The following is a 72089-nucleotide window of genomic DNA, read 5'->3' as shown; positions in this document are numbered from 1 at the left end:
TGCGTTCATGACCTCAAGGCTAGATTACTGCAATGCTCTACTGGGTGGTTGTTCCTCCCGCTTGATAAATAAACTACAGCTCGTACAAAATGCAGCAGCTAGAGTTTTTACTAGAACTAGGAAGTATGACCATATTAGTTCAGTTCTGTCATCACTGCATTGGCTTCCTGTTAAACATCGTATAGATTTTAAAATCTTGCTAATTACTTACAAAGCACTAAATGGTTTGGCTCCCCAGTACCTGAGTGAGCTCTTAAATCATTATAATCCTTCACATTTATTGCGATCTCAGAATTCAGGCCAGCTGATAATACCTAGAATATCAAAATCAACCGCAGGCGGTAGATCCTTCTCCTATTTGGCACTTAAACTCTGGAACAATCTTCCTAGCATTGTTCGGGATGCAGACACACTCTGTCAGTTTAAATCTAGACTAAAAACGCATCTCTTTAACCTGGCATACACATAACACATTATCAATTTATATTTTCAAATCCGTTAAAGGATTATTAGGCTGCATAAATTAGGTCAGCCGGAACCGGGAACACTTCCTATAACACCAGATGTACTCGTTACATCAGAAAAAGAATGCCATCTACGCTAATATTAGTCTTTCTGTTTATCCCGAGGTTTACCCTAGTCAACCAGATCCGGGCCGTATTCAGGTGAGATCGAGGACCTGCGCCTTGACACGACCACAACGCAGCCCTGAAGTATCAGCAGAGATCGAGTCAACTAGATCATCCATAGTGAAGACCTCATCGACACGACAGCCAGTGCCACAGTTCCTCAACAGACTGTCCATACCGGCGTGATGAATACGATCCTCAACTGGATGGAACTGAAATAAATACTTTGACTGTTGCGATCCTATCAGACTTATGATAGCAACCTGATTCGTAACAAAGCACTGTTCGCCAGAGGAGAACTGGCCCCCCGACTAAGCCTGGTTTCTCCCAAGGTTTTTTTTCTCCATTTTAACACCTATTTGCCAATTGTTTACCACCTGATGTCACCTGTTGGAGTTTGGGTTCCTTGGCGCTGTCGCCTTTGGCTTGCTTAGTTGGGGACACTTGACATTTGACTTGACATTTGATATTCAACAGTATTCTTGACATTTATTCAACAGTGCTTTGATCTGCCTGCATTGACACTATTCTTTAAGAGCTGCTGTGCAGCAAAATTATGTACCAGTTATCAATGTAAAGCTGCTTTGACACAATCTGCATTGTAAAAAGCGCTATATAAATTAAGGTGACTTGACTTGACTTGACCTTATATCTGTCACAGAAACGGTCTCTGTGGCTCCCTCCGATCACCACCTGAGGGCGCCATCACTGGAGTACTAGTCATTTCATGGACTACATTTCCCACACCACGTACCTGGACTGATTACACACTGCCCACTCTCACACCTGCTGCTCATCCCATGGACTATAAATGACTCTCTGATCCCTTCATGCTTCGCGAAGTCTTGTTTTGCTATGCATACATTTCTGAGCGTTTTCCCCTGTGTCTTGTTTATCCCATGTATGACCTTGGACTGCCCTGAACCTCTGTACTCTGCCTGCCGCCTGCCTTGTGACCATTCTGCCTGGATTCTGATTACTCTTGTATTGTCTGCCGCCCGTCCTGATCTACTGCCTGGTATTGTCTCTGATTCTGTCTTGCCTACTATATTGCTGTTGCTGTTGTCTGACCCCTGCCTGTACGACCACGATCTTGTAATAAAGCTACTACCGTGTGGATTAATGGGCGAACCTCGCACTCCACCCTCGAATCTTTCCTACAGTGCTTCCGCGAGGTCTTTGAACACACCAAGAGAGGAAAGGAGGCGGGTGAGCTTCTTCTGACACTTCGTCAGGACAGACAGACCGCAGCGGAATATGCACTCACCTTCCGCACCCTAGCTGCACAAACATCCTGGGTCGAGGACACCCTCAAGCTTCTGTTCCGCAAAGGGTTAAACGCAGAGCTACAATCTGAACTGGCTTGCCGTGACGAGGGGAGGAATTTGAACGGATTTATCGATCTAGCCATCCGCATAGACAATTTAATCAGATCGAGGGGCCCCAGTAAAAAGACACTGTCATTTCCTGCCACCACAACTTCTCTCAGTGAACCTGAACCCATGCAAGTCGGCACCACTCACCTGACTCTGGAGGAGAGAGACAGACGCATGCAACACCACCTGTGTCTGTATTGCGGCCAGCCGGGCCATATGCGAGCCTCCTGCCCCACGAGACCCACCAGTCGAGGTGCTTCTGCGGTGAGTGTAAATTCTAATTCCTCTAACATCGTAATTACAGCTATGCTGTTGTATCAGGAGGGAATAATTCAGACCGAGGCTATGATAGATTCTGGTGCTGCAGGCAATTTCATGGACCTGGATTTTGCACAAGCCCACGGCTTTCCACTAATCCCATGCAATTCTGTGTTGTCAGTGGCGGCGCTAGACGGACGCCCTCTAGGGACTGGACATGTTCGCTACACCAGTGATGACATCACTTTACAGATCGGATCTCTGCATAGGGAATCTATAAGATTTTTTCCTTATAAAATCTCCACGGCACCCACTCATTCTCGGTTCTCCATGGCTCAGACAACATAACCCACAAATTTCCTGGTCGGACAGTCAAATTACCCACTGGTCGGAGTATTGTCATCAAACTTGTATCCAGGCTCCCACATGTCCAGAATCCCACAAAACCTCACCCATCATCATCTCTCCCCATGACAAACTGCCCGCTGACTATCATGATCTTGTGGAAGCATTCAGTCAATCCAAAGCTTCTCAGCTTCCTCCTCATCGCACCAGCGACTGTGCAATCGAGCTGATCCCTGGCTCTACGCCCCCCAGGGGGCGTATATTCCCACTATCCCAACCAGAGTCAGAGGCCATGAGGAAGTACATCGAGGAAGAGCTGGCTAAGGGCTTCATTCAACCCTCTACGTCACCAGCATCAGCAGGTTTCTTCTTTGTTAAAAAAAGGACAGAGGTCTGAGACCCTGTATAGATTATCGTGGGCTCAACGATATCACAGTGAAGTTCCGGTATCCCCTGCCTTTGGTCCCCTCCGCTTTGGAACAACTATGCACAGCCCGGTTCTTCACCAAGCTCGACCTTCGCAGCGCCTATAATCTCATCCGTATACGGGAGGGGGACGAATGGAAGACCGCCTTCTCCACTACATCCGGGCACTATGAATACTGGGTTATGCCCTTCGGGCTGGTCAATAGTCCCTCAGTGTTCCAAGCATTCATTAATGACGTCTTCCGTGACATGCTAAATAGATGGGTGATTGTCTACATCGATGATATTCTGATCTTCTCAGAGAACTACCCCGAACATGTTCAACATGTACGATCTGTTCTCCAAAGACTCATTAATCATCAACTTTATGCCAAACTTGAAAAATGTGAATTCCATCAGACTTCCACATCATTCTTAGGATACATCATCAGTGCGGAGGGCGTTGCTATGGACGACAGCAAGGTTCAGGCAGTGTTAAAGTGGCCTCGTCCATCCACAGTGAAGGAACTACAACGTTTCCTGGGGTTTGCTAACTTCTACCGAAGGTTCATTCGCAACTTCAGTCTGACTGCAGCTCCGCTCACCTCCATGCTCAGAAAAGCAGGCACCCAACTGGTCTGGTCACATGCATCTACAGCAGCATTTCAAAGACTAAAAGATCTGTTCACTACAGCACCCATTCTGCATCACCCCGACCCTGAACGAGAGTTCATTGTGGAAGTAGACGCCTCCAGTACAGGAATTGGAGTGATTCTCTCTCAGAGACAGGGCAATCCTTCTAAGTTGTATCCATGCGCTTATTACTCACGCAAACTCACCCCTCCTGAACAAAATTATGATGTCGGGGATCGTGAACTGCTGGCCATGAAGGCAGCAATGGAACAGTGGCGGCATTGGTTGGAGGGGAGTAAACATCCATTCACTGTGCTGACCGATCACCGCAATCTTGAATACCTGAAATCCGCCAAACGCCTCAACCACCGCCAGGCCAGGTGGGCATTGTTCTTCACTTGGTTCCAATTCATGTCAGAAATCGCCGAAGCACAGCAGGACGAGCTTCCACCAACCGACTGCCCAGCTACTCATACTTACGTACCAGCCTCTCTTCGTCAACGGGTAATACAAGAAGTGCATACCGCACCCAGCGCCGGGCATCCAGGCATCGCAGCTACCACCCACCTCGTCTCCAACCGGTTCTGGTGGCCATCTCTCTCTACAGATGTCATCACATTCATTCATAACTGCATCATCTGTCAAACTACCAAGTCGTCCCGTCAAACGCCTACCGGTCTATTACAACCACTCCCCATTCCACAGTGTCCATGGTCCCACTTTGCTGTAGACTTCATTACTGACCTGCCCAATTCACAAGGACATACCACAATACTCACCGTTGTTGACCGCTTCTCTAAGTCTTGCCGCTTAATCCCATTGCCCAAACTCCCCACAGCATTGGAGACCGCTGAGCACCTCTGCAACTTTGTATTCCGCTTCTATGGCTTACCTGAAGACATTGTATCAGATCGGGGACCTCAATTCACATTACATCTATGGGCAGCTTTCTTCCAAAGACTGAACGTAAATATCAGCTTGACATCTGGCTACCACCCTGAGGCCAATGGACAAGCAGAGAGACTTAACCAAGAACTTATCCGCTATCTACGATCATACTGCCATCAGAACCAGGCTGACCGGAGTCAGTACCTCTTCTGAGCTGAGTACGCACAAAATTCTCTGCACAAACCCGCTACGGCCATCTCCCCTTTCAAATGTGTCTTGGGATATCAACCTCTCTTCCCTTGGTCCGGAGAACCCACAGACTTACCTGCCGTCGATCACTGGCTGCAACGTAGCGAAGAGGTTTTGAATGAGGCTCATGTGCATCTGCAGAGGGCAGTAAGACGTTCAAAGGATCAGGCTGATCGCAATCGCCGTCCACAACCTAATTACAGACCAGGCCAATGGGTATGGCTCTCCACCAGGGATCTCCGTCTTCGCTTACCCTGCAAGAAATTAAGTCCTAGGTACGTGGGTCCATTCAAAATCACACGACAAATCACCCCAGTATCCTATCGTTTAACACTACCCCCAGAATACCGTATCTCACCCACATTCCATGTTTCTTTGCTTAAGCCCGCAGGTGGTCCGAGAGGAGATCCTAGAGGAGACCCGTGGTCAGAGACCCCCTCCAGTCATCATCGAAGGCGAGGAGGTTTATCAGGTTTCATGAGCTCCTGGACTCCAGACGCCGGGGCAGAATACTGCAGTACTTAGTGGACTGAGAGGGGTTCGGCCCGGAGGAACGGTCCTGGGTCAATACGACGATATACTGGACCCCAATCTCATCGCTGAATTCTACAGGACCCACACGGAGCGTCCGGCCCTTCGTCCCTGTGGAAGACCCCGGCATCGACCACCTCCTCGCTTCAGGAGCCGCTCGCAGGGAGGGGGCTCTGTCACAGAAATGGTCTCTGTGGCTCGCTCCGATCGCCACCTGAGGGCGCCATCACCGGAGTACTAGTCATTTCATGGACTACATTTCCCACACCACGTACCTGGACTGATTACACACCGCCCACTCTCACACCTGCTGCTCATCCCATGGACTATAAATGACTCTCTGATCCCTTCATGCTTCGCAAAGTCTTGTTTTGCTATGCATACATTTCTGAGCGTTTTCCCCTGTGTCTTGTTTATCCCGTGTATGACCTTGGACTGCCCTGAACCTCTGTACTCTGCCTGCCGCCTGCCTTGTGACCATTCTGCCTGGATTCTGATTACTCTTGTATTGTCTGCTGCCCGTCCTGATCTACTGCCTGGTATTGTCTCTGATTCTGTCTTGCCTACTACATTGCTGTTGCTGTTGTCTGACCCCTACCTGTACGACCACAATCTTGTAATAAAGCTGCAAATGGATCTCCCCAAGTCTGCTGCCTCATTACAATATCACAAAAATCTGACTTTATAACTCACAATTATGACTGTATAACTCGCAGTTGTGAGTTTAAATCAAGTCCAGAGTCCAAGTCCTCTAGTACAATTTTATTTTTATTATTTGTTACTCATTTTATTACTTGTTATTCTTTTATTTCATATATTCATTTCTCAAAGAAATTTGGCAGAAATGTGCCCAAATTGCGCGAGCAAGATGGCACCAGGTGGTGTTTTGGCGTGCCGTCGCTCCGTGTATAGACTGCTTACATTATGTTTTTTGGATTTATTATGCTTCTTAAATCACATTGACTGTCTACGGCTGATGTATGATCAGGTTTCTCTACTAAACCTTCGACAGATGGTATCGGATACTAACACTTGCGATTTCCATATAAAACTGTTCGCTGAGCAGAGACGGATACCACACTTACCTTTTAAATTGTGTGGTTCACCGGGCTGTGCATGCTCGTTCACTAGACGTCGGAGGAAACGGAGGACGTGTGCGGGAATTATGGTAAAGCTTAAGAAACTGAGGTCAGATTGTGGATGCAGACGAATTGTGGAGATACGGCCTTCTTTCTCTGTACCTGTGGTCCCTCCTGCATCTTGGCCACCTTTGATCCGGACTACGTGGATGAGGCGGAGGGCAGAGGGGTGGATTGCGCAAATCTGTGCCACTTGAAACGAGTTGGTTCCGGTGAGCTAGGTGCTTACTCCTCGGGCACGTCTTGCTTCGACTACTGTGAACATGGGTTTAATAAATGCCCGTTCTATTGTAAATAAGACTTGAATGACTTTTATATTACTCATTGCCTGGACTTTCTCTTCATTACTGAGACTTGGCTAAATGATAATGACATGAGTCCTGTAGCTGAGCTTTTACCGCTGGACTGCCAGTTTTTACATACCCCGCGGATAAATCGTCGTGGGGGAGGTCTAGCTGCTATTTTTAGTAATTTGTTTAAAACTGCAGTCCGCGATTTTTCCTCTTTGTCGCCATCTCTGTTTGAAACATGCCATTGCAGTCATATGCGGAACAGTTATCGTTGTGACTCGGCGCAGCTCGTCAGCGCTGTAGGACTTTGCCTATTTATTAGCTCAATTAATTATAAAGAGGGGTAATTAAGTTACAGGGAATAAGAATCAAATCAACTGTAAATGAGTCACTGTAACTGATTCAGAATTAATATTTAACACTCAACCAATTATTCGTCCAGCGAAAAATTGAGGTTACAGTATTTCATCAATTCTGGATAGAATATTATTCTGTGGCCAACAGTAACAATATTTTATTATGATTATTATTATAAACAAGAGGTAACTTTATCTTTAAGCTTAAGACAGTAACTTGATACACAGCACAAGAAACTCGTATATGTGAAAATCAAAACAAACTTTATTGACTACTTCTAATGATTACAAGAAACTAAGGCTAAACACTCACACACACACACACACATACATGCACACACATTCGCGGAGTTGATATGAGCTATGAAAAGTCCCAAGTTCAGTACTAACTGAAATCGTAACCTGAGAAAAATCACAAAAGCAGCGCTTTGGCTTGATTCTTTCGGTTTAAAGGAGTTTCACCAGTTTCCAGCAAGAGAGAGAGAGAAGTTTGGCTTGTACCTGCATTCACTCTGACAGCTGAGGTAGGTGTGTGTTTCGTGGCTCTGGTTGAGCGGAATCCCAACGGAATCGGATTGGCTGTTTTGCGGTGACGTCTTCTCAGGGAAGCCCGGCGTTGGGTAGCGCGGAAGCTTTGAAGGAAGTTGCCGGCTGGTGAAACGCGCTGTTCTGAGCGTCTGGCTTGAGCGGCTCTCTTCTTTGGAGACTTTGGTCAGATAGTTCACGGAGTGTTTCGGAGTTGGATGTGACGGCTGTTGGATGAGAAGTAGGCTATCAGCTGCGCGGCTCGTGGATGAAGATAGTCAGCGACTTGATCTTAGATGGAAAATCAGCCCCGGTCGTTAGATGGGACAAAGCAGCTTAGATGTAAAGTTCAGCCACGGTTGAAGTAGCGGTTCTTCAACTACTTCTTTTCAGCATAACCCAAACAACTATTCAGCTGTGGTCAAAGTATCGGTGCTTCAACGACTAGCTTGTTTGGGACAGCATAGTTTTAAAGGAGCAAGTTGGCTCCATCCTTCAGATGCGATGCTCCAATGAGACGTTGCTACGGAGCTTAGACACGCCCCATCTATTGTCTATTGATTACATTGTGTGATATCCACGGAACAGTCTTCTGTTTTATTAACAACTTTATAATGTTTCATAATATCTTCCTAATACTGTATTTCAATGTTTCATGCACATAGAATTAAAGATAAATAGAAATCCTGTATTTAGAACTCAAACATGACACACTACTTACACACACATTACTAGACTGACCTAATTAAAACAGTGATTACAAGAGAAAGAAAATGCATACGGGAATACAAACATATAATGCATTGAATCCAACATGTTAGTAATCACATCATAGCATTTGTTATTCTGAATATAGTTTAAAATGATCTCTCAGTGATTGTCCATTTGAGATTCAAGATTGAGTCTGTAAGCATAGAGTCATTGAACAGCGACCGGAGTCACAAGTGACTGGGTCAAAACGGACTCCTAATGAGAATGTCTGTGTGGATCCGTTGTTCTTTTCAGGTCCGTTTAATTAGTGTTTCCTGTTCTGTTTGTTTGATACAAAAGGGATTTGTGAGCATCTATAATTTTAATGTGATCAGGAAGGCCTCAAAACAGATATTCTCTGTTCTAAGTCACGTTACCATTTCTCTTAATGCTGACTAGCTGGAATTAGGAGCTACTCAGATAGCAAAAGACTTCGGGGCGGATCCGCCTTCAAGTCGCCAGCTCCGCTGTAAGCTCAGATTCAATTCGGCAACACGCACATATGCCCCGCCTCCGCACAGCGCACTGTCAACTCGCGGACTCGTCACAGACGCTGGGCGGATTCACTGACCGGACGCGCCTTTTTCAACTGACGTCGTCACTGAATCCTTCTCCTCACCGTGGAAAAGCTGGAGCCGGCAGGTCGGTGAACACTAAACACGGTAAGAATAGTTAAAATATGTTTTATTTTTACAGCTGTATCCAGTAACATTACCGTTCATTGCTTTGTTTGATGTTTTTAAAAATGACTGTGGCCAAGTTAGCTCTTCAGTGTCATTAGCGTTAACTTAGATTTGAGTAAAAAAATTGGTAAATAACCTTTTGAGTAAAACGCTATTTGGACAGAATTTCATATCTTTCTGGGAGGTGGGGTGATTTAATAAACTGTTCGGGTTTCAATCCAATCCTAAACGCAAATTTTCACCCCTTTCCAGTAAAATAGCAGGCGAGATAAGCTAATGTTAGGCCTATTTTTTATTTTTCACTGAACTTCTAGTTGCTTCTAGTTACATGAGGTGGAGAATAGTCATATATAATGTTGTTTCAGATAATTATTTCACATCTTATTAATTCATAATTAATAAATTACCATGTGTGTGAGCAGCTTACAGCTCAATCAAGTGCGGCCAGTGTGTTTTTTGGAGTATTTCTTCTTTCTATTTCATCTTTCATCTGAGGAAAGTAAGATTAAAAACTGTTTTAAACTTGATTTAGTCAGCTCTTTTGTCAAATACTGATAATGGTCCACAACTACAGCTTTTAACATGTAATAAATGTGCCGTTTTAAAAGATTTATACCTATAATTGATGGGTTAAAGTTTAAAAACCCACTTGTATCAGTAAATTTAGTTCTAGTATACTAGTTTGAGTCTATTTTTGTTTACATTTGACAATTCTCCACCTCATGTAATGGTGTTTCAGATCACTATTTCAGATAGGAGCTTGTGATACCTCCGGGGCGGATCCGTTGCGGAGTCAGTTTGCTATCTGGGTATCCAGTGCCCCCGGGGATTTTGGGGTCAGTGAATGGATCCTTGGTCATATTAAGCTTTGTTTGGTCATGTTCCCTGTTGATAACGTCATTTGGTAAGTTCTGTTGAACGAGGCCCTTCAGCGCGGATGAATCTAATGCTTGCTGTCAGTCACTGCACCGGTGTGGATGCTGAACTTCAGAATCACAGATTCTACGTCTTGAAAGTATGACCAATATAAGAATTTTCTCTGGAAAATATCATCTGAACAAGTAAGTATCATGTCTGCCACTTTTGTTTTGACCAACTGAGGGAAAAAAGCATCAGGCCTACAATAAATCACGCTGCCAATGATGATTAAATCTAACGATCGCTTAGCTCAGATCATGCCAAACCGTGCAAATTATTATTACTGTTATATTGTTCTCAAATTGTTATTGTTAACAACATCAGCATTGCGTGACTGTGTATATTAGCGTTACCTGTAGATTTCAATTTCTGTAGCCACTCCACAGTCCAAGTCTTTTGCTTTTTGACTACGGGTGAATCTCCAGTTGTCACTGATGATTGTCATTTGGACCTTTCTGGATTACAATCCAGTTTAATTATTTCAGCTGCTGTGAGAACAGACTATAAATGATCCGCTACCGGCAGCTTCCTCACGTAATAAAACCAACCAGCCTCTCGACGGGACTCCTTCCTTTGTTTACAGACGTGATGTAATGACGCACAGAGGAAATGCTGCATGCTCAAATTTCCCGTGGAAATCCGCCATGTCGCTCTTATTATAAAACATTATTACAAGCTTACTGTTGTGAATCGAGACAAGATAATTAGATAGTTTTGAACACTGGCTGGTTATGTACTTGCTCAAAAATTTATTTTGGATAATTTTTAACCAAAAAAGTTGCGGACTGCAGCTTTAAATGTAAGCAGCTCCCCACTGAGAATTTTAAATCCTTTGAAGTTCAAGTTATGAAGGTTGACATGTCTACGCCAGTGTATTGCGTATTAGTTTATAGGCCACCTGGTTACAGTAAGGATTTCCTTAAGGACTTTTATGGTTTTTTTATCTGGTGTTATAACACGTGCTGCAGAGCTTGTAAATGGTGTCTCTGAAGAGCCTGTAACAGCACCAGATGAAATGGTACACTCTTTTAATCATCTATTTAGTAAAATTCTTGATACTGTTGCACCTTTTAAGGTGAAGAGGCAAAAAGTGAATAAGCGACCATGGCTAAATGAGGTAATACAGGGTTTTAGGCTGGTCTGCAGGCAGGCTGAGCGTACGTGGGTTAAAAATAAATTACAAATCTCATATGATATTTTTAGGGAATCCTTGAGAAATGATCAAAATGCAGTTAAATCAGAAAGATCATCCTACTTCTCAAGGATTGTATCACAAGGGGTGAGCAACCCTAAAGTGCTGTTTGCTACCATAGATAAGGTGTTAAACCCACCCAAAAGTGTACTTGTAAGACCATCTCATGACTTATGCCAAGCTTTTTTGAAGTTTTTTGTGGACAAAGTGGATCTGATCAGGTCGAGTATATCAGGACTAGGGCACACAGTGTTTAATATAATAGAGAGATCTTCTCTCCCAGTTTTGAGTCAGTTTAAGTTGGTTTCCTTGGAACATTTGGAGGGCATTGTCTTGCATTTAAAATCTACTACATCTATTTATGATGTCCTCCCTACTAAATTGTTAAAAGAGGCAATGCATGTCCTTGGCCCCAGCATTCTTTTAATTATCAACAGTAGCCTACAATTTGGCATAGTACCACTTGAGTTCAAGCGGGCCATTATTGAGCCAGTGCTAAAAAATACTAACTTGGATAGTCAGGATCTCAAAAATTTTAGGCCGATATCAAAACTCCCCTTTATGAGTAAGATTTTAGAAAAAGTTGTCCACACTCAACTTATAGATTTTTTACCTGACAATAATATAATGGACATTTTCCAATCAGGTTTCAGGAGAAACCATAGTACTGAAACAGCATTAATAAGAGTCGTAAATGACATTTTAATGGGAAGAGATTCTGGGAAATGTGTTGCTTTGATGATGCTGGACTTGAGCGCAGCTTTTGATACTGTTGATCACGGCATTTTGTTATCACGTCTTAGAGATGATGTTGGTATTAATGATGTGGCCTTGAAGTGGTTTGGTTCCTACCTAAGGGACAGAAAATGTTAATTTAGGATTGGAGATTGTCTTTCTGACACTGTGGATGTTTTGTGGGGGGTCCCTCAGGGATCTATTCTTGGACCAACCTTGTTTTCTCTGTATTTGTTGCCTTTGGGGTCTATTTTTAGACGCCACAATATTAATTACCACATCTATGCAGATGATTTGCAATTATATTTTTCTTTGGACAAGCGTGCTGCATGGGACAGCTTCAACATATGCTTAAATGAAGTGAAGGTATGGTTTGCGAGTAATTTTCTGCAATTAAATGAGAATAAAACTGAGATTATAGTTTTTTGGAAACAAACAGTCTATGGGAAATCTGTTTGTGAGTGAGGATTTTGCTCCCAGCATAAACAGTTATGTTAGGAACCTGGGTGTCATTTTTGACACAGAACTTTGGTTTGATCGACAAGTAAATGCTGTTGTGAAATCATCCTCTTATCAGTTAAGGAAGTTGTCCAAGCTGAAATCTATTCTTTCCAGAAAAGATTTAGAATCTGTTGTTCATGCTTTTATTTCTACGAGGTTGGACTATTGTAATGCCCTATACCTGGGTTTGAATGCATCTCTCATAGCTCGCCTTCAGTATATTCAAAACGCTGCTACTAGGCTTTTAACTGGCGCTAAGAAGAGGGATCACATAACACCTGTGTTAATTTCTCTACATTGGCTTCTGGTGTTATATAGGATAGAGTATAAGGTCCTGATCATTGTGTATAAGGCCTTACATCAACAGGCTCCTGACTACATCAAAGCTATGCTGAGCCCATACAAATCTTCTCGCTCTTTGAGAGCAAATGAGCATATGTTGTTGTCTGTTCCGCGAACACGGTTGAGGAGGAGTGGAGATCGTGCATTCTCCGTGGCAGCTCCTGTGTTATGGAACAGGCTACCGTTGTCTTTGAAATTGGTTCCCTCTTTGGGTAGTTTTAAAGGACAATTGAAGACTTTCCTTTTTTCTAAGGCTTTTGCTGTATGATTGGTATGTTTTGTGTATGGTATTTTTTGTACTTTTATTTTATTCTTAGTTTGATGCGTTTATGATTATACTTTTTATGACTTATATAATGATTTATATATTGATTTTTACCATGTAAAGCACTTTGGTCCATTGTTTGATTGATTGATTGATTGATTGATCGATTGATTGATTGATTGATTGAAAGCTCTTCCCCAGATTTCTCTGTAACTAGCAGAATCTCTTTTTAAAGCAGAACGCTCTAATACACAGTTATATCGGTGCAAATTTCATCTTTCTGTCTGCTCCAGAGATAATCAAACCCAAACTGAAGGGTATTGAAAAAATCATCCTCACTCTTTTATGGACCAAAAAAAAAAAATATTAAGAAAGACTGAAATGTTCTGCATTCACACTATATTTAACTGAAGCTCCTAAAGATCAGCCCTGAATCCTTCCCATCACATCAAATGTGGATCCCTGAACAATCTGGATCATTACATTTGACCTGAAATTATCAGACTAAAGAACAAGAATGTGCAAAATATTTATATGTTCATGAACCTTGTGAAGATTGATTGTGTCCCAATGAGCAATGACTGTACTGAACTCAAATATTGAGGTTTCTGTAAATGAAAACCTCAGTTTTATTTCATGATAGTGTTATATCTATAACAATATAAGTATTTTTGCTTTAAATAAGGTTTTTATGATATCAAAGTTTTGATACTATAGGGGGGCGGGATCTGTTTGGTTTTTATATTTTATCAGGCTATACTGCCATCTAGTGGTAGCAGGTTTTCTTAGACAGCTGTGTGGATTGAGAAAGGCTAAACTGGTGAAATGAAAGTCTCAAAATCCAAATGAATGAAATGAGATCAGCTCGTGCTGCCGGACTCAGATCTGAAGCCGCGCACAGAAAGCCGCATATAGACAGCATGAGATCGCAGCTTCAGGTCTCTTTCACAGGTTACTGCCCTTGAATGGTCAAAAATATGTCAAAATGCACATCCTGGCGAGTATTCACGTAAACACAGTCGACTTAGTCAAGAATGTCTTTATATGAACAGCTGGAAAGACGAGGAGGACGGAGCGACCGGGATCAGGTGGTTATACGGTTCAGGCATTAAATATTTACACCTGATGTGAGATTTGATGAGTGTGTGTAAAGATCAGAAAGAGGATTTACAGAGTGTCTCTCTATCGTTTAATATCACACAGAGACACTGAGGAGGAAACATAATAAACCCTAAATCCAGCAAAGAGGGGTTCAGTGAATGTGGTGTTGAATGTGTGTAAGCGTGTGAGTGTGTGTAAGCGTGTGAGTGTGCGAGAGACGCTGTAGAAGGACAGAGAGCCGGCCGACACGTCCACATACACTCCTACTCTATTAGAGGATGAACGGACAGCAGGTATATCAGTCCTGTTCTTATTGTGACGGACAGTGAATCCTCCATCAGAGCAGGACAGACTCCAGGATTTGTTATTGAATCCAAACGCACAGTCTTCACTCAATCCTTTCCTGGTGATTCCTTCATATGTCACTGATATTACAGCACCATCTCCGCTCCATTCAGCCTCCCAGTAACAGCGTCCAGTCAGTCTCTCTCTACACAGAACCTGAGGATGATCAAATCTCTCTGGATGATCAGGATACGGCTGACGCTCTTTCACACGCGTCACCTTCCTGTTCCCATCAGACAGAACGAGTCGAGTGTTTGCTGTGTTTGGATCCAGTGTGAGATCACAGGCATCTGAACACAAGAAGAGAGAAACATCAAGAACAACAACAGTGAAGGTGTGTGTGTGTGTGTTAACTGAAGTCAGATCACATTCATTCATTATAAAGAAACACTTTCAGAATTTGAGTGACAGTTTTATTGTTCATGCTGCTAAGATCACACAGTTTCAGGAGTTACAGCCGTGTTGAACTGAATCTGAAACTGTGATGATTGACATTGTGACAATAAGCAGAGCAACGGACGGACAAAAACAATCTGATATGAACAGATCTGTGCATTAAGACTTCAAGTTTAAAACAGACCTGACACTTGTTCTGTTTCTTTCTTTCTCATTTATTACTAACTTTTCATTTGATCTTGATCAGCGTTTACTTTATTGAACAATATTTGAAGGCTACATGCTAATGTTTCAATGCATTATTAACTTATAATTAACAGCATTAATAAAAACTTCACTTATTTAATATTTTCATTTTCAAATAGTTACATTTGAAAAGCTATTAAAATAAAATTACAATTTTACTGGTATTGGTTTATATATAAATATATTTACTTGTTTTTCATGACATATTTTACAATATAAAGACAAATGTGTAATGTTTTACCAGATTTAGTGCAGAAACACAGTCAAAAACAGGCAAGAGGTCCAAACACAAGCAATCGAGTTAGCCATGAAGGACAGGATACGTACGTACAAATACCAGCCGCCACCTTAAAGGTTCTTGGCCAGTTAGGCAAGGCAAGGCAATTTTATTTGTATAGCACATTTCATACACAATGGTAATTCAAAGTGCTTTACATAAAAAAGAATAATAAAAATAGAACATAAGGAATAGAAATAACAGTAAAAACAGAGAATTTTGCTATCTGGATGGAAGAGGTAGGAAGTCTTAGGGAGTTTGTTGTTGTTGTTGTCCATCAGAGTGGATCTAAACGGATCTGTCCATCAGAGCGGATCAGAATGGATCTTCCTCACACGACAGGACTGCTACCTGTTAAGGCACTTTAAACTGATAAACACAGTTTCAATCTCCCCTTTTGCCAGGACACCTCAAACTGCACCACACAGCCCTAATCCCCCTTCCGGAGATATCTTATCTATGCAACGCAGTTCAAATTTCCCTTTGGAAATTTCCCCTTTGGAAAGTATCCTGACTGTAATCCAGAGATATCTTAACCATGCACCACAGCTCAAATTTCCCCATGGTTTGTCCCCTTATCCAAATTTACCAAATTGTAACCTAATCTCTTTCTTCCTAATTCTCCCAGCTCTTTCAACCAGACAGCAATATTTAAAATGCATTAAAAGTCAGAATAACAAGTTAAAAATGAAATAAAAACAGGAAAAGGAATGAAAAGAATAAAAAGATAATACGTATAAAATAAAGTGCAAACAGTTCGGACATAGCACAGTGCTCAATCAGCAAATGTATAGATAAAAAGATGTGTTTTGAGTCTGGATTTGAATGTGGCTACTGTTGGAGCACACCTGATCTCTTCTGGAAGCTGGTTCCAGCTGCGGCTGGCGTAACAGCTAAAAGCAGACTCTCCTTGCTTTGAGTGAACCCTTGGTATTTCTAAATGACTTGATCCTGATGATCTGAGTGATCTGTTAGGTTTATATTCTATGAGCATATCTGCAATGTATTGAGGTCCTAGACCATTGAGTGATTTATAAACAAGTAACAGTACTTTAAAATCAATTCTAAATGCAACTGGAAGCCAGTGCAAGGACCTGAGGACTGGTGTGATGTGTTCATGTTTTCGGGTTCTGCTCAGAATCCTGGGAGCAGCGTTCTGTACGAGCTGCAGCTGTCTTATGGTCTTTTTGGGAAGGCCAGTGAGGAGCCCATTACAATAATCCACCCGGCTGGTGATAAAAGCATGAACAAGTTTCTCTAAGTCTTGACTGGAGACAAAGCATCTAATTCTTGCAATATTTTTGAGATGATAATATGCTGATTTAGTTACTGTCTTTACATGGCTACTGAAACTCAGGTCTGACTCCAAAATCACACCAAGATTCCTGACTTGATTTTTAGTTGTTTGACCTCTAGAGTGAAGGTACATGTTCACTTTGAGAACTTCATCTTTGTTTCCAAATGCAATGATTTCAGTTTTGTCTTTGTTTAATTGAAGGAAGTTTAGACACATCCAATTTTTAATTTCATCAATGCATTGGCACAGGGAGTCAATGGGGCTGTAGTCGTTAGGTGATAGGGCTAGGTAAATCTGGGTGTCATCTGCATAGCTGTGATATGCAATTTGGTTCTTTCTCATTATTTGGCTCAGTGGCAGCATATATAGGTTGAACAGGAGGGGTGCAAGAATTGAACATTGAGGGTTTTATACTCCGCATGTCATGGATGTCCACTCAGACTTATGGTCACCGATACTCACATAATAACCTCTCCCTTCTAAGTATGATCTGAACCATTACGGACCATCCCAGAAAGCCCAACACAGTTTTCCAGCCTGTCAAGAAGAATGTTGTGATTGACAGTGTCAAACTCAGCACTGAGGTCGAGTAGAACCAGCACTGATAATTTACCTGAATCTGTGTTAAGGCGAATATCATTTATTATCTTTATGAGTGCTGTCTCTGTGCTGTGATGCGGTCGGAAACCAGATTTAAAGTTGTCAAAGTATCCATTCAAGCTTAAGAACTTGTTCAGCTGATTGAAAACAACTTTTTCAATGATCTTGCCTATGAAAGGAAGATTTGAGATTGGTCTGTAGTTGCTCAATATGGTGTTATCCAGATTGCTCTTTTTCAGGAGGGGCTTGACAACTGCAGTTTTCAGGGATTTTGGAAAAGTCCCAGAGAGAAGTGAGGCATTTACCACTTCTAGGAGATCTGCTTCTAAACAGTTAAACACACTTTTGAAAAAAGATGTGGGAAACGTGTCAAGGGCGCAGGTTGATGTTTTAAGGTGCTGTACTGTTTCTTCCAAAATTTTACCATCAATTGCTTCGAAAACAGACATAATAGCTGCTTTCTGATGTTGTGATCTGATCTGTTTTACCCCAGTGCAGCTCAAGGATGTGCTGATCGCCTTTCTGATATTATTAATTTTCTCAGAGAAGAAGGAAGCAAACTCACAGCATTTGCTGTCTGAGAGCATTTCACTGGGAATCTGACTTGGGGGGTTTGTTAGTCTCTACAGTAGCAAAAAGAGTGTGGGCATTGTTTAAGGTTTTGTTTATAATATTTGAGAAGAAGGTCTGTCTAGCTTTGCCTAATTCCACATTGAAAGCATGAAGAATATCTTTATAGATGTTATAATGGATTTCAAGTTTTGTCTTTCGCCACATGCGCTCAGCTTTTCTGCATTGTCTTTCATATTTTGCACTGCTGTTGAGTTTCTCCATGGTGCTTTTTGTCTGCCACTTTTCTTCCTGACTTTCACAGGAGCAATGTTATCAATAACATTCTACACTTTTGAGTTAAAAGAATCAAGGAGAAAATCAACAGAGTCTGCAGATATGCTTGGTGTTAAAGATATAGCCTTCATAAACAGTGCACTAGTATTCTTATTTAAGCATCGCTTTTTGACCTAGATAGATCTAGCTTCAGCAGTCGGAGAGATCAATAAATCAAAGAAAATACAGAAATGATCAGATAGCGCTACATCCTTAATGACAATGGATGAAATGTTTAGACCCTTACTAATAATTAAATCTAGAGTGTGTCCACGATTGTGTGTAGGTCCATGTACATGTTGAGTCAGATCAAAAGTATTCAAAACAGTTATGATTTCTTTTGCCATATTGGATTCTGCATTTTCCATGTGGATGTTAAAGTCCCCAGTAATAGCAAAACAGTCAAACTCAGAGGAAATTGCTGATAACAGTTCTGTAAAGTCCTCCACAAAGGCTGGAGAGTATTTTGGAGGCCTGTAGATAACTAAAAGTAGAATGCGAGGAGCACCTTTTAACACAATACCCAAGTATTCGAAAGACAAGTAATCACCAAATAACACTTGCTTGCATTGATAGACATCTTTAAATAGAGCAGCAACACCTCCACCTCTCCTAACAGCTCTGCAGACACTCATAAAAGTAAAGTTAGGAGGGGCTGTTTCATTCAGGATTGTTGCACTGCAGCTGTCTTCAAGCCATGTTTCATTTAGAAGAATAAAATCTAGGTTGTTTGTGGTTATTACCTGCCGCGTGCTTTCATGTTGTGTTTTTGTCTTGTTTTGTGTCACGTGGCTTTGACTAGACGTGTTCATGTCTCGTCTTGTGTGATTTATTTTTATGTGCTTGTGTCTTTGTTTTGTTTGAGTGAGCACATGGCTTGTCATGTGTTTCTTTGTGCCATGTGCTCTCATGTCTATTGTCTTGAGTGCATTATTGGTTGATTTGCCCCACCTGTCCTCCCTGTTACTTATTTATTCTCCTTGTGTTTGCAGTCCTGTAACTGGTCTTACTTTCTGTCTCTACAGTTTTATTTTTTATTATTAATAAGCCCTCTTCCTTCTTAGTCCTCGCTCCTTCCCTTCCATCAAACCTTTGACGTGTAATAGGTAGCAGATTAAATGGGTTTGCCAAACGGTTTGAGAAGGCCTTAGGTTTTCTATAACGTAATAAAACAGAAATAGAGAAAGCTACAGGCACACTGGGTTCCCACTTGTTCTGTAAACATTTGATAAAGTCATTGTTATCATAGCGGGGACCCGACACACATCACTGAGAGCTATTATCGGTTGTTTTTGGTTCACCTAGAACAGATGGAGGAGGTTGAGGGCCCTGGCGTTGTGGCAGGGGCCGAAGAGCTCTCGCAGGAGGAGGGGGAGGGCGAGCTGGGCCCACAGGCTTTGGTGGTTTCGGGGCTTGACGCTTTTTTGTTGATATCTGGGAGCTCGCAGCAAAAGAGTGGGAGAGTTTGGTTCCAGCATACACCAGTTCCTCCATTTTCTCTGAGAAGCACAGAAGAGGGGATGCTGGAGAAAGGGATAACGTGTCCGGTGAGAGGGGCTGTTGCTCTGGTGTTACCAGAGGCTGTAATATGTTGTCCTGGCTTCCCTGGCTGTTTTCCCGAAAGTCGTCCTTGGGTGCTGAATCTTGGAGCAGTTCTAACACGTCACTGTCTCTCGGTGAGCTCTGTGGGCAGGGCTCAGTCAGGATTGTGTGCGTGAGCAGTGGTTGTTGGGGCTGCGCGGTGTTATCATTGACCTTGTAGGGTGTGTCAACCGCATGTCCATTCAGGTGCTGAAATGAAGTCCTGTGGTCAGTTGTACTCTGTCCAGGTGTGTTTGTGCCATTCAGGTTGAGTGGATTTGCACACACTGCTGAAGGATGATGGAGGCAGAAGTAGATATTGTCCTTTAGCACTCTTGAGCCCAGTTTGTTTGGGTGCAGGCCATCATGAGTGAACAGTTGTCTCTGACTCCAGAACAGATTGAAGTTGTCGATGAAATTCAGTCCTTTTAAGTTGCAGGTTTTTTGCAGCCATGTGTTAAGACCAAGCAACCGTGTAAATCTATTTGTTCCTCTTGCTGGGAGTGGTCCACTGATGAACGACTGAACTTCTAGTCTTTTAAGCATTTCAAAAAGTTCATTGAAATCACTCTTAAGGAGTTCTGACTGCTCCTTCCGAATATCATTCTTCCCCACATGAATGATTAGTCGATTTGCAGTCTTATATTTCATCAGAATGCTCTTAAGTTCCCTGTTTACATCAGAAACTGTTGCTTGTGGAAGGCAGCATGTAGTTGTATCCCTGCTGCTAATGTTTCTGATAATAGAGTCACCCACTATCAGAGTCCTGGGCTCGGCTGCTCTCTGAGCTGAGTGCCGCTGACTGTTCAACCTTGAGCGGCAGTTAGCATCGGTGTTAGCTGCTGGCTGATTTTATCTGTGTCCGATCATGTTTGGGGATTCCTCACCCACATTCATCATGTCTGGAGATTCCTCACCCACATTCATTAACACTTCAAATCTGTTCTCCAGATGTATTGGCGGTGGTAGTTAGTGTCCAAAACGTGTCCAAAAAGCACAGGTGCTATTTATTATTTTTATTTATTAATGTGAACATTCTATTGTTTATGTTCAACAGCTTATGTTACGCCTGAGAATAAACAGGGAGTATAATCACAAGAGATGATGAGTGATTTTCTCAGTGATGGCGTTTACTCTCGCGATCTCACCTGATAACGTTCACCTGCACGGAGAAACTCTCGTGATACCGTGTGAGAGAGTGTGACATGAGCAATCGATCTCAGATTAACGGATCTACTCTAAACTTCACTATAATAAAGAATCAATTTCAGACTAACGGCTCCATTATAAACATTACAAAATAAAACAATACAAAAATTAATAATGTTTAACTAAAATTACTTTGTATATTGAACAGAACTATGACTGTATCAACTCTCAATATTAATGTCTGCTAAAGTGTGATGAATACTATGAATACTACCAATTACACTTACAGCTTTTAATTTATTCATTTTAAGAGGTCTAAAATAAGGAAACAAGACTATTTTTGTTACTTTTAAGTCCAGCACTTAAAAGTTTTTTTTTTTTTTTACAATTTAATTACATTTATTTTTTTATTAAAGGTGCCCTAGAACTTTTTTAAAAAAGATGTAATATAAGTCTAAGGTGTCCCCTGAATGTGTCTGAATATTTTGGGGCATCATTATAAATGCGCCGATTCAGGGCTACTGGCCCTTTAATTCTCGTGCTCCACACCCCCAGAGCTCGCGCTTGCCTTGAACAGTGCATAAACAAAGTTTACACAGCTAATATAACCCTCAAATGGATCTTTACAAAGTGTTCGTCATGCATGCGGCATGCATGCATCGGATTATGTGAGTATTGTATACTGTTATATTGTTTACATTGATTCTGAATGAATTTGAGGCTGTGCTCCGTGGCTAATGGCTAATGCTACACTGTTGGAGAGATTTATAAAGAATGAAGTTGTGTTTATGAATTATACAGACTGCAAGTGTTTAAAAAATGAAAATAGTGACCGCTCTTGTCTCTGTGAATACAGTAACTTGATGGTAACTTTAACCACATTTAACAGTACATTAGCAACATGCTAACGAAACATTTAGAAAGACAATTTACAAATATCACAAAAAATATCATGATATCATGGATCATGTCAGTTATTATTGCTCCATCTGCCATTTTTCGCTATTGTCCTTGTTTGCTTACCTAGTCTGTTGATTCACCTGTGCAGATCCAGACGTTACTGCCTGCCCTTGTCTAATGCCTTTCATAATGTTGGGATCATGGGCTGGCATATGCAAATATTGGGGCGTACACCCCGACTGTTACGTAACAGTCGGTGTTATGTTGAGATTCGCCTGTTCTTCTGAGGTCTTTTAAACAAATGAGATTTATATAAGAAATGGAGTTTGAGACTCACTGTATGTCATTTCCATGTACTGAACTCTTGTTATTTGACTATGCCAAGATAAATTCAATTTTTCATTCGAGGGCACCTTAAAAAAAAAAAAAAAAAAAAAAAAAAAAAAAAAATATATATATATATATATATATATATATATATATATATATATATATTATTTGGTTGAATTTTACAGAAACGTCCACTTTTGGTATGACAAGATGTCTTAAAATGTATTTCTTTTTCTAACATTTAAACTTAGACCACATCATTATATTACATTTTGACTTTATGAATACAAATGACAGCTTAATGATTTTTTTTTGTGCATTTATTTAAAGACTGCATGTACCAGTTTTTTTTGTCACTGGTGTTACCTTACTTCTCTGGCATTTTTAAACATTTATGAAATATTATTTCTCAATTTTTTTTTAGCACATGCAGTCAGAGTTACAGAATAATAATGATAATGCAAAAGATAAGGAGATTGTGTTTTTTTTTTATTTCAATCAGGTTAGTTAAAAGTGTGATTGAATGATGTTAATTCATTTGCGCAACCATGTATTTGCTATAACAATGCAAATATTTGAAAAACAGTTATAAACAAGTAATGTTGCAATCCATTACATCTTAGTTCTTGAGTGTAATTTATGAATGCTAAATTATTACCATGTCACATATGGCACATTTTATTTAATGTGACAGATAAATAACAGTAACACCAGTGACGCAATGAATCACCAGTGACGTATGCGTAAGACCAAAGATCCTTATTCGTCAACTATAATTAAATAGATTTTTACATTTGGTATACAATCAAAGACACTTAGTGAAAGCAGTCAGTAAAAGATCATAAAGAGCATTTTAAAAATGTCTGTAAAATACGTTGTCTGTAAAGTCGCTGCTTCTCAGCTGTTGTCACAGACCCGCCAGGCTCATCCATCAGCCAATCACAGCGCACTCCCTCACCAGAGTTCTAACCACACGCACCTGATCCTCATCATCACTCAAACACCACCAGATACTTAAGCACAGCACTCACCTCAGTTCACTGTCCAGTCTCGTTGATACAAGGACTACTATTCCGATGTTCCAGTTCATTGAGAATACTTACCCATTCCATTCCAGCGTGCTTCCCAGTCTTCGTGCAAAGTATCTGTGCCTCCAGTCATCCACGAGTCATCCACCTACAAGAGAAAGAACAGTATTACCACTTTTGTTTCACCATCTCTAATACCCATTTAACCATTACTTGCCTGCACATCTGTTATTCCTTGCTGTTTGAAAATAAACGCTGTTATACCTGCAAACCTGGTGTCTCCTACCCTTCTGTCCGTGACAGAAGACCAGACCAACACTGAACATCCAACATCATGAGCTCATCAGATCCATTCCAGGAACTCGTGGATGCCCTCTCTATCGAACACTCTCCACAAACCCAGCCACAACTTCACAAGCTCTCACTTCCGCAAACACCGCCGTCACTCCTTCACCACCAGTATACACCAGTCCCATGGCCAAACCAGCGCACTTCTCTGGCTCTGCGGACGATTGCAACGGCTTCATCCTACAGTGCTCGCTGGTCCTGGAGATGCAGCCGCAGTTATACCCTGATGATCGCTCCAAGGTATCGTTCATCATCTCCCAGTTAAACGGACATGCGTTACAGTGGGTAGAAACCATTTGGTCGCAGAATGGACCAGTAACCCAATCTCTGACTAATTTCCTCACTCATTTCAAAAAGGTTTTCAGTAGACCAGCTAGTGATTCGTCGGTGGGTGAGCAACTCTATCAGTTGAAACAAGGATCTATGTCTGTTAACGATTATGCTCTCAAGTTTAGGACTCTTGCTACTGTCAGTGGATGGAACGAACAAGCTCTGCTCACCACCTATCGTCAGGGTCTGGATCCCAGGGTACGGCTGCATCTCACTGCATATGAGGATTCCATCGGGCTCAATTCATCCAACTCTCCATCAGATTCGCCACTCGTATGCAGTCATGTCTCGAAGAACACCAGGGCCAGCTGCTATGTACATCATCCCTCCATCAGCCAGAGTCCATCAGCCCTCCAGAACCAGTAACAGAACCCATGCAACTGTAGAACAATCGTCTAACTTTTCGCTGAACGGCAGAGACGGCTGACCCATGGACTGTGTTTATATTGTGGTGCATCTGGACATGTGATATCTACATGTCCTACTCATCCTCTTCGTCCCATGGTGAGTGCGATTATACCCCTCCATTAAGAAAATAAAGCCACTCACCACAATCATAACACTTACTGCTGTTAATGTTTCCATTCCAGTCTATGCTCTCCTCGACTCCGGGTCAGCTGGTAACTTCATCTCTGCCATCAGCTTAAGCTCAAGACAACCTCAACGCCATCCGTCTACCAGATCCATTCAATAACAGGCAAGCCACTCGGTCGTAAACCTGTCCATCAGTGTGCTAGTCTAGTGAAGCTTCAAGTTGGAGAACTTCACAAGGAAGAACTTCATCTACTGGTTCTGGGGGATTCCACCGCTGATGTGATCTTAGGGCGCCCATGGTTGGAGCAGCACAACCCCATCATCTCATGCACCACCGGAGAGAGTGGGGCGACACCTGTTTTCCAGACTGTTTTCCCACAAAACTTCTGCCTCCTGTTACTCATCCTGAGTCACTTCCTGTGTGTTCCACATACATCGAGAGCCCTGTAGAGAAACAGTCGGTGGATATTCCTCCGTGTTACGCCCCTTCAGTGATGTATTCTGCCCGAAGAGAGCCTTCAAGCAGCCACCACACCGGCCATGGGACTGTGCCATCGATCTGCTCCAGGTAAGTCAGTGCCCCATGGGAAGATTTATCCACTCTCCATCCCAGAGCAGAAGGTCATGGAGGAGTACATAGAGGAGGCTCTTAACCAAGGCTACATTCGTCCGTCCACATCCCCTGCTGCTTCGAGCTTCTTCTTGGTGGCCAAAAAGTACGGAGGCTTGCAGCCTTGTATAGATTACCGGGCTCTCAACAAGATAAATTCAGTCAAATTCAGATATCCTCTTCCCCTCGTCCCAGCGGCTCTGGAACATCTCCGTGGTGCCACTGTATTCACCAAGCTGGACCTCCACAGCACATATAACCTCATCCGGATACGTGAGGGGGATCCAACATCTGTAGCAGTGGCATCCAGATGGACGAGGGGAAGGTGGAAGCCATCAAGAACTGGCCTATTCCATCCACCATCAAAGAGCTCCAAAGATTCCTCTGATTTTCCAACTTCTACAGAAGATTCATCCAGAATTACAACTCCATAGCTCATCCACTTACCAGTCTCCTCCGAAACAAGCCCGAGTCTCTGTCCTGGACACCAGCAGCCAACAAAGCCTTCAACACCTTGCGAGAACCAGCGCACTGCTCCTCATCCACCCAGACCCTGAGAAGCCTTTTGTTGTGGAGATAGACACCTGCCATCACGGGCGGACTGGCCATCTGGCATACTGGGCACTTTCCCGGTGGGCCGACGTGCCTTCTTGGGCCAACGGTCGCCGACCGCAAAAAAAAAAAAAAAAAAAAAAAAAAATTCTCTCGGCCCATAAAAGTGGTAGGCCTAGATCAGCGGCCCAATGTTTTTTTTCAATTGACACTGGGCTGCTAGCTTAAAACACTTTAGTCAAAAATATGACATAGGCTAGGTTTTTTCCTTCTGACAGACGCGGCCCAAAAAAACACATAGCTCAGCGGCCCATTGGTTGTTTTCTTGATTGACACTAGACTGGCCCAATCATATCTTTGAACAGCACCATCTATGGGATTTCTGCTTGCACGCAGTTTCAGTGTGATCATGGAGAAGAAACGCAAAGGAGGTGCAGAGAAGCTACATGAGAGAAAAAAAACAGGCTCTTCAGGCAGACGCTGCCAAATGTGTCAAATTGACACAAATGTTTTCGGCAGTAGCAGGAGCTTCACCAGCTCCCGTGGCTGATGAAAGTGGTGTTGGTGTCGGCGACAGTGGCATTAACAGTGTTAGTGAGGAGGAGACTCAAGAGGAGAGAGACAGAGATGAGGGAGTGAGGGTAAACCTGCTGCCTGTAATACCAGACTCTGCTACTTCACTTTGCTTCGTAGACAGAGTCTGGAATGGCATAATAGAGAAGTGTTTTCTCTCTCGCTAGGGGGCGCTTGTCGGAAGTTTAAAATCATTGGTTACCCGTAAGCAGTAGATACGTTTAGTTATGAGTATGTTATGCGCCTGTACAGCCGCATCGAAGCACAGACATCATGCATCGAACTCAAATCTATGATTGAACTTCCACTGTAAACCTGTTGTAAACACATGATGATGCGAGCGAAATACCGGAGTGAATATGGCTGTAAACGACTTTTGCAGATTATCGAAGTTAAGCATCCCGAAGTTTGATCCCGTGTCTTGTTTCCCATTTCCGCGGTCGTGTTTTCGATTTCTCTAACCTACAATGTAAAACTCGGCGCTTAACAGTCACGGTTAGCCCGCCCTCTGTTCGTGAGGAGGTTTCCAGACGGTCAGAAAGCTCTGAGGTATCAGAGAGACAGAAGAGATGAGCGGAGGGAGTGACGAGTCAGGTAGAACCTGCGGTAAGCCTTGATAAAAATTAGCCAAAAACAAGGGGTGGACAAACTGTTGACGATAACACTACAACAATAAAAGAAGCATGCAGGCTATACACTGTATGATTGCAGTTTGGCTAAGTGTGCGGGTGTAGAAAGCCAAAACATCAGTGTTAAAAAAGGTCGGAGCAGCTAATTAACAAGAATCAGTTGACCTTTAAGCTAGTTGTTTTACATCTTCCCGGCTAAGTAAAATAATTTTTTATATATATATTATGATGATGATCCGTTGTATTATTGTGAAAACGTTGCAATTAAAGCACATGGCCTCTTCAGTCATGACATTATATATATATAATCATGAAATATATATATATATATATATATATATATATATATATATATATATAATTAGTAATAACTATATAGTCATAATTTTTATATATATATATATATATATATATATATATATATATATTTCATGACAGAAGGGGTCCTGTGCTTTAATTTGAAGAGGCCTTTCATGAGTTTTTCAGATAGAAAAGCTACAGTTCTGATTAAGAAAGTTTGCATGACGTGCAACGTCAAATTGACACAAATGTTTATATATATATATATATATATATATTAGACGGGTGGTATTAGTGATCTTGGTGGTGGGCCGGTCTGGGCCAAAATGCCAGGGCCGATTCTTGGTCCCAGTCCATCCCTGCCTCCCATACAGGTGTAGGAGCGGTGCTTTCACAGCAGCAGGGGAATCCAGCCAAACTCCATCCATGTGCCACCTTCTCCTGTAAACTCAGCCCGGCGTAGAGGAACTACGACATTGGCAACAGAGAACTGTTAGCCATCAAGTTGGCACTGGAGGAATGGAGGCATTGGTTGGAAGGCGCCAAGCATCAGTTTACCCTACTCAACAACCACCAGTACTTGAGGGATGCCAAAAGACTCAACCCACGTCAGGCCCATTGGGTGTTATTCTTCAACCGTTTCAATTTCTGCATCTCCTATCGTCCTAGTCCCAAGAATGTTAAAGCTGATGCCTTAACACTTCTCTATGCTCCAGAAGAGACCCATAAAGTTCCTGAAACCATACTTCCTAAAAGTGTCATTGTGAGTCTAATCCAATGGTCGGTGACCTCTGTTCCTGCCTCCAATGCCTCTGCCAACACTCCGCCGGGCTGTCCTCCTGGATTACAATATGTCAGCAGAAAACAAATGCACTCCTCTCATCCATTCTTCCCACACATCTCTGGGCACTGGCCACCCAGGGCCCAATGAAACCCTCTCACTGCTGAAAGTGCGCTTCTGGTGGCCGAATATGGCCAGGGATGTGAGAAGGTACGTACTGGGATGTAAGGACTGCGCCATCTCCAAGAGCCCTTGCCATCTTCCATCCGGCAAGCTCCTTCCTCTGCCCGTTCCCATGCTATGCTAAATGTATGTATGCTTGTATGCTAAATGGTAGAAACCCTGTGAACTCAAAATAAAGCATTTTCCCTCTGTACATGACTGTAGGGATGAGTGCTTCTGTGGTGTTTGGAATTATTAAAATGAATTAAAAAACAAATATTTGCCACATTGATGGCTCAAGAAGGTTTAATTGTTCAAATAACATATTGTTTCATTTTAAAATATAAAAATAATGTAATCCTAAAGTGTTTTTCAAGTGTAATTATTTTTTAAGTCTATGGACAGAAAAATGGATATTTCTGTAGAATGACCCAAAATCATGATTCACATTTTAGCAAGAATCGCGCAGCCCTAGATGCTGATTGGCTATATTTTATTTTATATAGAGACAGAGTGACACGTGTCATAATCTGAAAACCATGCCCACCAGGGTGAAAACAATCCAGCCGTCTCCATTGACTTCATATAGCGTGAGGCTGCCTCTTTGTCATTTCTGACCTATAACAAAAAATATAACAATGTCTAAAAGCTGCTATGTGACTTCTCCTACCCTCCTTTGACAATGTAGAACTGAAAATTAAAATCTCTTTACATCTGGAGAAATTTCTCACGTCAGAAACCTGAGAAACCTAAAGTCTCATCCAAAAAATAACTTATCTCATCTAAAGAGTAAACCTGATCACAACCTGGGAAATATCTGACAGATCTGAAACATCAGATAAACACCATCCTCATCCTCATCCTCATTCATTTCATCCTCACCTAATTTTAGTAGTTTTTCTCTAGGCTGACATGAATTTCCCTTCCTGACTCTATTCTGATCTTCAGTGCTTCCAGATTCTGTCACTACACAATCCCTGCTTCTCCGGCCCTCCATCCCCACAACATCGTTTATTTCAGAGATCTGCACTTCAGCATCTCCTTCAACTAGAGCTGTAGCTAACCATTATTTTGGTAATCTAGTAATCGTTCGATTATTTTAATGATTACTCGAGTAATTCAGGGTTTCAGATATTTAAATGCACATAAGTACTAGTGACAATACATTTAGAGTTTGTAAAATATACACTGATGTCTATGGAAGCTGCAATAACAATCCTGTCCATTATAATTAGACAACGCACTATATTCATATCAGATACATATTACATACTGTGAGTAAGGCAAGCAACTATAAAGTTTACCCTGTTCTTCTCCCAATTCACCGGACACTTACATCCATCCGTGTATTTTGAAAGAAGTGGATGAATTCACGTGTTGTAAATCCAACACATGTATTCTCCTGACCATGGCGTAAACAAACATGGCGGCGCTCGTCGCTCATATAGCTCAACTACTAACATGATCATTATAATGGTGCTTACACAACAAAACACATTCACTTACACATATGCCTTAAAATAAATATATAATAGCAAAAACAATATTAATTGATTCAAGTAAACTATCAAAAGCAATCGTATAAATAATATATATAAATAACCATATGGGTTTTAATGAACAAAACTGTCAAAATACAAAATGTATTGAATTGTACAACTAACGTTCTTTATTTATTATAACTTGGGGTGTGATAAGATCTCGTACCACGAGATCTCGCAAGATTGAAACGTGACGAGATTTCTCGTCGAGGTAAAAAGCTGTCTCATGAGTAGGGGTGCAACGGTTCTCTGTAAAAAATCAAACCGTACCGTTCTCCACTTACGGTTCGGCACGCCCTTGCACCGCGGTCCATCACGAATGACGACGCATCTATAGGCTAATATGGTTTGTTTACAATAGCAACGTGGAAAACAGACACAGAGTTCAGATAATGTATGTTTCAGTGGATGGATGTGCATTTCTGGCTTCTAAAAATGTTACAACAATAATCAGAAAGCGTGGACAAAACAGTCACTCGTTGTAAACTTTGTTCAATGCGAGTGCCGTATGCTCTAATGTCCAGTCATTTACGCCGTCATCACCTGGGTGTTGATAGCGCGTGAGCACAGGTGAGACCTGAACAGCACTCGTTGCTATCTGTGTTTAAACTAAACTCGTTTAAGCCTTGATGATTTAAACATTCAGGAGCAAGATTCTTTCAAGTCTTGCGCTTCAGCGGACAAATTTATACAAAAATTATGTCAACATTCCCGTCTTGGCGAGTATCCTAGCAAACATAGTCGGTTATGACTTAAGTGAACGTATAATAGTCGAGAAAGACATCGCATGTGTAACAGTATATTTACTGGATCATGCATGACTATTCAAAACTATTCCTGCTGCCTGTTTTTAATGTTAAATCAAACAACAAATGACAAAGAAATCACTCACTGCTCTTGACTGAATAGTTTTTGTAACTTCAATAATGATTAATCTTTATTTAATTTAAACAGTGATGATAATATGCAGTGTAATTTGATTACTTTATCCATTTTCTGTACCTGAAAACTACTGTTAGATACCTGAAAAACCTGAAAAGCACTGTTTATGTTATGGTATGCTGGTGTAGAGATGAGGCAGATACAGATTTCCACAATTACACGTAATATTTAATGAACAAAAGGCAAGGAGAACCAAACATACACTCTATACAACATTCAGAACGGACAAGGAGTGAAGGGAGTGAGTGCAATATAAAGGGAGTGCTGATAATAGAGTCCAGGTGCAGGTGATCCGTGATGATGGGGAGATGACGAGGGAAGTGAGTGCAGGTGAGGAAACACGAGGATCATGGGAAATGGAGTTCTGGGGACAAGGGATCCGTGACAGTTTATTTATTTGAATATTTTCCCTACTGTATTTATTTGTGATGTTGCTTGTAGTTTGATTATTTGTTCTTATTTTCTTTATTTTTATTTAACAGTAGTCCTATTTTCCCTGAACATTGCACATACTGTACCGAACCGTACCAAAACCGTGACCCTAAAACCGCGATACGTACCGAACCGTGAGCAATTTGAACCATTGAGTGAACCAACCGTGAGTGATATTGCCATGGCAGAGTGTGAGGGTGAAATTAAGACAGAATATGTCACCACTACATTTACATTATGCCTCCTCTGTCATTTTGCATTTTATAGAAATAAAAACATTTCATTCAGCTGGATAATGGTCGCCGCCGCTCCCTATTCACAGAGTACACGCAATCGCAAAACACAAGCGTGCATTCAAACGCGATTTAAATACCCCACATTTTGAAAGCGGCTCCCTTATGCATGCAAATATCTCCCAATATGAAAGCTATATCAGGCTGGGCTGTGTAGTTGTAACCAGCTCTGTATCATGACTGAAGAAAAAGAAAAAAAGGTCTCTATTTGCACTTTGTATATTGTGAGAGGGCTTTGATTATGGATGCACAGTTGCACTTATTGTTTGCACTTAATAACACTAATATAAAACTGTTATTCATTTTTATGGCAACACTTTAAAATTAGGTTAACTTTAACAAAGGATGTAGAAGCTCATAAATCATGTACAGTAAGGTCTGAAGAGACTGAAATCATACAGAAGAGAAGGCAGTCCGTTGAGTTAGTGGCAAAAACTTTTACAGTACTTGTTGTCTTTTACTGCATATGATAATTCATACTCAGAAAGTAGAACTGAAATGACATTCATTACAAGATGATTAGTAAAACATTTAAAATGCACCTGCAGACTATTTTTAGTCATGTATTTCACTATTGAGGATTTCTTAAAAATACTGTGTAAAAATCTTGTCTCGTCTCGTTCTCGTGAACTCAATCTCGTGTCTCGTCACACCCCTACTTATAACAAATGCCTGCACTTTACAACGTGATCTAATCCTTGTTTAATATTGGCTTACAACATTTATTTCAAATGTCTGATTAATCTTTAATATTTGGCAATTTTTTACAAAAGAAATGCTACAACCACAGTAATTTCTTGAACAGGAACATGTGGACTTAAACGAGGGCTTAAACTTTTATTTTGAAATCATGTTTCTTTGAATAGAAACATGCTGTATAATGTATTCTCCTGCTTTTGCTAAGGTTTATAGATGACTTACCTTACAAATCTGATTAAATGTCACATATTGCGTTTACAGATGAATGTTAAAAGCAATCCAAACTCACAGCATATGTATAGATGGAGTTTGAGACGCTCATATAAATGATAACAGTTCATGGTAAGCTGCATTTACTGTGAACGAGCCGCTCTGAGACGCACATAGATAACCTACATGCATGTAATTACAGCGCATATATATTAAAGGTTCCCTAGAATGAAAAATTGAATTTACCTCGGCATAGTTGAATAACAAGAGATCAGTACATGGAAATGACATACAGTGAGTTTCAAACACCATTGTTTCCTCCTTCTTATATAAATCTCATTTGTTTAAAAGACCTCAGAAGAACAGGCGAATCTCATCATAACACAGACTGTTACGTAACAGTCGGGGTGTACACCCCCAATATTTGTATATGCCAGCCCATGTTCCCAACATTATGAAAGCCATTAGACAAGGGCAGAACGTCTGGATGTGCACAGCTGAATCAACAGACTAGGTAAGCAAGCAAGGACAATAGCAAAAAATGGCAGATGGAGCAATAATAACTGACATGATCCATGATATCATGATATTTTTAGTGATATTTGTAAATTGTCTTTCTAAATGTTTCGTTAGCATGTTACTAATGTACTGTTAAATGTGGTTAAAGTTACCATCATTTCTTACTGTATTCACGGAGACAAGAGCGGTCGCTATTTTCATTTTTAAACACTTGCAGTCTGTACAATGCATAAACACAACTTCATTCTTTATAAATCTCTCCAACAGTGTAGCATTAGCCGTTAGCCACGGAGCATAGCCTCAAACTCATTCAGAATCAATGTAAACATCAAAATAAACACTGTACTTAAGTGATTAGACATGCTGCATGACGAACACTTTGTAAACATCCATTTTGAGGGTTATATTAGCTGTTTGAACTTTTTTTATGTTGTTCAAGGCAAGCGCGAGCTCCGTGGGCATGGAGCACGAGATTTAAAGGGCCACACACCCTGAATCGGCTCATTTCTAATTATGCCCCAAAATAGGCAGTTAAAAAAATGAATTAAAAAAAAATCTATGGGGTGTTTTGAGCTGAAACTTCACAGACACATTCAGGGGACACCTTAGACTTACATTACATTTTTTTAAAAAAAGTTCTAGGGCACCTTTAAACCTGCAGCACATATATTTATTTAATTAATTCACAGCCTTTGTAAATTCACAATAGCATTATGCTTTATTATAATTTTTAAACGGGTTTAAAATCGTGCAGCCTTAAACTGTCTAATACTGCATTTTGTGGATTCTTTATTCTTTCATGGATTTTTTAATAATCGAGTATTTCAATTTAATTGAGGAATCATTATAGCCCTACCTTCCACCATTCGCTCATTCTCAAAAGTCAACTCCTTGTCTTTCCTTACACTCTCAGTAGGAATCTCCTCATCATTCCCTACATTCTCAGTATTAATCAATTGATCTTCATGTGGATTCATTTCACTCAGGACTGCCTCAGCTCTAATAGGACAAGATAACCTTACATGCCCGAGAGCACCACATTAAAAAAAAAAACAACCTCATCTCACCTGTGCTAGAATATAATATATACGACTTGCCTTCATACATGCATCATAACGACACATTAAGAGTCTGCAAGTTTAAAACATAATACTTGTTGCCTAAATGACAGTACGTTTCAAATACATGTCGCTAATTGTTCATCTAATTGTTCATCCTTGAGAAAAACCACCACTGCTTTGTTCATTGTAACGCTAAGTGCTAACCACGAGACCACATTGGCACTGATAATAATGGTTGCTCGCAGTTCTAAGTTGACTCTCAGTCCCCAAAACCAAGTCGGCAGCATGGGGGGTGTCTAAGTGACTCGGGTACATCGGCGTCGTCAGCCTGTCTTTTTTTTTTTTTTTTTTTATGCACCACCAAGCAGACGAATTTTAGGAATATAGTACAACTCTCCAGTCCAGTCCCCAAACTTGATGAAGAGCATTCACTGGCCGACGACAACGCCCGCTAGCGACAGGCTAAACAGGTAGCACCCCACCTCCTTGCCATGATTCCCGGAAACGTAAAATCCACCCACAAGGACTGCCTCCAAAGGGAACGCAACGTCTCTGGTCAGTTGAACCTGCCTCCAGTCTCTAAACCTTGTCCATATATACCTTCACTCTTCCCCTTAATTAGTTCTTTCCTCCAATCCTGATGCTTATAGTTTAGGTGACAGGCGGTGACAAAGAACATGAAATAAACAGAGGCAGTACAGAAAATATCTATACTGCCACATGTGTGTGTGTGTGTGTGTGTGTGTGTGAGAGAGAGAGAGAGAGAGGGAGAGAGAGAGAGAGATAGATTTGACTTTAACAATTCTTTATTCACCAAGATTAATAAATACCATTTTTTCTAAAAAAGTTATTCCCTAACAATAAATTATCACATAAAACATACTTACATTAAACATCAAATACATATACATTTACAAAAATACAAATTCACAAAAAAAAAAAAAAAAAAAAAAAAAAAAATACAATTTAAGGAATAAACTCTCATCTTGATCAACTACACACAGCACTTCAGCCTGCCCCCAAAACTCATTGAATACCACCAAATGTTTTGTCAACTTAAAAAAAGCAAACTCTGCTTTAATTCTTGAAGATACAAAAGCTCTTAAAACAAAATCAGGTTCAGTCGTTCCACTATCCTTAAGTTTATTTTTCCTTGTAATCCATATTGCCAACTTGGCTTCACCAATTAAAAAATTAATTAAAGAAATTCTTTTTTTATCTGAGGCAACATACTTTGGGCCAAATATAAACATATTTTCATCCATATCTTCTCCAAGCGTTCTAAGCCACCCCTTTAAGGTCTGAAACACCCCATTCAGCCTAGTACAATCTAAAAACAAATGCTTTAGAGATTCTTCATGAGCACAAAAAGAACATACTTTCCCCGCAGTGGGGTCAACATGTGCCAAATATTTATTCGTCGCAATTGCCCAATGTAAAATCCTCCACTGAAGATCCCCAGTGCGTTTTTCAATGGGTGACTTATATATCGATCTCCAACATCTCCTAGGAGATGCATCTTGCCCAAAAATATCCAACCACTTTGATTCTTTACAATTCTTCAATTCAAATTGATGAGAGACTTTCACACATGATAAATACAAGGCTTTCTTTGAAACGACTTCAAATGCATTCAGTTCAGGTATACAAAAAACAAGAAGTGATTCTTTTTCAGGTTTTTCATCCACTATCATTGAAATCTGAAGTTCAGGAAAACTTTCTTTCATTCCCCCCTCTTTTTTATCACAGCTGATTTATTTTATACTTTGTCTGTAAACAGAAGGAAGAGCTGAAAAAATTTCCTTAATTACTTTTTCCATAAATCTAACAGACTTAATGCCTGTCAAACTGCACAATTCTTGAGGACTTTTCCACATGTTACCAACCATTAGATTAGACAAACATGTGCATCCTACTCTCACCATAGAAGACTGCAAACTTCTCATTTTCAACACATTTGCTTGTATTTGGGGTTATTAAAGAGTGGTTCATTCTTTAACCAATCTTCACAATTTAAATTCCTCTTTACTTGAAAAACAGAATTCCACACTTTCAATATTGATTTATAAAATGGAGAAAAATCCTTCCATTCCATATCTTTCAGGCTAATTAAAAACAAATTAAAATATATTTAATATTTAAAACAATTCATACTACGTAACAAGGAACAAGCTGTATCAACCCAACAGATTTTTCCAGAGTAAAGCAACTTCTGTGCTGCCTGTAGCCTGAAGGCCTTGATTCTACTTTTAATATCTATTAGGCCTTGTCCACCCTCACTGACTGGTAAATATAAAATAGCAGCTTTTACCCAATGCTGACCTGACCAAAAAGTCATTTATTTTCTTTTGTAAAAAATGAACTACTTCATCAGGTGGATTTAAGACATTTAGTTTATGTCAAAGTGCTGAAGCAGCTAAATTGTTTGCAACCAGGACTCTCCCCCTGAATGATAACTGAGGAAGGACCCATGTCCACCTTGACAAACGTTCACACATCTTATCATACAATCCTTCCCAATTCTTTTGGATATATTTATCAGTTCCTAAATAAATACCCAGAATTTTTAGACCTTCTTTACCCCATTTCACACCTCCTGGTAAAACTGGTTGTTCTTCTCTACACCAATTTCCCAAAACAAAACCTTCACTTTTTTCCCAGTTTACCTCTGCTAAAGAGGCATTTTCATACTTCTTTAAAGCTTCTTTTAAAACAACCACATCTCTTTTGCTTTTGATAAACACAGTAATGTCATCAGCATAGGCAGAAAACTTAGGTTTAACTTTTTGTCCTTCAATTAGAACGCCATCCAAATGATTTCCCAATTGACGCAGCAAAGGTTCGATGGCTAAAGAATATAGCATTCCTGACAAAGGGCAACCTTGTCTAATACCTCTATGTACTGACACTGGTTTACTTAACCCTCCTCCAACCTTTAGCATTGTAGAAACACCAGAATATAAAAGTTTGATCCATGAAATAAAAAGATCACCAAAACCAAAAGCTTTAAGGGATCTAAATAAATAAAAGTGACTGACTCTATCAAAAGCCTTTTCTTGATCAATTGCAAAAAATCCAATATTGTCACCATCTCTTTTTGCAATATCTATTATATCACGAACAAGAAAAATGTTATCCATTATAGTTCTGTCCGGAATACAATAAGTTTGATATTCATTTACTATATGTTCTAAATTCAATTTCAATCTATTTGAAAGACATTTTGCCAAGATTTTATAGTCAGTACACAAGATTGACACTGGTCTCCAGTTCTTTAAAAGACCAAGATCCCCTTTCTTTGGTAACAAAGACAAAACGGCTCTTCTACAGCTTGTTGGCAGTTCTTTTTTCCTGTAAGATGATTTAAAAACCTCAAGCAAATCTTCTTTTAATAAGTCCCAAAACTGTTTATAAAAATCGGCTGGAAGTCCATCAATCCCCAGGGCACGTCCAATGGATAGTTGTTTAACAGCCTTTGTTAATTCATCAATATCAATTTCAAAGTCCAGTTGATTCCTCTGTTTATCAGTTAACTTTGGTAAATCTTTGAAAAGTTCATCCATACAGCCAATATCACATGGCCCATCCGAAAACAGTTCTGTATAAAAATCAATAGCCATTGTTCTCATTTCTTTAGGATTAGTCGTTACTGATCCATCTGATTTCTTTAAATGTAGCATTGCTTTCCGCGCTCCTTCCTTCTTTTTGAAACTAAAGAAGAAAGAACTTGGTGCATCCATCTCTCTCACGGAAAGAAAACGAGCTCTTATTAATGCTCCTTTAGCTCGTTCATGAAAAAGTGAGGCCAGAGCTTTCTTTTTTTCATTCAGTCTTTCAGTTGATTTCATTTTGGTTAATTAGACTTCTTTCAATTGATTTGATTTCATTTTCCAACTCCATAACAGTTTTTTTAAAACAATGATTTGCATTTGCTGTATAATTTTGGCAAAAGATCCTGATGTGTGCCTTTCCAACATCCCACCAATGCACAACATCATCAAATTCAGTCTTTCGCTCTCTCCATTTTGCCCAAAATAAATAAAATTTTTCACAAAAAGAAACATCTTGCAGCAATTTTACATTAAAATGCCAATAATAACTATGACATCTTGTCTTTTGTAAATTAAAAGCAATCATACATAAATGATGATCTGAAAAACCAGTGGGGTAAATACAGGACCTTTAAAATTCTATTACACCAGTCTTTATTAATATAAAAACGATCTAATCTAGCAAAGCTGATATAATCACTAGAAGATTTACACCAAGTATATTGTTTTTCTACCGGATGTTGTGATCTCCAAACATCACACAAATCAAAACTGCTTATTACATCATTTAAACCAATAGCAGAAAGAGGACACGGTTCTTCTCCATTCCTGTCTAAGGTAAAATCTAATGTGCAATTCCAATCACCACCCAACACAAGACAATTATTTTTTTCATATTTCCCCAACATATTATGACAATTTTTAAAAACCTTTATCCTTTCTGCACCACTATTAGGTGCATATACATTAACAAACACAAATGGAAAACCCAACAGATTAACCTGAACTGCCAAAATTCGACCTTTCTCTATTTCATCACTAGATACAAAAGTCATTGTAATTTTCTTTGAGAATAAAATGGCAACACCTCCTTTTGTATTAGAGAGGGCTTAAAAAAATATGCCCTCCCCACCACTTTTTCCATTCTAATTCATTAGCTAAGTCACTATGTGTTTCTTGTAAAAAAATTATATCCATATCTTTATTTTCAATATATTCTCTCAACACTGCTCTTCTTTTACCATCCCTTTCTCCATTAATATTAATTGTTCCCATCTTAATACTCCCCATTAAAAGAAAGGAAAGATCAAGAAAGAAAAAAAGAAGGGTTAGCAAAGAAAACAACAGAGTAAACACCCCAAGTGACTTCCTCATTAAGGAGTTATTTAAACCTTTTTCAAGGGCCATTTTTCTTCTCAATTTTGTTAAAAATTTTTTCAATCTAAATCTTTTTCTTCTACTTAATTCATCATAACTCGCCGTCTGTTGAATTTTTACAACTGATTGCAAAAAATTTTTTGCATCAGGGAAAAATTCGTTAATCTCAATAGTTTTTCCAAATGTCGCATCCAAGAAGTCATTAACCTCGTTCACTGTATATAACTGATCTTCACCAATTTGAGAAAGAATATCCGATGCTTCTGAAAAATTATCATCCATCCTCATTGTCATCTTGCTCATCAAGTAGTATCAGTTAACTGGGACAAAAAAATCTGCCCAGTAACTTGTACATCCTTTGTCACAACCTTTGATAACTTAGCACGAAGACCCTCTTCATCACCATTATCACCATCACCTAGCACCTACACACACATTTTCTCTCCTTTCAGAGCCGCTACCAACTACACTTCCACTTGAATTTCTTTTCTTCTGATTACTCATCCCTTCACCTACATTTTCATCTTTGTTTTCCCCATCCATTGTTGTTTTATTTGGTTCTTCACTAATCTCTACATTTTTTCCTCCATTCTGTACACTAGGAATGACTTCATCATTGTTTTCCAGTTGCGTTTTACTATGTGGGCAAGCAATCTTTTTATGCCCAACGTCACCACATTCGAAACATTTTCAAATTTCCGGTGCTCGCGTAAATCATATATGATTTACCCTCATGTTTAATTCGGAAAGAAATATCAAGCGATGGTTGATCAAGAAACATAAACACATGACGCCTAAAAGACAACACGTGTTTCAATGCTTCATTCCTACACCTCAACGGAATCATTTTCATTTCGCTGGCCATTTTTCCAAACCTCAACAATTCTTTTTCAATGTCACTGTTCAGTATGAAAGGGGGCATGTTAGAGATCATAACTTTTACAGATTGCGACACAAGCGGTGAAACAACAGTAAATGCTCCATTTATCCAAACGCCAATTTCAATTAGTTTACTCACCATACTTTCATCTTTAAGAAAATCACCACCGCTTTGTTCATCCTTGATGCTGAAATAATATTTTCGTATCCAATTTGCTCACCAACCGCGACAAGCACATCTTCTACATTTGAATCGGCGTCAGGTACACACCTGACTCCATGACGGAGCGAGAGTGAGGCAACACCCCCACTTGGGTGAGCCTCCATCTCAGGCCTCCGCCACGAAGTCTAAAAACTCCCCGAAAACGAAACTTATAATACTCAAAATTAGATTAATATATAAACTAAACAAAATAAAACATAAAAGAAATGAAAAATGGGGGAAAAAAACTTAAAGTAGTAGAGAAACCCAACACTCCTCTCACCCGTTTGTTGCTCCCATAACCCAAACTCCCAACATGCAAAGCGAGAGAGAGAGAGAGAGAGAGAGAGAGAGAGAGAGAGAGAGAGAGTGAGTGTGAGTGTTTGTAGACCTACACTTTCGTGGTCCTGCTGTAATCCTGACCGATCCTCCATGATCCAGGCTATAAACACACAAACACACATTAACGTAGATCTGCATCATTCACACAGACGTTCAGTTTGTCATTATTAGTGTTTGACATACTTGAGTATCTGCAGTTTATAGTTTGGATCCTCCAGTTTGTGGTTGAGCAGCTGCACTCCTGACAGTCCTGGGCTATTGTAGCTCAGATCCAACTCTCTCAGGTGTGAGGGGTTTGAACTCAGAGCTGAAGACACATAACCACAGCCTTCCTCTGTCACCATACAGCCAGACAACCTGCAGACACACAACAGTCAGATCATCTACAGACACACACAGGCAGACCATGTTGAAAATCCCTATGAGACTGTTGATATCACTGAAGCCCTGCCCACTTTTGACAGCTGCAGACTGTTGTGACTTCAATTAGTGACCTTTAAGAAGGCTTGCTTCAGTGGTTTACTTCCTTTCCTTGTCTTTGCTGCTCAGGAATTGTCACATGGTGCTGTGTACAATTAAACCAGTCTGAAGCACCCATGAAGTGACTTACGTACTGTCATTGGTGAAAATAAAACTTTTAAATGTTGCCTCAAGGTGGTTTAACCTGTTAGCCAGCACCCCCGCTTTTGGAAAAATCCCAAGAAATGACATACCCAAACTAAAACAGATATAGTTCATGAACCCTTTGCACTAAAAGCATAAGTATGGTCTCATTTGAAGCAGACACTTTGCAGTTTATGGTAAAGTCATAATTAATTATTGTCACAATGAAGAAAATAGTTAAAAACAGCTTCAAATTTTTAAAAAAATTATTAGAAATGTATTTTTATGAAATATCAGCTGGCAGTGATGACGGCAAGAGCGCCTAAGTGTTTTGCTTAATATCTGTTCTGGTCAGTTGCTTTGTTTATTATTTGCTGCTAGGAAGGATTAAATTCGAATCTGTGCTTGTCCTATTTTCTACCTTGACTATAATTGTATCATAATTGTACTTGTTTAGAATAACAGCCGCGTTTTCAGAGTTTATTTCTGTCATTGCTCGTTTTTCGCACTTAATCACTGTGTTGTTCTAGCATCAGTTTCGATCTCACCCATTCAAGGGCTTTAGGCTTTGCAGTGCTAATTTTCAAGGCGGGCTTAGCTGTTTTCAATCATGTGTTAATAAGCAGTATATTTATTGTGAGTGTGCACGCTGTCGCGGAAGCACCAGCGGGAGCGTTTAGCCTCCTCGTGTTCGACCGACTCGGGTAAAGACCTGCGACTCTACCGAGCAATGACACCGGTAGGCACTTAAAGGTGCCCTAGAACTTCTTTTTAAAAGATGTAATATAAGTCTAAGGTGTCCCCTGTCACGTTAGAATCACGGAGACAACAGACAGATCCAGGTGCAGGGGTTGTTTAATGGGTAATCCAAAAATCGTGAGTCCAGAAACAGGCAAGGGTCAAAATCCAATAAAGCAGTCCATACAAAAACAGAGAACAAGAAAACACACAAAGAAACAGGTGACCTAAACTGAAAACTCCATGACTAAAGCAGAAACACACAGGGTATAAATAGACAGACACTGATGAGGGAACACAAAACAGCTGGGTGCAGTGACATGAGATAATGAGTCTGGGAAGTGCGTGATGGGTAATGAAGTTCACATGTGGGGTAAGACACAGTCCGGGTTGGAGTGCCCTCTAGTGGCAGACAAGGGCACTCCCAGTAATGATCATGACATTACCTCCCCTCAAAGGAGCAGCTACCAGATGCTCCACCAGACGCACAAAAAAAAAAAAACTCAGGAGGGAGGTGGAAAGGAGGAGGACCAGGGGGAGGGATGATGGGCCAGGTCCAGAGTCTCCAACAGAAGGCCAGGGGGGAGCCGGGGGAACAGCCCATGGAGACTCTAGTGGGGTCGGGGTTCTGGCAAGTTGCCAAGGCGGTGCTGGAGGAACTGACCAAGCGGGTGTCAACAGGCCTGGGGTCCTGGCTGACTGCCAGGGTGGCACTGGAGGAATTGACCATGCAGGTGCCAGCAGGTCTGGAGTCCTGGCTGACTGCCAGGGCGGCGCTAGAGGAACTGACCAGACGGGTGCTAGCAGGCCTGGCTGAGTGCCAGGGCAATGCTGGAAGAACAGACCAGGTAGGTTTTGACGGTTCAGAAGGTCTTGGTGGTGACGGCAGGGCAGAGGGCCTGGGCGGTGGCGGCCTTCGTGGCCGTATCAGGGAGAGCGGGCAGCTCGGTGACGGCCTCCGTGGCCGTATCAGGGAGAGCGGGCAGCTCTGGGACGGCAGCGGGCTCGGGCTGCTCTGGCGGTGGCGGCAGGGCAAAGCGCTTAGTTGGCGGCGGCAGGGCAAGGCGCTTAGTTGGCGCCGGCAGGGCAAGGCGCTTAGTTGGTGCCGGCAGGGCAAGGTACTTGGGAAAACGAAGAACAACCTCTTGAAGGATGGAGGAAGCCCTTCTCCTCCTTTTCCTCCTCTTATGAGGGTGAGGCAGTGGCTTAGGGCCCACCTCCTCTGTGGCTTCTGGAACGAATTCACGGGCTGGAGCGGGATCTGAAGCGAACTCCCTGGTTGGAGCGGACTCCCTGGCTGGAGCGGACTCACTGACTGGAGCGGGATCTGGAGAGAACTCCCTGGCTGGAGCGGACTCCCTGGCTGGAGTGGGCTCTGGAGCGGACTCACTGGCTGGAGCGGACTCACTGACTGGAGCGGGCTCTGGAGCGGACTCACTGGCTGGAGCGGACTCACTGGCTGGAGCGGGCTCTGGAGTGGACTCACTGGCTGGAGTGGACTCACTGGCTGGAGCAGGCTCTGGAGTGGACTCACTGGCTGGAGTGGACTCACTGGCTGGAGCGGGCTCTGGAGTGGACTCACTGGCTGGAGCGGACTCACTGACTGGAGCGGATTCCCTGTCTGGAGTGGACTCACTGGCTGGAGCGGGCTCTGGAGTGGACTCACTGGCTGGAGTGGACTCACTGGCTGGAGTGGACTCACTGGCTGGAGCAGGCTCTGGAGTGGACTCACTGGCTGGAGCGGACTCACTGACTGGAGCGGACTCACTGACTGGAGCGGACTCACTGGCTGGAGTGGACTCACTGGCTGGAGCGGGCTCTGGAGTGGACTCACTGGCTGGAGCGGACCCAGGAAAGGCCTCCGGGCCTTGAAGGATGAAGGAAGCCTTCTTCCTCCTCCTCCTCCTCCTCTTACATAGGTGAAGCAGAGGCTTAGTGTCCACCTCCTCTGTGGCCTCTGGAACGGATTCACGGACTGGAGTGTGCACACTGACTGGAGCGAACTCATTGGTTGGAGCGGGGTCTGGCTGACCCGGTGTGGCCCACTTACCCCGAAGTTCGAGATAGTGGACGAACCCCCAAAAGTCCAGGTCTCCCAGTCCATCCATCTCCCACTGAGGTAACGAGTTATCCAGGCAACCATTCAAAAGGTCCATTAAGGCAGCATCATTATATCCCAGCCCTACCGCTAGGGTCCAAAACGATTGTGCAAAGCCTCCTACCTCCACCCCCTGTTGTCTCAGGGTCGTCAATGTTGGGGAAAACCAGTTTAGGACCCTTGAAACCAGATATGTTGAATAAAAGACCCGGAGTCGAAGTTTAAAATAATTAATAAATTGAAGAAAAATTTAATGAAGAATAGTTTGCAGTTTCATCAGCAGAAGCCAGCTTCAAGTCTCACAAGGAGTTCGTAGGCCGCTCTGCGTACATTCACATTTCCACAACAATTATACTCTAACAGAGTCAACTAACTACGTCATTACTTCAGGTTGGATGATTCTGATTGGCTAAGAAAAATAGACAAGATTAGAAATTTTCCACACGTGGACAGATAGTAAGAAGCATATCTCCCTTCGTCACGGTGATGACGAGGGGGACCCTGGATTTAGGTACCGGATGTCCTATTGGGGTCATGACATGGTGTCTGCTGGTCTCAAGCAGAATGCCAGTTGTCCAGTACAAAGGGACCTGCACAAACACTTAGCACACATACACGATTCACAGCTTCTTCAAGGCTGAAGTTGATCTGAGCTCTGCTCTGAGCAGGAAACTTTCCCAAAACATACTGATAACATGTTCTTTTCTCTCAGTGAGAGGTACAGAGGAAAATAGATGCTTTAACATACATTGAAGAAGTCATTCAAATATTTTAACAGAAATATAAATGTTGATTAATAACTTAAAAGATATATATTGAAGCGGCAGTGGATTCCAGAATCCACCCCTTCATCAAATTTTCGAGACGAGCCATCCGCTCCTTTACTGTAGCTGGAGGAGTAATTCGAATACCCATCCTGCTGGATCAAGTATTGATGGAGTTTTCTGTCACGTTAGAATCACGGAGACAACAGACAGATCCAGGTGCAGGGGTTGTTTAATGGGTAATCCAAAAATCGTGAGTCCAGAAACAGGCAAGGGTCAAAATCCAATAAAGCAGTCCGTACAAAAACAGAGAACAAGAAAACACACAAAGAAACAGGTGACCTGAACTGAAAACTCCATGACTAAAGCAGAAACACACAGGGTATAAATAGACAGACACTGATGAGGGAACACAAAACAGCTGGGTACAATGACATGAGATAATGAGTCCGGGAACTGCATGATGGGTAATGAAGTTCACAAGTGGGGTAAGACACAGTCCGGGTTGGAGTGCCCTCTAGTGGCAGACAAGGGCACTCCCAGTAATGATCATGACATCCCCTGAATGTGTCTGTGAAGTTTCAGCTCAAAATACCCCATAGATTTTTTTTAATTAATTTTTTCAATATTTCTCAAAATGTACATGCCTTTAAGCTAAAAGCCCTGAGGGATGTTATTTTGTCGAGTTTTTTCATGACGATCTCACAGGAGTTTTTTCTCAATGGCTGAGACTGATGCTCATATTTATACATTTATCTGCACCGTCCTCACCTAATATGGACTTACTTGCCCCTTCTACTGTGACAGAGTCAGCTGCAGCATTAGCCCAAGAACTGTGATATTGTCTGCAGGAGCAGCATAATGAGCAAGCTAATTCTGAGTTAAAGTCACTGCCATGTGCACCCAGGTGGAAAAAACTACACTTCTATAATCTATTTAAAGTGCTATATTTTCATGCACTAATTTTGTACTTAATATACTAAAATTCTTCTTTAGTACTTCTTAAGATATCTAAGTGTACTCAACTGTGCTATTTTGAGACACCATGAAATATGAACTAAAATGTGCTTTTAATATACTATCTCTGTACTTAAAAACTATATTTAGCTACAACTTGTAGTACACTATGGGTTCAAATGTACTATAGTGGTAGTGGTAACTAAATACAGTAAACTTCCTGCTATCACTTCTATTGAACTGTCGAGATCATATGTTCCTGTTGAACTTGATGGTAATTCCATTAGGAGAGAGTTGCATGTATTATGTGATGCCTCTGAACAAACTTATGGGTCAGTAGCCTACCTGAGGAGCACTCTACTCCTGAACAATGGCACTATGTTGACACTAACAGCAATCCAGCTGATGACATCACCAGAGTAAGAGCCTTACTGATCTAGCCAAGCTTAACCATTGGAGTCAAGGACCTTCTTTCCTTTATTCTGACCAAGATCAGTGGTCAAGTCTCCCTGACAGGATTGAGGACTCAGTTGAAGCTAAGAAAGCCTTTGTTCTGTAGCCTCACTAATGCTGAAGAGAACCCTTTGACTTTAAATGTTCAGCAATATAAATCATGTAATGAGCTCACTCTTCTCTTGACAAGACTCAGATTCAACTTCTTTTGCAATAGGCCCAAAGAAAGGATTTTGAAAGGAGTGGGAGTAGTCAACTATATAACATTTTATCTGAGTTTGATCTCCTCAAGACTGATAAGAGATGGGGACTACTTTTCAAATGTCAAACCACTAGATGTGTTCAGGTAGAACTACTGACTAGTGTTGATGCTGACAGTTTCTTGATGGCACTACGTCACTTTGTAGCTCGTCGAGGACAACCTTATGAAGTGATCAGCGATCAAGGAACTCATTTTCATGGGGGTGAACAGTGAGCTGAACATTCTAGTGTGCATGCTTTGGATCCTGCTTCTCCCAAATTGCTGAATTTTGCTCAATTTGCTGACACAGATCATTTACAGACAAACATGAACATTATGACTGTCTGACTGTACTTTATCCATTATATGTTCGGTCCCACTTTATATTAAGTGGCCTTAACTACTATGTACTTTCATCAAAAAATAAGTACAATGTATTTACTGGGTTCATACTGAATTGCAAAACACTTTTGCTGCTATTGAGGTGGTAAGGATAGGGGAAGCTTTGGTGGTATGGGTAGGTTTAAGGGTAAGGGTAAGGTGTAATACAATACAATACAATACAATGTTTATTTATATAGCACATTTAAAACAACCGAAGTTCGACCAAAGTGCTGCACAGAGTATGCAAAACAGAACAGTCAACAGGATTACAAATAATAAGACAATATATAGAATAAACACTGTAAAATGGATGTGGTGCATTAAAATATACGATCATTGCACAGCAAGTCAGGAGATGCTGAAAGCCAGGGAGAAGTAATAAGTTTTAAGAGAAGACTTAAAAATAGACAGAGTTGAAGCAGCTCGAATTTGAGTTGGGAGACTATTCCACAACTTGGGGCCAATAACAGAGAAAGCACGATCACCTCTGTTTTTGAGACGTGCTCTGGGAACTCGCAATAAGCCAGAATCAGCTGATCTTGAGTAAGGGATGGGTCAACAGTGTAATTATAAATGTAATTACAGAAATTAATTACAGATGCAATTACATGCTGGTATTTTTAAAATATAAGTACAATGTAAAAACATGTATGTACACAATAAGTGCACTGTATCAAATGATTAATTTAAATGTAAGTACATAGTAGTTAAGGCCACTTAATATAAAGTGGGACCATATGTTTTTAAATACCTCAGGATCTGCAGCTGACAGTTTGGACTCTTCAGTCCATCAGAAACGAAGCTGACACCAGAGTCCTGTAGGTCATTGTTACTCAGATCCAGCTCTCTCAGGACAGAGTTTGACGATTGTAGAACTGAAGACACAATTTCACAATGCTGAGCAGTGAGATTACAGCAAACAAAGTCTGAAAGAGAGCAGAACAAACACACATCAATAGTCAGATCATCTACAAACACACATAGTCAGATCAGCTAAAGAAACACATGAACATTGTGACCGTCTGACTGTAAATGATTTCTAATATGTTTTTAAATACCTCAGGATCTGCAGCTGACAGTTTGGACTCTTCAGTCCATCAGAAATTGAAGTTGACACCAGAGTCCTGTAGGTCATTGTTACTCAGATCCAGCTCTCTCAGGACAGAGTTTGAGGATTGTAGAACTGAAGACACAATTTCACAATGCTGATCTGAGAGATTACTGCCAGAAAATCTGGAAGAGATGAAATATTAAAACAAATAAATAAAACAATAAAGACATGTACAGTGGGTTTCCAGTTTTCTGCCCTCAGGATGACAATGATCTGAACACTGAATCACAATACAATGATCTCCTGAGAGTGTGATAATCTGATCACTTTATCATTCAGATTAATATCTGAAATCAGATGGGTTTTTTTCAGCTAATGAATATTTTAAATTTAGCAAAATCTAGTAAAGTTTTCGGAGGGTATAAAATATAAAAGTTTTGACAGACTCTCCAGACAGCTATGCATTTATTGCAGTTTTACTTTTTTTTTACTGGATTAAATCCTTATTGCTAAATTGTAAATTTGATAACTATTTTTATTTTCCCACTATTTGGTGGTTCAGTTGTATTAGCTTAAGTCAATGGTGTTCACAGACACAGTAACTTGCTTGGTTTTATTAACTTTATTCAACATCACAGCCATTCAAGGTGACATGCTTGATAGGTAGTTTAAGCTTTACAGTGATGAAGAGATTGAACAACACTGTTCTGTGATTTATCAATAAAACAGCTTAGAAACTGAAAAGTTCTATCATATATTTCTTAGTAAATAAAACACACAGCTTTCACTATCAGTAGAGAGATGCTGCCAGGTAGAAATAAAATCACTCTCTCACTAATGTATTCATATAATAATCTGAAGCCATTAAACCCCAGTGCATGTTGGGAATGAAACTGCTTAAAGCTGCTGTCTGTAACTTTTTTTGGTAAAAAATGATCCAAATGAATTATTGAGCAAAGCCATAAACAATCACTGTTCAAAACTCTCTCCTTACCTTAGCTTGATTCACAACGGTCAGCTTGTAATAATGTTTTATGATCTGATTGATACTGGTAGGAATTCATGGGAAATATGAGTATGCTGACGTTTGTCTTTGAGTCATTACGTCACGTCAGTAAACAGGAAGGAGTCCTGGCTAGTAGGCTATATGGTGGATACTCCTGTAGCGCATCATTTGTAGCCTCTTCTTACAGCAGCTGGAATGGATTAAACTTGGGATGGAGGCTTGAAAACCAGAAAGTTCAAAACCACAATCATCACTGACAACTGTGGTAAAAAGTAAAAGACTTCAGACTGCAGAGAGCCAGTAAAAACGGGAAAGCGACTGGGCTTGAAAGATGGCGTGACTAAAGGCAGATGGCTATTTTTCTGCTGGACAGGTGAAGACATTTCAATTGTTCACTGGGTAATAAGGTTACTGTAGCACACGTTTTCACTTAATCTATAGTTATGAAGAACGATAATACTAACTACATACACAGTCACACAAAGTACTTTATTAATAGATACTTGTATACTATTTGCTCTTTACAGGTGGAATGTAAACCTGAGAAAACGCCGCTACTTTAATGATTATTTCTAAGTTTACTGAGCGATGTAAACTGCTGTCATCCATATCACATCATTGCTCTAACCGACGTTACCTGAAGAATCCTTTCAGCGTAGCAGATATTCGCAAGCATCTGGAGCCAACTTATGTAAGTAAAGCAAAACATTTCTGTTTTTTTTAATTATTGTTTTTGTAAGGATATCTTATTGAAGAAAATGTAGGGCAACATGTGTTGGTGCTTTTTGTTAAGCAAATGTGATTTTATTCCTACATTCATGTAATAAACTAGCAGTAGCTTTATCTATGATTAGTAAACCTTTTCAATCTTTCTTTACTTGCAGGCTGAACTGGATGCTTCTGAAGAGTGAGCTTCAACACTTCAGGTAATTCGGTTGAGTTGAAATGCTAGTTGCGTGATGTTTCCTCAGATAACTGGACACAGACTTGACTTTCTCTTTTCTACATCCACTGTTGGTTATACACTTGTGTGTTTTTGGTTTTCTAGGTTATGCACAAAGTTACACTATCACTGAAAACAGCATGCGTCAAGATTTTCAGAGACTCTGTGTGACATTTTAAATGTTTATGATCTACAGGTGAGTTGAAATGTGTCAACACTACCTCCATCACTGTCTTCACTGTATATACTAGGGTGACCAAACATCCTGTTTTCCCAGGACATGTCCTGTTTTCACGTCCTGCCCTGGCCGTCCTGGTTGTTGACTGGTGTTATACGAGATTTTCAGTTTCTGAGATTTTTGGTTTCCGAAGGCGGAGCATACATTAATATATGAGTTTCGCAGACATGCGCAATTGCACATGCAATCTGAGAATATTAGTTCAGATTGTATTCTCAAGACATTAGTGGTATTATTCCATAAAGGTAACTATATTCTCAGCGTCGCGGCTGACTTATGGCTAAGCTACAGTTGTTTACTTCTAGGTAACAGTTTATAATGTTTTCATTAATGCACAATTTGTGAAGTCGTCTGTAACTGAATGACAGATACTTCGTGTAACAGCAGAGCACCTTCAGCTATCGTCTACACTGAGTTCAGCTCGTTGTGCTCTTCCTTTGTACCTCGTGATGTAACAACTGACAGGCCTATATACATTTCTTTATAACTTTCATGCTTATTTGTTAAGCAACAAAAAACTACTGGGAGCTCTACAGCAAAATATAGATGGGCAAACAAGGAGGATGAGGAAGAAAAACAGGATGAAGAGGAAAACTAAAGATATAGATATTAGTTTTTGTAAGTTTGTGAGAGCTATTTTTGCTAATATAGCAGAGGTACTTTTTTAGTCATTTATTATTTATTTATTTTTCTAATACAGAAGAGACATTATTTCTATCATTATTTCATTCGTTATTTTTGAAACATGTCATAATAAAACATGTTGAGTAACCTCTGAGAAAGCCTATCTGAATTTGTGTCTTTGGTTATAGATAGTATTTTGAAATATAACAATTTTCTATCCATACAGAGGCATACCTTAAATGTACTGAAATTATAAGGTATCTTTGAGTAAACTTCGAGAATCATTTGAGTATCTCAATGCCAAGTGTCCTGGTTTTCGGTAATCAAAATATGGTCACCCTAGTATATACAATAAAGTTGGCTTGCTTGTTTAACATGTTAATGTTTGCTTGACTTTGAAGGATGTGCATGATGTCAACATGAAACACACCGTAGCCCTCTGTGCTCCATCAGTGTACCTGTGAGGAAGAGGACCCACAATTCTTCAAGAAATGTAAGTATTCAATGCATTAACATAATTGCTAGTATCGGTGAATGTAACTGTCTACTTTTAGTCTACTGAGTGAAACTTACAGTTGGACCCTCTATGCTTATTTCAGGAGGCGTTGGGAGAGCCAGACATCACTGATTCTGTCATTGTGGTCAACGAAACGAAAGCACAATGTCCTTCAAGCACTGCAGTTGTGATAGAAGATGATCTTCAGTTTTAGCATGTTCAGAAGCACTTGTTCACACAGTCACAGGACTAATCTTCAAAAAAATCTTCAATTGTACAGCTGAAGGTTTTTATTTTATTTTTTAGGTTTTGTTGTTGTTGTTTGTCTTTTGAGTTAGTTTTTTTATGTAATGAAGTCCTGCAGAGGTGCCTGATCCTGTTCCTGGAGATCTTACCTGCCTGCAGAGTTCAGCTAAGATATTCAGCTCATTATTTTGCTAAGTACAAAATGTGTCAAACAGCAAAACTTTTTCCATTTACCAATGTGTTTAAAACATTTTTTATGTTTGTCTATAATTATTACATTTTACAGTCTGTGTATAAGTAAATACTGGTGTATAATTTTCAAAATGTGGTAAATATTATTTTATTTACAATACTTGTATAACAACTGCTGTTATTTGATGTAATATAGTTTTGTAATTGTTTTGTAAATAAAATCTTTTCATGCCAACCAGATCAAGTAAGTTCTTTACAAATGGACATATAATTGCTTTTTTTATAATAATGTGATGTTTGTATAAATTTAAGTAATGTTATTTATGTATTATAACTTTATAGAATTTAAATGTAAGTAAGTGTTTTGGCTGGGTATCAAATTTAAATGAAAAATGTATGAACAGCATGGTAGATATATACATGGGGCTGGGCTGTTTCTGGCGCGCTGTGCGCATTTGCGACGGCCCGCTTGATTGTGGCAGTGTCGGCATGGTAACGGCTGCCGCGTCTGGCCCGATTTACTCAGCCTGGAATCGGGCAGTGAGTACACAACCATCCAGCCAGATCGCTGCAGACAGAAACGGGCCGAAGAGGTAAGTCTCCGGTAGGACCAGAATCTAACAGGAACTGGCCCGAGTGTATTTTGCTATCTGGGTTACTTCTTCAGATTACATTTTCTGGAGAAACTTCTTATTATTGGACACATACAAGACGCTACTCCTCAAAACATTAGATTCATCCGCTGAGGAGCCGTGCCGAAGCACAACCCACGTAAAGATGATAATTCCACTAATCACTGCAATTGCAGGTTTCAAACAGAGATGGTGGCGACAGAGAGGCGAAACTTATGGACTGTAGCTTTAAGCTCTTTTAAGTGCTTGTTTAAAAGTCCCAAAATTATATTAACATTTACCATTTATTTCACTATTAATCATCATCTATGAACTGTCCAAATAATAAATTAATTAAATTAAAAACGAAATACATCTTTTTCTGCCTAGTTCTCCTATAGGCACACACCGGCCCCGACTATTCTAGACCATAGGGCTGCACAATTAATAAAGTTTGAAATCATGATTACAATTACGGATGCCACAATTATGTCATCGTTGAAAGGAGCAATTACAAAAAAAGTCCACTTACATCATTCTGTGTGCGTAAGATAACTTAAGTTAGATAACATCAGATAACATTTTTATTTTAGTTTTAATATAACAATAACATGGTTCCCTTTCGATACTTCACTCGTACTGTGTATGGGGAAAGGTCTCCTTTTTCCCCGTTCTGAAGCCTTTTTCTAACGCAGTGTAACTGCATCGTCATTGGTTCACTCATAGACAAGTTGTTGAACCAATGACGGCACCGCATAACTGCGCGGCCTATGGCGACAGAGCGCGCGAATATTCCCGCCGAAATGGGCGGGGTTTAGGGCTATATAAGTGGGCGTTTCGCCAAATTTCGTTCTCTCTCCTTCAAAATCACATCTCTCCTCGCATCTTGGCTGAAGCCTTCGCCGCCTGGAAGAAGCTTTTCTGGAAAGAAGTTCGCCGCCTCGAAGAGGCTCCCGCAGCGGACTGCTAGGCACACACCGGCCGCCTGCCAGCGCGTCTCCTGCCGCCATCCGGCGTGCCTAAAAGAGCGATTTTCCCGCGGTTTATTGCCGCTCTAAAAGAGCTTTCCAACAGCGGTTTTCACCGCTCTAGCGGCCCTCGCCACTCTAAAAGAGCCCCTCAAACGCCGTTTTCATGGCGGCGGCGTTGTTACAAATGCCGCGCCACTCGTTTGGCACATGCAGAACCCCGCATGACGACGACAAGCACGGTGAGTGCGTCGGCTGCCTGGGCAGACCCCATGCAGAGGCCGTGCTCACCGGGACCTCGTGTTCTCACTGTGAGAACATGAGTCTCACCTCTCTGCGCTCACGGATCGCCTTCTTCGGTGAAGGCGATCCTGCCGCTCGCGCCCTCCCATCTTCTTCCTCCCGCGAGCCGGCTAGGAAGAGACAGCGGGGCAGAGCGACCCAGCGCACGGAGTTGGATGACGTCACGCCGGCTTCCCCGCATACCTCACCCTCTCCCCCGAGAGAGCAGTCCCCCGTCCTGTTCTCCCGCCCTGAGCTGCGTCCCTCGGCAGATGCGAGCGACCTCGTCTCTTTTGGCGGTTCTGAGGACGAGCCGATTGATGACTCCATGTCTCTCACGGCCTCTGAAAGTGAAAGTTGGGCCGGTGATTCTGACCCCACCCGCCTTCCCTCGCTGGAGCCCATTGACTGCAAGCCGGGTATGGATGCCGAGCTCTTCCGCATCCTCTCAAAAGCAGTAGAGGTTTTGGACCTCGAATGGGCTCCGTCAGAGGAGCCATCACAGAGCAGGCTCGACGAGTGGTTCCTGCCGGGTCCCCGCCAGGCCCCTCGCCAACGCGCCGCCCGTTTTTCCCAGAGGTTCACGACGAGCTGACGAAGTCGTGGCGCACCCCGTATTCTGCCCGCCTACGAACTACACATTATTCAGCTCTCACCTCTGTGGATGGCTCTGAAGAGAAGGGTTACGAGCATCTACCGCCCCTGGACGAAGCAGTGGCGGCTCACCTCTGTCCCCCCGCGGCTGTGGGTTGGAAAACTAAGAGGGAAACACTTCTGCCCTGGCTGGCAGAGCCTACACGTCCGCGGGCCAGGCTGCCTCAACGCTGCACACCATGGCAATTCTCCAGGTGTTTCAAGCGAAGCTCCTCCGTTCTCTGGACGAGTCCGGCGTCGATGCACCTGTCTTCCGTGACCTCCACAGCACCACTGACTTAGCCCTGCGTGCCACAAAGGCCACAGCTCAGGCCATTGGATGATCCATGGCCAGCCTGGTCGTGCTTGAGCGCCATTTGTGGCTCAACCTGACCGAGATTAAGGAGATGGACAAGACGGCCTTTTTGGATGCCCCGGTCTCTCCCTCTGGTCTCTTCGGGCCAGCAGTAGAGGGCTTTACAGAGCGTTTCACTGCAGCACAAAAGTCGTCCCAGGCTATGCAACACTTCCTGCCTAAACACTCTAGCTCTATGTTTGCTTCCAGCCGCCCCAAGTCTGCGCCGGCTCAGCAGAACAAACCTGCCCCCTCTACCTCTCAGGCAGCACCACCCAAGGAACAGCGCCATTGTAAGCGCTCCTCCTTCCCGAGGCAACGTCAGGGACTCCGGCCTAAAATTACGCTGGACCCGACGCCTCCTAAGCCTTCCTGATTTTTCAGGAAGGAAGAGGATGGGGCAAAGTCTCGCCACAGCCGGACCACCCCAAAAGCTCTTTCGTTCCACCCCCCCTCCGCCTCATTCAGCTCCGGGTGTGGGACATATGTGCAGTGTTGTGCTAACTGGGCCCAGTGCTGCATCCATGCAAAACGCCATTCTTATGGCGAACACTATGAATATTTTACCTTCTCTAAGAAAGAGCGAAGTCCCTGTTCCACTCTCTCCGGTTTTCCGGCCCCCGATTGGCGGCCCGTCATCCGATACCATTCAGCCCCTTGTCACACGGGCCGAGGCCTGGCGGGCCATCCCCGGAGTGTCAAGTTGGGCTCTGGGAACCATAAGTCGAGGCTACTCACTTCAGTTCACCCGAAGGTGAACATGCATTTTCGGCAATCTGATCAGCTCTTTATCTGCTTTGGTGGCCGCACCAAAGGGTCTTTGGTCTCAAAGCAACGTCTTTCGCATTGGATAGTCGACGCTATTGCTCTTTGTTACTCCTCTATGGGCCTCGACTGCCCCATAGGAGTTAGAGCCCACTCTACTAGAGGAATGGCTTCCTCTTGGGCCTGGTCTAGAGGAGTTTCGATTAAAGACATCTGTGAGGCGGCCAGCTGGTCCTCGCCGTCCACTTTCGTCAGATTTTATCATTTGGACGTCCTGACCTTACAAGCTCGGGTCCTCTCGGTATGATCCAGCGGCCTCTATCGAGCTCCGCTTCATGCCACTCTGGGAGTTAACTCCCTTTTTGTAGTGTAACGAGGGTTTGACGGCTCCGGCCTTCTCACTTGTCCTCTGGTTCCCTCACGGTGCCCAAGACAAGTCCAGTCGTTCCCTGCCGTGGCATGGCGCGGTTGAATTCGTTCCCCATACGCAGTATGAGTGAAGTATCGAAAGGGAACGTACTCGGTTACTAACGTAACCTCGGTTCCCTGAGAAACGGAACGAGTACTGCGTTACATGCCATGCCACGAGGCTGCGGCTTCAGTGGTTCAACAACTAGTCTATGAGTGAACTAATGACGATGCAGTTACACTGCGTTATTGAAAAAGGCTTCAGTAACGGGGAAAAAGGAGACCTTTCCCCATACGCAGTACTCGTTCCGTATCTCAGGGAACCAAGGTTACGTTAGTAACCGAGTACGATATTTATATTTTTATTTATTTAAAGCAACTAAACAATGTATATTTGACATGTGAGGCTTAATGGAAAAGCAATAAAAGTTTTTCAGAAAGAGTGTTTTCAGCTTGTTTGTTTTGATATAACAATAAGGCATGCAGTCGCTTCAATAAAACATCATTCAGTGTAAATTGTGAACATTGTAATTAATAACCGCAATTACAATTTCAAGGGAATAATCAACAATTATGATTTTTGTCATAATCATGCAGCCCTACTAAACCACGACACAAACATGAAAAATTCTGATAACCTACGATTCTAATGTAAATCATTTGCTGTTTTGTTTGTATAATTACTCCAGTGAACTAGCTGTTGTTGTGTTTGTGTTAATTTTGATGAACACAATAAAGAGTTGGGACATGTGGGCTTTACTTCTTTCTTTTGACTGAGTTATTCCTAAAACTCAGTGAGATTCACATCACAGTTTAGAGTTCTCTAGAATGAGTGGCCAACTAGTGCTTATTCCTGGGTTTACCATCATTACAAAGTTGCTTGTCACTCAAAAAGAGTATTTGATGGAAGCAAGCTGCCAAAACGACTCTTTTCTACTTCCTCCTGATCACTTCTGGAAGCAGAACAGCAGCGGTGAGCAATGAGGAGACGAGGAGAGACGCAATGACATCAGCCAATCAAAACAGAGAGACGCATTGACGTCAGCCAATCAAAACAGAGAGACGCAATGACGTCAGCCAGTCAAAACAGAGAGACGCAATGACGTCAGCCAATCAAAACAGAGAGACGCAATGACGTCAGCCAGTCAAAACAGAGAGACGCAATGACATTAGCCAATCAAAACAGACGTCATTTATCATAAGCCGAGCGTTTCTGACAGACGGTTACAATGAGGGTGGAGATATTCATGTTTTGAATGTGTGACTTTTGTGCAAAAATATCTAAACATTCTTAAATCAAGATACATTTACTTCAGGAGAAAAATTATATAAAGTCTTGTTTTCTGAAAAAAAAAAGTAAAAATTGCCAAAGGGCAAGAAAAATAATCTTGTTGTCCCTTTAAATTAAGATTATTTTTCTCATCTCATTGGGAGATATTTTTATGTGTGACTAATTCATGTACGTGTGTGACCTGTTGAAATGTAAGTGAAATCTTTTATTTTGACATTAATGTAGTCTCAATGCTGACAGAGTAAATATGTGTTAGAAAACTAGAGCTTTATCACTCATAATATTCCCATTCACAGTAATCCACCTTCTCTATCGTTTCATTTATTTTATGGCATAATCACACCTCTTTAAATATATAATAATGTCAAACACTGGCTAGTGCTGTACAGTAAAAAGTAAGACACTTCAAGCACAGCCGTCACTGTAATAGTTCACTGTAACAGTCGTCAAATAGCTGAACATTAAGCATTTATGATGAATAATTACTGAAGATTAAATGTCATGATGATATATTATTATTGCTATTAATATCAGCAGTAATTTATGTCATTTTATCTTCATTCACAAGTGAAAATGTCTCAATTCCAGCTTTACAGATCAATGGTGTCGACCGTCCCTTTGCGCCACCTGGTGGTGATTTCACCAGCGAGTTTCACACGTGACTGGGTTGTGTTTACCTGCGGCGGTAACAGGCGTTTTAGTGACTATCTACTATACTAAAGAGGCGTGTCGTGACCCTTTAAGATTCTGTTATTGAGGAGAAAATCTCTCATTTAGGAACATTTATTTTAAAGGTGTCAGATTCATTATTAAATATGATACTTTAGTTCATGATTAAACACTCACAGAGCTTTTCTGCAGTTGATCACAGCTGGTATCAGTCTTCTTCTCCCCTCATCTGATGTGTTGTATTTCATGGGGTTCAGCTCATCCAGCGGTTCCTCTGACATCTGGATCATGTAGGAGATTGTTGAGCAGTGAGACGGAGAGAGTTTCTCCTCTGAGTGTTTGTCTGATTTCACAAACTCCTGAATCTCTCTGGACAGAGACTGATCTTTGACTTCCAGCAGACAGAGGAACAGATTGATGGATCTTTCAGTGGAAAGAACATGTCCACCTTTAATCTGCTTCTTAATGTCCTGTGTAATTCCTCTGATGCTCTCGGAGCTGTTCTCAGTGTGTGTCAGTAGATCCTGTAAGAGTCTCTGATTGGACTCCAGTGAGACGCCCAGCAGGAACCGCAGGAACAGATCCAGCTGTCCATTCCTACTCATGAGGGCTTTATCTACTGCTGATGTTAGTAGATCATACAGAGAGACTTTATCAGATCTGTAAAATCTGAACTCATCCAGTGGTTTCTTGTTCTTGATCACATGTGAATAAAACAGATAGAAAGCAGCGAGAAACTCTTGAAAGCTCAGATGAATGAAGCTGTAGACTTTCCTCTGATGAATCACAGATTCCTCCTTAAAGATCTCAGTGCAAATCCCAGAATACACTGAGGCGTCAGTGACGTCTATGCCGCTCTCTCTCAGGTCCTCCTCATAGAACATCACATTGCCCTTCATCAGCTGTTTGAAAGCCACTTCAGCAAGTTTCACAATCACTTCTCTGTTGGACAGCAGGAGTTTCTCTGGATCTCTCTCTTCATACTTCTGATTCCTCATGTTGATCTGAATCAGCAGGAAGTGGATGTACATTTCAGTCAGAGTTTGAGGGATTTCTGCACTCAGATCTTCTTTCAGGAGCTTCTGAAGCACAGTGGATGAGATCCAGCAGAAGACGGGTATGTGGCACATGATGTGGATGCTTCTTGCTCTTCTGATGTGTGAGATGATTCTGCTGGCTTGATGCTCGTCACTGATTCTCTTCCTGAAATATTCCTCCTTCTGAGGCTCACTGAATCCCTGAATCTCTGTCAGACGGTTGATGTATTTGGAGGGGATCTGATTGGCTGCTGCTGGTCTGGAGGTGATCCAGATGAGAGCAGAGGGAAGCAGCTCTCCTGTCATGAGCTTTGACATCAACACACCCACTGATGAAGTCTCAGTCACATCAGAAACTTTCTGAGCATCTGAAAACATCAGTGTGATTCTGCTTTCATCCAGACCATCAAAGATGAACACAACTTTACACTCCTCATAAATCTTTGAGTCCAGATCTTGAAGTTCAGGATGAAAGTCCAGCAGAAGTCTGTGAAGACTGTACCGATGATCTCGGATCAAGTTCAGCTCTCGAAATGGAAGCACAAACATGAAATCTACATCCTGATTGTCTTTTCCCTCGGCCCAGTCCAGAATGAACTTCTGCACAGAGACGGTTTTTCCGATTCCAGCGATGCCTTTAGTAAGAACAGTCTTGATCTGGTGTTTCTCCTCACGTCCTGGTTCAGGTGAGGCTTTAAAGATGTCATTGCAGTCGATTGGAGTGTCTTGTGAGTGTTGTGTTCTGGCTGTTTTCTCCATCTGGAAAACCTCATGTTGTTCATTCACTCCTTCACTCTCTCCCTCTATGATGTAGAGCTGTGTGTAGATCCTGTTCAAGAGGGTTTCATTCTCCTGGAGGTTCAGTCCCTCAAATAATCTCTCATACTTGTTCTTCATGCTGGTTTTGAGCTGCTCTTTGACTCTCTGGAGTTCATCATCTACTGCTTGAGGAGAATCCTGGTCTCCAGTCTGATCATCTCTGATTGGAAACAAAATACAAACATAAAAACATCTTCATCAATAAATCATGACAGGAACAGCAACACATTTAAAGGAGTGTCAGTTTAACAGACTTCTGTTATATTACACATATTTACACTAAACTTTAACATATTTTCTGGAATTTAAGTCACATTTTCTCTCATCTGAAATGTGCTGCATCTTATATTTGTCTGTTTTGGACTCTTATGTAGAAGTTTTGGTCTCTTAGATTCCTGTCCTAGTTTTGTCTTCATTACTTGGGCTTTAGAAGACACTTAATATTCAGAAATATTATTGATATGACGGCACTGAAACTATCAAATGAGAACAAAACATGAACTGAACTGAATAATGACATGCCTGTCTTCTGTAGAGCTGCTTTATAGCTGTAATATTAATATATGATGCTAATGCTTGGGGTTTAAATGACACCTAATATTCAGTAATCAATAAAATATTTAAGTGAAGATTAAATAATATTGATTAAATCTCTCTCAATAATTTAATTTTTCACCCGTTGTGACTTACAGTCAGTTGTGATTTAGTTTCTGGAAAATACTGTAACTGTTTCCATGACAACTAAAAATTATGCTTTCTGCTTAGACCTTATTTTCTTATAAATAAATGTCTCAAACTAGTTTCATTACAGCAGGAAACTCACTAAATAATGCTGATAATCACCTGGGGTCAGAGGTCACTGGTCCATCACTAAATTCAGGAGGAACTATGGATTGACTGCTATTCATAGACACACAACTGGGTTGTGGAGATGTTGCTCTCTGACTCCCCCTGCTGGTGACACAAAGACATAATAATAATAATAATAATAATTCATACACATATTTATACGTTATATAACTGTCGATGCAAACCGAGCATGGCCGGGCCTCTATCACTATATAACTGTCGATGACGCACCGAGCATGGCCCCGCCTCTAACACTGTAATTGTCGATGACGCACCGAGCATAACACTATATAGCTGTTGATGACGCACCGAGCATAACACTATATAACTGTTGATGATACACCGAGCATAACACTATATAGCTGTTGATGACGCACCGAGCATAACACTATATAACTGTTGATGATACACCGAGCATAACACTATATAGCTGTTGATGACGCACCGAGCATAACACTATATAACTGTTGATGATACACCGAGCATAACACTATATAGCTGTTGATGACGCACCGAGCATAACACTATATAACTGTTGATGACGCACCGAGCATAACACTATATAACTGTTGATGATACACCGATCGTGGCCCCGCCTCTAACACTGTAACACTGTAACGCCTCTAACACTGTAATTGTCGATGACGCACCGAGCATAACACTATATAACTGTTGATGACGCACCGAACATAACACTATATAACCGTCGATGATGCACCGAGCACGGCCCCGCCCCTAACACTATATAACTGTCGATGACGCACCGAGCGTGGCCCCACCTCTAACACTATATAATTGTTGATGACGCACCGAGCATGGCCCCGCCCTCTAATACTATATAACTGTCGATGACGCACCGATCGTGGCCCCGCCTCTAATACTATATAACTGTCGATGACGCACCGATCGTGGCCCCGCCTCTAACACTATATAACTGTCGATGACACACCGAGCGTGGCCCCGCCTCTAACACTATATAACTGTCGATGACGCACCGAACGTGGCCCCGCCTCTAACACTATATAACTGTCGATGACGCACTGAGCACAGCCCCGGCCCTAACACTATATAACTGTCGATGACACACCGAGCATGGCCCCGGCCTTAACACTATATAACTGTCGATGACGCACCGATCGTGGCCCCACCTCTAACACTATATAACTGTCGATGACGCACCGAGCATGGCCCCGGCCTTAACACTATATAACTGTCGATGACACACCGAGCATGGCCCCGCCTCTAACACTACATAACTGTCGATGACGCACCGATCGTGGCCCCGCCTCTAACACTATATAACTGTCGATGACGCACTGAGCACAGCCCCGCCTCTAACACTACATAACTGTTGATGACGCACCGAGCACAGCCCCGGCCCTAACACTATATAACTGTCGATGACACACCGAGCATGGCCCCGCCTCTAACACTATATAACTGTCGATGACGCACCGAGCATGGCCCCGCCTCTAACACTATATAATTGTCGATGACGCACCGAGCATGGCCCCGCCTCTAACACTATATAATTGTCGATGACGCACCGAGCGTGGCCCCGCCTCTAACACTATATAACTGTCGATGACGCACCGAGCACGGCCCCGCCTCTAACACTATATAACTGTCGATGACGCACCGAACGTGGCCCCGCCTCTAACACTATATAACTGTCGATGACGCACTGAACACAGCCCCGGCCCTAACACTATATAACTGTCGATGACACACCGATCGTGGCCCCACCTCTAACACTATATAACTGTCGATGACGCACCGATCGTGGCCCCACCTCTAACACTATATAACTGTCGATGACGCACCGATCGTGGCCCCACCTCTAACACTATATAACTGTCGATGACGCACCGATCGTGGCCCCACCTCTAACACTATATAACTGTCGATGACGCACCGAGCATGGCCCCGGCCTTAACACTATATAACTGTCGATGACACACCGAGCATGGCCCCGCCTCTAACGCTACATAACTGTCGATGACGCACCGATCGTGGCCCCGCCTCTAACACTATATAACTGTCGATGACGCACTGAGCACAGCCCCGGCCTTAACACTATATAACTGTCGATGACGCACCGATCGTGGCCCCACCTCTAACACTATATAACTGTCGATGACGCACCGATCGTGGCCCCACCTCTAACACTATATAATTGTCGATGACACACCGAGCATGGCCCCGCCTTAACACTATATAACTGTCGATGACGCACCGAACGTGGCCCCGCCTCTAACACTATATAACTGTCGATGACGCACCGAGCGTGGCCCCGCCCCTAACACTATATAACTGTCGATGACACACCAAGCATGGCCCCACCTCTAACACTATATAACGGTCGATGACACACCAAGCATGGCCCCACCTCTAACACTATATAACGGTCGATGACGCACCGAACGTGGCCCCGCCTCTAACACTATATAACTGTCGATGACGCACCGAGCATGGCCCCGCCTCTAACACTATATAACTGTCGATGACACACCAAGCATGGCCCCGCCTCTAACACTATATAACTGTCGATGACGCACCGAACGTGGCCCCGCCCCTAACACTATATAACTGTCGATGACACACCGAGCATAACACTATATAACTGTCGATGATGCACCGAGCATAACACTATATAACTGTTGATTACACACCGAGCATAACACTATATAACTGTCGATGATGCACCGAACGTGGCCCCGCCTCTAACACTATATAACTGTCGATGATGCACCAAGCACGGCCCCACCCCTAACACTCTATAACTGTCGATGACGCACCGAGCATGGCCCCGTCTCTGACACTATATAACTGTCGATGATGCACCGAACGTGGCCCCGCCCCTAACACTATATAACTGTCGATGATGCACCAAGCACGGCCCCACCCCTAACACTCTATAACTGTCGATGACGCACCGAGCATGGCCCCGTCTCTGACACTACATAACTGTCGATGATACACCAAGCATGGCCCCGCCTCTAACACTATATAACTGTCGATGACGCACCGAGCATGGCCCCGTCTCTGACACTACATAACTGTCGATGATACACCAAGCATGGCCCCGCCTCTAACACTATATAACTGTCGATGATGCACCGAACGTGGCCCCGCCCCTAACACTATATAACTGTCGATGATGCACCAAGCACGGCCCCACCCCTAACACTCTATAACTGTCGATGACGCACCGAGCATGGCCCCGTCTCTGACACTACATAACTGTCGATGATACACCAAGCATGGCCCCGCCTCTAACACTATATAACTGTCGATGACGCACCAAGCATGGCCCCGCCTCTAACACTATATAACTGTCGATGACACACCGAGCATGGCCCCGCCTCTAACTGTTGATTACACACCGAGCATAACACTATATAACTGTCGATGATGCACCAAGCACGGCCCCACCTCTAACACTACATAACTGTCAATGATACACCAAGCATGTCCCCGCCTCTAACACTATATAACTGTCGATGACGCACCGAGCATGGCCCCGTCTCTGACACTACATAACTGTCGATGATACACCAAGCATGGCCCCGCCTCTAACACTATATAACTGTCGATGACGCACCGAGCACAGCCCCGCCCCTAACACTATATAACTGTCGATGACGCACCGAGCACAGCCCCGCCCTAACACTATATAACTGTCGATGACGCACCGATCGTGGCCCCGCCCCTAACACTACATAAACTGTCGATGACGCACCGATCGTGGCCCCGCCTCTAACACTACATAACTGTTGATGACGCACCGAGCACAGCCCCGCCCCTAACACTATATAACTGTCGATGACGCACCGAGCACAGCCCCGCCCCTAACACTATATAACTGTCGATGACGCACCGATCGTGGCCCCGCCCCTAACACTATATAACTGTCGATGACGCACCGAGCACAGCCCCGCCCCTAACACTATATAACTGTCGATGACGCACCGAGCACAGCCCCGGCCCTAACACTATATAACTGTCGATGACGCACCGATCGTGGCCCCGCCTCTAACACTATATAACTGTCGATGACGCACCGATCGTGGCCCCGCCCTAACACTATATAACTGTCGATGACGCACCGATCGTGGCCCCACCTCTAACACTATATAACTGTCGATGACGCACCGATCGTGGCCCCGCCTCTAACACTACATAACTGTTGATGACGCACCGAGCACAGCCCCGCCCCTAACACTATATAACTGTCGATGACGCACCGAGCACAGCCCCGCCCCTAACACTATATAACTGTCGATGACGCACCGAGCACAGCCCCGCCCCTAACACTATATAACTGTCGATGACGCACCGAGCACAGCCCCGGCCCTAACACTATATAACTGTCGATGACGCACCGATCGTGGCCCCGCCCCTAACACTACATAACTGTCGATGACGCACCGATCGTGGCCCCGCCCCTAACACTATATAACTGTCGATGATGCACCGAGCATAACACTATATAACTGTCGATGATGCACCGAGCATGGCCCCGCCTCTAACACTGTATAACTGTCGAAACTGATATTTGGACCTTCAACCTGTTGGTAACTTTTCCTGATAAATTTACTCACCCCCATGTCATCCAAGATGTCTTTCTTTCATGAGTTGAAAAGAAATGAAGGTTTTTGAGGAAAACATTCCAGGATTTTTCTCCTTATAGTGGATTTCAATGGCTACCAACAGGTTGAAGGTCCAAATTACAGTTTCAGTGCAGCTTCAAAGAGCTTTAAACGATACCAGATGAGTAATAATGGTCTTATCTAGAGAAACCATCGGCCATTTTCTAAAAAAATACAACCGTTTATGCTTTATAAACAATATATCGCCTTGAACGTACTTTCCGTTTATGCATTCTTCATAACGCTTATGCTGAATGTCCTACGCCTTCCCTATTCTACTTATGGAAAAAAACGAAACTGGTGGCGCGTTCGTTCCGTAAGTTGAATAGGGAAGGCATAGGACGTTCAGCATAAGTGTTATGAAGAAGGCTTAATGCGTAAACGGTTGTCTTTTTTTCGAAAATGACCGATCGTTTCTCTAGATAAGACCCTTATTACTCGTCTAGTATCGTTTAAAGCTCTTTGAAGCTGCACTGAAACTGTAATTTTGGACCTTCAACCTGTTGGTAGCCACTGAAATCCACTATAAGGAGAAAAATCCTGGAATGTTTTCATCAAAAACCTTCATTTCTTTTCAACTCATGAAAGAACAACATATTGGATGACATGGGGGTGAGTAAATTTATCAGGAAAAGTTTATGTAAAAGTGGACTAATCCTTTAACTTTGCCATTACAGGGTGATATTTGCCCCTTTAAATTAATTTCCTGGGGCATTTGTACCATTATAAGAGCAATTTTTCTAATCTTATTAAATGTATGGATCATATTTTGTCAATTTCTTAAAATAGAAAATTTGTTTTTAAAAGTTAAACAATAAATCCACTTACAACAATAAGATCCAATCAGACTGTTACCAATCAAAAGAAATCATCAATCCATGTTTGCACAGCAGAAGAGGCCCAGAAGCTCCATCTGAAGTGGTGTTATTTAGACATTTACATAGACTGCTTCATGAAGATCATGGGTAAATAATGTTGTATGAATGTTTTTAAATATAATGTTTTGAATTTTGGTTTTGATTACTTTTTGATTAATCGTCCAGCCCTAATTGAGACACAGCTATTGTCTCCAGTACAGGACAGTGTCTCACCTGGGGTCAGAGGTCACTGCTCCATTACTGAAGTTAAAAGGAGGATCCATGGATCGATCGCTCTTCAGAGACACACAGCTGGGATCTGGAGATGAAGATCTCTTCCTCTTCCTGAAGATACTGAGATATAATAATAATTCATATATATCTTTACACTGTAGTTAAAGGTGCTCTAAGTGATCCTGGGTGGAGTAACTTCCTGTTGACGTTCGAAGTGTTGTCAAACAAAACAGAGGCTAGCTAGACCCTCCTCCTCCTCCTCCTCCTCCCTCCTCCTCCCCTAAGATCACATAATTCGAACTTCCCTCTTTATGCTTCTCTCTTCTACACACCCCCTTCATGTGCACGCGCACTAACCCCAAAACTCCACCCCCAAATCATTCTTGTCGGTTATTGGCTGGAACATGTTTATTATGTTTCGTGGTCCAGGCTAGACCAGTTTGTTTTTACTGCCGTTTTGAGCTTGTGGCGACTACAGAGGCCGCGTTTTTTTACAGTGTGTTCAGGGGACAGGCAGCTAGCGGATAGTGAGGAGATGTTTGCTGTATGTGACAAAAAAATGTTTTGGCCTAAAAATGTGTGACATGGCTTAGAGCGCCTTTAACATAATATAATTAATTCAAATGTGATGTAACCTGGGAAAACCCGTTGGATGTCACAATGGAACGTGATGGGTAAAATTTCACCATGTGATGGTTTTCACAGATCACATCACAAATGATCTCTTGCTGTTGTAATCAGTCTATTGTCTTCAGTACAGGACAGTGTCTCACCTGGGGTCAGAGGTCACTGGTCCATCACTGAATTTAAGAGGAGGATCCATGGATTGATTGCTCTTCAAAGACACACAGCTGGGATCTGGAGATGAAGATCTCTTCCTCCACCTGGGGCCCATTTCAGAAAGGAGGTTAAGTGAGAACTCTGAGTATGTTAACCCTGAAAAGAGGGAAACTCTGGATTTTCTGTTTCAAAATGGGAGGTTTGTCAAACCCGAGAAAGCAGGGTAAGTCAAGCCTGTTTCTGAAAGAGAGGTAACTTATACTCAGAGTCAGTTACCATTGTAACTTACTCTGTGAACCTAACCTGGTCAGGAGCAGGTTTTCTTCGGTAAACCCAGAGTTTCCTTCGGTCTCCTTCCCTTTTTTTAATGTGCAAGTGATGTTTAAATAGTTCACTCATTCATTCACGCTGCAAAAATGCTTTTCTTACTGAGTATTTTTTGTCCTATTTCAAGTACAAATATCTAAAAATTCTTAAATCAAGATGGATTTTGCATATAAGAAAATGATATAAGATATTTAGTCTTGTCTCCTGGGGGATCTAAATTAAGTGCATTTTACTTAAGTAAATTTATCAATATCTGCCAGTGTGGTAATAAAAATAATCTTAATGCAGACGGAAAACAAGATTATTTGGAGTGTCTATTACTAAGAGCAAATTAAATGTCAGACCAGGTTGAAATTAACACACATTCTCGTGGCTGCAGTGGTGTAGGCAGTAGTATGTTGGGCACGGAGAATTAACTTGTGATGTGATTGACTGGGTTCGAATCCACCTTCTGCCGAGCTTGCCATTCTCCCTTATCACATCAGAAAGGCATTTATTTTCAATAAAAATGAAGAAAATGTACTAAAAGTGGAAGTAAATTGTGTAACGAGTGTTTAATAATGATAAAATCATTTACACTCTTATTATTGCATCCTGTTAAATTATTTTTTTTCTTCTTCTTTTTTTGCATGTGGGATACCATGAAAATGAATATTAGTTCAATAACTTATCTACCAGTTTTCACCTTTGATATTATAACAGTGATAAGAATTAAACTTGCATTGATGAAGTATGCGGACGTCATTTTGTCACGTGCTGTTGCCATGGTGAATCGTAATATCGGTGTCATGAATGTGGCTCCCTCGACTCATCCTCCGGACCACCGGAGGGAGCCGTCACCCGAATATTGACTGGTTACAATTCGGACTCCATTTCCCATAGGCCCTCATTCCTGGGACTGATTGCACATGCACCTGCACCACATCACACACACACTATTTAAGATGCTCACATGCTCTCACACATTGCAAAGTCTTGATTTGCTAAGGTGATCATTTCTGAGCGTTATTTCTGTGGACTGCTATGCTGTTATTACCTGGGCTGATTATCACTGTTTGAACTGCTGCCGCCTGCCCTGATTTCTGCCTGGACTCTGATCTGTGTTTGCTTGCCGCCTGTCTCGACTACTGCCTGTGACCCGACTTTGATTCTTGCTGCCAGCCCCAACCTCTTGGCTGCCCCCGACCACGGTACTGTCTTTGCCCTGTTGCATTTGCTGTATTTTAATAAAGACTGCAAATGGATCCATTCTCCACTGACCCTTCATTACAATTGGAGCTCCATTGATGATGGCTTTTCATAGTCGTGGTGCACACGCTTAACTCCAAGTCAACCTACTCCGAGTCGACTGAACTAACTCAATTCAGCTGTTCTGAAACAGAAAACTCAGAGTTTCCCATTTCAGGGTAAGTCAACTCAGAGTTCAAGTTTTAACTCAGAGTTGGTTGAACCTCCTTATTGAAACGGGCCCCTGAAGATACTTTGTTGTTGTTGTTGTTGTTATTGTTATTATTATTATTATTATTATTATTATTATTATTATTATTATTATTTATTATTATTAATAATTCATATACATCTTTACACTGTAGTTAACAATTAAATCAAATGTGATGCAACCTGGGAAAACCCGTCGGATGTCTCAATGGAATGTTTTCAGTAAAGTCAAAAAATAGGTTGAATGTCATCCCCTTTTTTTTTTTTTTTTTGGCAAAATTGGGTTTTCATTAAATGATTATTCTAAAACATCTGGTCTATCATCTCTGAAAACATCTTGGCAAAATTTGCCTGTTGCGTGCAGAAAAGCAGTGTTTTATCGTGGCAAGACTGTCCTTCTGTAACGTTACTGTTTAAGAACACACCCAGCAGACGTGAGGAGAAATATCAGCCATAGCTTTTCCTCTTAACACTACAAAGACAGTTCACCTGTCAAAATAAACCACATAACATGTAGAATGAAGGTGTATTAGTGCAAATTTCCCACCAGTCCTCTATAAACTACAGCACGCTAATATAATGTTATCGTGAGAACAACGGAGCTGTAATGAACACATGTTCTCATTCTGTGTTTATTAGAGGTTGAATTCAGATCAAATACTGACAAACTGACCATACTACTTCTGAATAGATGTCTACTTCATAAAATCTAGGAAAATATAGAATTATATGGTTCAGATCACTCAAATTAATGGAGGCGCCTTAAATGGTCAGCTATGGAGCTTGGGTGTCATCTAGTGAAAAAGTTTGGTGCTGCGCCCAAACAAAATCTTACTGAAAGCTCATTTTTGAAATATTTCAACCTAAAATTTGGAATGTTGACATTTGGCTTTTATTTTCTTGCAGTTTAAGAGTAAAACATGCTTTGTAAAATATTATTATAAAATATAAACAATTATATTTTTACATTTTCATAAACCTAAACTTCTATAACTTTTATTTCACTTTCATAATTTGAAACCAGTGATGGGTAAAATTTCACCATGTGATGGTTTTCACAGATCACATCACAAATGATCTCTTGCTGTTGTGTAAGTCAGTCTATTGTCTCCAGTACAGGACAGTGTCTCACCTGGGGTCAGAGGTCACTGCTCCATCACTGAATACAGGAGGAGGATCCATGGATCCATCGCTCTTCAGAGACACACAGCTGGAATCTGGAGATGAAGATCTCTTCCTCGTCTCAGAGTCTGGCATCTTCCCTGTATATGGAAACACTGGGAACATTACATTAATGTTACACTGATGCCTTTAGCAGATGCTTTAATCACAAGTAATTTACAGTGTGTTGATTTCAGCACATATCCCAGTGATCAACATGTGCTCTAAGAGTGTCTTATACTAAGTTATGAAAACATTATTTCTAAATATTCTCTGAACGATCAAAATGTGTCTTAGTTAGGTGAACACTAAAGGAATATTTCATTTGATCATTCTGGAAACATTAAGGGAACGTTACTTTTGAATGTTTTCTGAATGTCCTGATAAAGTAGAAGTTAAAAAGAGACATTCATCTAACATTTGACACTAACAGATAACTTTCATTATATCACGATCTAACAGATAACAAACCATCTATTAAAGTTACTGGAAAGACGTTTGTTCATGAGTTTGAGAGAACATTAGTCTTGTTATTTGGGATGTTCTCTGTGAACATCAAAGATAATATGAACACAACAAAGAACTGAATCATTAAATGAATTAAACTAGAGCTGGGACACATATATTTCATATCAGTGGATATTGATAATCATCAGGATAAATGCCAATCTTTATTTCTTTCAAATAAAGGCAGATTTCTCCTCCTGAGGTAAAGCTGTAGAAACCAGAACATGACAAACACTTGCAAACAGCTGAACATTTCACACATCTGAGCTACAATATTCACAACATTTATAACAATAACAAAATACATCAAAATATGCAGGAGTAAACTTTAGTAAAATAATTTTTTTGTCTTTTTTCCTGAACAAAATTCGGTCCCTATATAGAGTACAATGGGGCTAAAGGCACACCTTGAGAAAAAAAAGGAGGAGGGTCTAGCTAGCCTCTGTTTTGTTTGACAACACTTCGAACATCAACAGAAAGTTACTCCACCCAGGATCACTTAGAGCACCTTTAAAAAGTAAAGATTCTGAAAGCATTAAAGGAGATCCCATAATATTTAATATAGATTTACAGTAGTAACAATAAATGATGTTTTATTATGAAATAATAATATTTTTTTAAATATGATTGTTTCATTATAAATATGTGTATTATCTCTGAGATGGATACCCAATTTGATATATGATATTTGCTATGTGAATCTAACCATGTCACATCAAGAAATGGAAAAGTCAGCCAGCTGTTCATGTTAAATAATGTCTTTATCCCCAACAGCAGTGGCGCCTTTTACCCCAAATACCACATTCTTCTGTTATTGAAAAACTGTTGCTTGAATTAACTTGAACAGAACTGAAAATCATTAAGAAGACGTTTGTCTGAAAATATAACATTAATTTAATGGATTCTCATTTGCTACTTAAATCAACAACATTTAAAAAAAACATAAAATATTAGAAACTCAGAATCAACTTTGAGCTGCTGCCTGAGATCATGTCAAGGATCAGACACATTTACATGTGCATTTTGGAAAGCTGATAGGAAAGTGCTGAGGCAAGTTTGTGTGCCATCTAGTGGTTTAGAGGAAAATAACATCAAAGGCGCCTTTAGACCAGTTGTATAACGTCATAATCACTGTTATCGTGTTATCGCCAGGTCTGACATTTTCTTCTCTTCTGATTTCACAGAGGTCAAGTTACATCACCTAAATATATCTTCAGTGGAAATATCTTTACGGTTTTGATATAATCTGGATAAAGATTAGAAAAGTGAAGTCATGACGGAGATCCGTTTTATGTAGGCCTATCTTCATTTTTCGACGTCATTGGTCGTCAGTGTTTGTTGTTGTCAGTGAACAAGAGTGTGTCACGATCATATAAACACACAGAACAACATCATATAACAACATGATATTAAATAAAGCTGATAACTGAACTTACCGTCAAACTCACTGATGTGAAGTTCAGCCAAAGAGTTTAGAACCCAAGAGGCGACACTTTGATATTTTTTGGGTAACAGCCACTAGATGGCGCTCCGGTAGCGCAGCCGCCATTATGGGGTGAAAATACTAACTGAACCATAGAATCCTTCACATCTTACACACCCAAAATCGGCGAATTTCACTGCCAGATCAGAAGCGCAATAGAACAGTTTTTAAATTAAGTCATCAGTAAATTGTATCCTACAGTAAATGTATTGCCTTATATGTTTTATTTTACCAGTTGTGGAATCCAACCATTCATCCATCTGAGAAAATGTAGTTTGCCTACTTTATTGAGTATTTCCATTTTATGCAACTTTACACATTTATTAATAGTAAATTAATAATTAATACATTTAAGGTCGTCATGTTTGCAGCAAACAATATATTTCAGACCTAGTGGAGTAATAGTAATAATATCTAGGTCTGAATTGAAATATATTGTACGTTTTAATGGATCACGTTACAAACATAATGATCTTATAATACATGATGCATTGCTGTGTCCGTTATCGCATAATTCACACTTTTGGACACTTTTGCTTTAACACACATTAGACAACACTGCAAAATCAAGCTGTTATTGTCCAAAATTCCCAATTTTTCTGATGCATGTCCTTAATTTAATTTCATGTGTTGGTATTAATTCAGTGTTTATAAGCCTTTTAAAGAATTTTAACCCAAACTGACTTGGGTTTCTAGAGAGCAAAGTGGAGAAAAAAAGTGGAAGAAATAAAGTCTGTATAATAAACCGTTAAAAAATTAAATGAGCACTAGTCGAGTGTTTGTACGTTATTCTGTGTTGTCATCATTCAGGTTTTCAGCTATTTTCAGCTTTAATGTACTTTTTTTTTTTTTTTTTTTAACAAAGCAGCTGATATTCCCATTGAAATCTATTGGACTGCCCGCGTGGTTTTCACCCCA

The 72089-nt window shown here is 41.5% G+C and overlaps 1 protein-coding gene across 1 annotated transcript; it reads right to left on the bottom strand.

Moving 5' to 3' along the window:
• Positions 1-14176: 14176 nt before the first annotated feature.
• Positions 14177-71168, bottom strand: LOC125276042 (NACHT, LRR and PYD domains-containing protein 12-like). Its single transcript, XM_048203449.1, is given in 12 exon segments — positions 14177-14746; positions 40066-40112; positions 40196-40369; positions 47002-47174; positions 47308-47355; positions 47357-47483; positions 57206-59044; positions 59728-59838; positions 65477-65596; positions 66250-66360; positions 69153-69297; positions 71125-71168. Coding segments are annotated over 11 exon segments (3429 nt in total). The 5' UTR covers positions 69278-69297; positions 71125-71168; the 3' UTR covers positions 14177-14192.
• Positions 71169-72089: the final 921 nt, after the last annotated feature.

Source organism: Megalobrama amblycephala, linkage group LG9 (genome assembly GCF_018812025.1).
Source record: "Megalobrama amblycephala isolate DHTTF-2021 linkage group LG9, ASM1881202v1, whole genome shotgun sequence".
NCBI lineage: Eukaryota > Metazoa > Chordata > Actinopteri > Cypriniformes > Xenocyprididae > Megalobrama > Megalobrama amblycephala.
The sequence above is the reverse complement of the archived record's forward strand: the minus strand, read 5'-3'. Positions and strand labels throughout refer to the sequence as shown.